Source organism: Protopterus annectens, chromosome 5.part0 (genome assembly GCF_019279795.1).
Source record: "Protopterus annectens isolate FY-2018-M chromosome 5.part0, PAN1.0, whole genome shotgun sequence".
In the NCBI taxonomy this organism is placed as follows: Eukaryota; Metazoa; Chordata; order Ceratodontiformes; family Protopteridae; genus Protopterus; species Protopterus annectens.
The window spans coordinates 65,752,713-65,824,801 of record NC_056735.1 but is presented as its reverse complement, the minus strand read 5'-3'; positions in this window follow the sequence as shown (position 1 = coordinate 65,824,801).

Sequence of the window (72,089 nt, the reverse complement as noted above, 5' to 3'; positions counted from 1 at the left end):
TGTCTACTGCCTTCCTCTCCCTCCTCGGTCCACAATCCCCCATGTTCAAGAGACTCTTTCTCTATTCCAGTTTGGAAATTCATCACAACAGACAAACAAGTCTTGCCAATCATCCAACAAGAGTAAAAAATGTCTTCGAGGGAACTTCCCTCTTCAAGAAGAATACCCCCTTCATGCCTCATGCAGGTTCAACTCAGGCAGGAAATTCTGACAGTGGTCTATAGAACCAGGCCTAGAAAAAAAAACTTTTTATTCAAGACTTTACCTGGTTCCTAGGAAGGAAGCTACTTGAAGGCCCATACTGGACTTGCCCCATGTCAACACCTTTCTGGAATTGTTAGCTTTCAAGATGCTCTCTTTGGAGATTCTGATTCCCTTTATCCTTCCATAAGCTTTCCTTGTGTTTTAAGACATGAGGGGTGCATACTTACTTATCCCTATTCACCCCACCTGCAAGAAACTTCATTTTTATTGATTTCAGTTCTCTTTACCTTTTGGCCTATCTACTTATCCAGCATTTTCACAAAGTGTTTCACTCCAGCAATTGCTTTTTGTAGAACCCAGGTAATATTTATTATTATTAGTATACTTATTAGTATACTTAGTAAGGCTTATTCCAGTTTTTTTTGACTCTCACCCTTGCATTACTTTGTGTCTATCCCTTCCCCCACATTGAACCTGTACACCTCCCCTCCCACTCCTGCTTAATTACAGAGGTATCAAACAGCCTGATGTAGAAAGGCACCAACTTTTGACTTAGCTTTCCTGCCTTGCTTCATAGGAATCCCCAGTAGTGTGCTTGCATGTAAGTAGCCCACTGCCCTCTAGGTGGTTCCATACTATTAGTATGGTGCCACCAAGTGGGCAGGTGGGGCACGTGCAAGCACTATCAGCTTTAGAGTCTCTAAATCCCTTTACCTCTTCTTCATCAAATCCCCCCAACACATTTGTATGGTTATACTGGGACCACAGTGTGAGAGATAACAATAATAAAGAGATGACTAAGAACTACTTCCTTATATCACACTGCTATAATCCCACTTCTATCTTTTTTAAGCCTCTTACCTTTTTATATATCTCAACACACTTACCTTCAGACTTCAGCACTCCACTGATTGATTGTTCTCCTCGATCTTCTTCTTCTTTTGGCTCTACCTACTCCGTTTGCCCTGTGGGCTCACTCCGCTCCCCTACCCTGCCCCCAGTTCTCACCCACCCCAGGTTCTACACTTATTGCCTTACCACTCCCCCTTATGACACCACTCCCACTCATCAGAATCAATCAGCATTAACCAACCATTCACAGGACCCAGCCCTATTACTTCAACTCTCTCTAGTCTCTCACTATATGCTAATTATAAACATCCCAACTCTATTTTAAACAAACATTACTCAAATACCCCTACAGTGCCTCTACGTACTTTTTACAAATCTTCAAACTCTAATCCTGTTTACTGCCTAATACCCCCACTTAGTATTCCATAGGCTGTGAGAAGATAGAGAATTATAACACCTCCCTGGCACCCACTACTCAGAACCAAAACCAGTACTACTAATCAGTCATATAATTCTAACCAACCACTACCCCACCTCTCATCAAACTCTTCTAATGCAAAAACTCAGCATCCCATTTGTGCTTCATACATTAATCCTATAACTAAATACTACCACAAACTCTTATTAAAACTCCAGAAACTTGCTATTAGATTATTACCTAACCTCATAGTGGATGGCGATATCCACCCTAACCCAGGCCCAACCCCACCTGTTACTATCAGCCCCACAAATAACACCCATTCTAGCCTATGAAACTCAAATAATGCCCCCAACTCACTTCTAGTGACACTCTGGAAGTATAAACAGGAAAATTCACTACTTACATGCCCTCCTGGATGTCCACTCCCCTGATATACTATGCCTTACTGAGACCTGGCTCAAACCTACTACTATTGATAATGAGATTATACCCCCTGGGTACAATATATTAAGACTTGATCACATCTCTAAGAAAGGGGGGGGGGTAGCCATCTTGTATAAATCCACTCTGGAAGTATCCAAAACTAGTACCACAAATGCCTTGTTCACTAACAATGCAGAAATACTCATCACAAAGGTTCAACTCAACAAACGCAAATCTATAAACATTGCATGTATCTATATTCCCCCAGGTGACAATACAAATACCTTGGAGGATGTCCTCCAATGGCTCTCCACTAACTGTCCCCAGGAAACTATTATTCTTGGGGATGTTAATATCGACTGAAATACTTGCTCTTCAGACTTCTCCTCCACCCATATAAATTTGCATGAGTTCTCCCAGATGATATCTTCCTAAACCAGAATCAATAAGCCTAAGAAAAAAGAAAGTATCCTAGACTGGATATTAAAAAACAGCCTACCCCACATATATAAAACAGGCACACTACCTGAGGACTTTAGTGATCACTTCCTGACCTATATAATCAGAAAAAGAAATGACATCTTAGAAGTTGTAAGAACTTTATTCAGACTAAATTTCAGAATGAACTTAACACATGCGACTGGTTCAACCTATGGCTACTTCCACTAGATGAAGCAGTCTCATACTTATCCTGGATAACCATGCTCCCCCACGTACTATCAGAACCAATAACAAAGTAGCACCATGGCTGCCCAATGATACAAGACAAATAATTATTAGCAGAAACAAAGCGTGGACCTCCTGGAGAACCACTAAGTCCCCAAAAGACCACCTTATATATAAACAGCTGAGAAATGATACAAAGAAGTGCATTATGCTAGACAAATAGAATTACTACTGTAATCTGCAACAAAAGCATCAAAATCAACCACAAAAATTCTGGTCAGGCATAAACAAACTTCTCCACCCAGGCCAATCAACTACTCCTACCCCCTTAACTACCCTCCAACAACCTCCTACAATTGTTGCTAACACCTTTAACACTTTTTTTACAGAAACTGTGCAATCCATAGCCAGTAAGCTATCTCCCTATACCCCAAATACCACCAACCCAACACCTGTTAATAAGATCCCCATTAAGCTTGATCCAGTATCAACATCTTTTATTAAGTCCCTACTTAAAAAACTGAAACCCACCACCCTTTCAGCAGACCTACTACCTGCAGAATATCTCCAAAAAGCCGCTAATGAAATAGCATACCCCATATCAATTTTAATCAATAGAACTATCCACAAAGCCTATATCCTCCACATCTGGAAAATCTCTTACATTGTTCCTGTTCATAAAGGGGGAAGAGTCCACTGAACTTTCAAATTATAGGCCTATAGCCATTCTGTCTCCCTTGGCTAAAATAATGGAAAAATGTATCCACAAGCAATTTCTTGCCTATGGGAATCAAAACACTCTCCTAGTTCCCTCCCAGCATGGATTTAGACCTTGCCATAGTACAACCTCAGCCTTTCTCCCATACAATAAATCAAAACCGTAATGACAACAAGCTCTCCTCAGCCCCCTACCATATCAAATGCCTTGGATAGGTCAAGGAAAACCACCAGCTACTCAGACAACAAGCTGTACTATGGAAGAATAACCTGTCACTTGGGTAAGAATGAAACCAGGTAATTGCTAGGTTATCTATAGAGAGTGCTTTTAATGTGTTTATCGTCCCTTTTACCAGTCACCCTTGGAGTCCCACAGGGATCTATATTAGGTCCCCTCCTATTCTCCATATTCATTAATGACCTGTACAAAGTCATCCATGATGGAACTTGTATTCAGTATGCAGATGACTCGACACTAATCTGCTTTGTCACCTCCCCCACAGATTTACAATTCTTGTCCCAAATCACTTTCAGCAAAGTAGAGAACTGGCTCACTGGTCGCCAACTACTATTAAACCCAAATAAAACCAAACTATTACTCTTCTCCCCCACTCGCAAGGTCCCCTTCACCACCTCTCACCATAATATCTGACAATGGTACCATAATTTCCCCAGAACCTAGTACTTAACTACTGGGAGTGATAGTCGACAACCTCAAGTTTGATGCTCACATAGACAAAACTATTAAAACAGTTAATAAAAATTTAGGCTCTTTATACAGGATTAAACCATTCCTAACCCCATCTGCTAGAACTGTTATTGCCCGTGCACATCTGCTATCGACCCTTCTTTATGCCTCACCCATCTTCGTAAACCTAAGCAAATCAAACCTCAATAAATTTACTAGGTGCTACAATAAAATTGCCAGATTTGCCACAGGATCAGCTAATACAACCCATCACTGCCTTAACCTTCAATCATTAGACTGGCTTGAATTACCCTATCAACTGCAATATAACCAACTAATAGTTGTTCACAAAATCCTCTACCAACAAGACAGTACACACATACTGAAAACTATTATTACCCCCTACAATAACTTAAAATCCCTTCACTCTTCCAAAAAATTGCAAGGCAAACTGTTAAAACCAACAATTCAGCTGGTGAATCATTATTCTCCAACTCATCTGGTAAAAACTGGAACCTACTTCCTGCTGAACTCACCACTGACCCCTCCTTATCCCAGTTCAAAAAATCCAATGGGGAAATATCTAAAAATGCAGTGGCTTTGTCCCTGTACAAACTCTGACTAACCACCACTCAAACATAATTCATAAATGATAACAAGAGGTTATGTACTCACCATAATGTTCGATGTATGTAATCCATCTCGCCTCACATTCTTACTCACGGGTTCGGAGCCGAATATCGGCTCTGACTCGGCCAACTTTTATTTTCTAGCACGAAGTCTCTTATTGGCTGGGCTAAACAGGTATCCCATGTTGCACTGCTCCATAGCCCCAGATCTAGTTTGCTGCGAACCCACAATCACACCTCATGCATAACAAATACCCACTACAGTAGAACACTATCAAGGGGATTAAGAAAAAACAACTACTATTGAAGGGTACTCAAACACCAATTCCAGTCTCCAAATCCTCCAGGAAGGGGGCAGGTGGGAGGGTACATAAGAATGTGAGGCAAGATGGACTACATACATCGAACGTTATGGTGAGTACATAACTTCTTGATGTTATGTAGTCCAATCTCACCTACATTCTTAGTCATGGGACAGCGTCCCCAGCACCTCTATCCTGGGAGGCTCAAAGGAAGATACTCCTGAGGACTGTGGAACCAAAGTAAGCCCAGCCCCTAGAAGCCACGCCCAGTTTGTAATGAGTAATAAAGGTGTGTGGGGAAGCCCACGTGGCTGCAGCACAAATATCATCCAAAGATAGCCTGGCATGGTAAGCTATTGACGCAGAAACAGCCCTAGTAGAGTGAGCCTTGACGGGAAACGGTAGATTTCTGCCCGCTGAGGAGTAAATAAAGGAAATACAACTTGAAATCCATCTGGAGATTGTAACCTTGGAAATAGGGGATCCTGCTCTACTTTCTGAAAAAGACACGAAACAATTGGTCAGGTTTTCATGGTTGTTTTGTCCTGTGTAAGTAGAATCGTAACTGCCTGTGCACGTCCAATTGATGAAATCTAAACTCTGCATTGTTCGAGAATTGAGGGATGAAAACTGGCCTGAATACAGAGTCTTTGGATTTCTGCGTCGGATGCTGTCTCCTCTTCCATGATGTCAGGGGTATAAAACATGCAGCTGACGCCATTACATCAGTTTTTCTTGCCCCAGATGTCAGGTGCCCCCACAATAGGAAGCAATTATATGGTGTGGTACACTCCCATCCAAAAGCAAATACACAATAAAGAATATGCACCAAACAAGAAGGAAAGGTAGAGCCAAGAGAAGTCGGGGGGCTGGAGGGAGGGTAACCAGGACTGCAACAGTGAATACACTCGAACATCTACATTTATGGTAAGTGTACACAACTGTACTACGTTCATGTTTCACTGCTGCAGTCATCACATTTGGGTTGATTCCCAAAGCTAAGGAAGGGAGGAGGTAGTTAAAGAACATTAGGGCTAGCTATTAAGCCCTGCAAGATGGCTGTGGCAAATCCAGCTCTGAATTTAGAAAAGATAGGCAGGTGTTAATGCTTGGTGAAGGTATGTATAGAGCTCCATGTGGCAGCTTCTAGGATGTCCCTGGTAGGGACTCCTCTGAGGAATGCCGTAGAGGTAGATGCAGCCATAGTGGAATCTGATCTTATCCCATGATGGGTAGGTTTGCCATGGTGCTTGTAGCAGAAATGAATGCAATGGGCTATCCATTTTGAAATGGTTTGCTTTGAAATGGCCTTCCCCTCTGCCCCTGCAGCAAAGCTAACAAGCAACTGCTCACATTTTCTGATACATTCTATTTGGACAGGACTAAGCCTAAGTTGTCTGTGCACGTCCAGAGAGTGTAGTATTCATTCCCCTTTGTTTTGTGGATTAGGCAAAAAAAAGTATGCAAATGAATGGGCTGATTTAGGGCCACAGAAGACACCACCTTGGGCAGAAGGAAAGGATTAGTCTTGAGGGAAACCCTGTCCGCATGGAAGATAATGAAGGGTTCCACTGAAATGAGGGCCTGTAATTCGGACACTCTCTTTGCTGAAGTGATGGCTAGCAGGAAGGCTGTTTTCCAAGAAAGGAATTTCAACACTGCTGTAGCAGCTGGTTCAAATGGGGGAAGAGTGAGCTTTTCCAATACAAAGTTAAGGTCCCAGGCTGGAATGGGAGCTCTCCTGGGGGGGTCTTAAAATTCATGCCTCTGCCATTTCAGCACATTATAATACTGAGCCACCCCTCTTCTCTCACCCCTTGCTAAAGCAATTCCTTAGAGGGGCCAAATATTTAATTGATGAGAAGGATAGGCCCCTGTGGGGCCAAAAATGTAATTGATGAGAAGGATGGGCCCCTGTGGAGCATTTCTGTTAAGAACTGTAGAATATGAGGTAAGCTGGGCACCGTTGTGCCCAATCCCTGAGCCAGGCTCCAGGAGCAGTATCTTTTCCACTTTTCAGCATAGGATTTTCTAGTACTAGGTCTCCTTGCCTCCAGAATGACATCCAGTACCTGCTTACTGAGGGATGCTAAGGGAGAGCTCAAGGAATAAGCCAGGCTGAAAGGTTCAGGGTTTGAAGCTGAGGGTGCAGAATCTGGCCCACCTGCTGGGACAGCAGGGAAGGGGTCTGAGGCAGGTGCCATGGTTGTAGCAGTGTCATACTGCGCAAGAGGGGGTACCAGTGCTGGCGTGGCCAGTCTGGTGCAATCGGTATTGTCCTTGGCCTGTCCTGTTTGATCTTTAGTAGAACCTTCAAGAGGAGAGGCAGAGGGGGAAAGGCATAAACTGAGAGGCCTTACCAGGTAAAGCATAGGGCATCCACTTTCCAAGCTTGGCTGTGGGGAGTTCTTGTGCAGAATTTGTGCAATTGGTGGTTCTGAGGGGAGGCAAACAGGTCTACCTCTGGCATCCCCCATTTGTTCCTCAAGAGGTTGAATATTTTGGGTTCTCGTTTCCGTTCCTGTGGGTCCATGAGATTTCTGCTCAAGTCGTCTGCCAGTGAATGTAGTTTGCCTGGCAGGAATTGAGCTTCCAGGTGTACTTGGTAGAGTCAGAGCCATGGCTAGTCTGCAGAGGGGGGTACGAGTGAGTTCCCCCCTGCTTATTTATGTACCACAACTGTGGTGTTGTCTTTACCAATAGTTAGCCTTCAAAGACCGTCTTCTTCCAGGACATCAGAGCATTTTGTACAGCTAACATTTCTTTTTGTTTGATATGCAGGTGCATCTGTCTCAGGGTCCATTTGCCCTGAATGAACTGCCCTGCCAAGTGAACCCCCCATGCATAGTCTGATGCATCTGTTAGGGTTTGGGTAGCAAGGGGTAGAGTGAAAGGGAGTCCCTTGTGGTAGCAAGCCTCTGTCCACCAAAAGAACTCTGTTTTGATACAAGGAATGATAGAAATCATTGCTTCCAGGTACCGAGAATGTTGACATCAGAGGCTTTTTAGATATCATTGGGGTTTCCTCATATGCAGTCTTGCATATGGAATTAGTAGAATGCAAGAGGCCATGAACCCCAGGGCTTGCAGTATTTTCCTTGCAGATAGTTGGGGTTTTGTGGCCAATAGTTTGAAGTAGGTTGTCAGATAAACTTTTTTCTCTGGAGTGAGGAATGCCATCTGGGAAGCGGAGTTCAAGCTTGCTCCCAGTAATACAATCTGTTGGCAGGGTACTAGGTGAGATTTCCTTTCATTTATGGTGTACCCCAGTGAGGTTAGAAGTTTCTTTACGAATGCCAGGTGTTGTAATAGCAAGTCCTGGCTTTCTGCATGAATAAGACAATCGTCCAAGTATGGGTAAATTTGAATAACTCCAGCCATTGCATTTTGCAGACAGAGAAATAGACACTTTGTGAAAACGCTGGGTGCAGTAGATAAGCCAAAGGGAAGCGCAGAGAACTGATATTGCATGGAGCCTGTCCTGAAGCGCAGGTATTTCCTGCAAGATTCCCTTATTGGGATGTGCAGGTAAGCTTCCTTTAAGTCTAGGGTTGTCAGCCAGGCATCCTTGGCTAGCATGGGAAGAAGCTGTTGCAGAGTTAGCATTTTGAAACTACCAAAAAGGTGTTGAGAAAAGAGAGATCCAGGATAGGATGCCAGGAGTTGCCTTTTCTGGGCACCAGAAAAACTCTTGAATAAAAACCTTGTCCCCTTTGTTCTGCTGGGACAGGCTGAATAGCCCTGATATTGAGAAGAGAGAGAACCTGCTGTTGGGCCTCCACCCATTAATTTGGGGGTAGGTTTGGCCAACCATTTGGGGTTGGTAGGGTGTGGAAGTGGAATCTGTATCCTTGGGAAACTATGTTCAAAACCCTTTGTCCTGGGTAATGAGTTCCCAGTTTTTTGCATGCATGGCGAGTTTTCCTCCTAAGGGAGCAGGTAGTGTAGCAGGGATTGGAAGGGTTAAGGTTAAGTCATTGTGCCATTTTTCCGTAGGGGGGTGGCTTACTACTCCCTCCTTTGGAGGTGAGAGCCTGAGACTGCTGCCTAGGTGGTCTGCTGTTCATGGGTTTGGACTGAAAAGGCATAGAAGGGACTGGAAGGGACCAGTTCTTTGAGGGCCAATGCCTACTGAATCTGGGAGGCTGTACTTGTAGGAAATCTTTAACAGTTTACATAGATTTAGCTTTTTCCTCCATCATTTTGAGGACTTCTGCTTTTTTGCCAAAAAGGCGGTCTTGGTTTAAGGGAGCATCCAGTAATTTAGCTTTTACATGATCTGGTAAGTTTTGTTCCTTAAGCCAAGCATGCCTTTTAAGTACAGACCCAGTGACATCAGCCCTGCAAGATGCTTCTAAAGCGTCAAAACCACACTGCAAAGTATGCTTATCAACTTGTTCTGCAGAATACATTAAATCCTGTAATTCTTTGTGTTCAGTACAGTCAGGAATCAACATCATTTTCTGTTTACGTAGCCCCATAACATGCTGCTGATACTTTAAATTGCCAGTTTCATATGTTAAAGCCCTAATGGCCAAAGTAGCAGAAGTGTATATTTTCTTACCCCATCTGTCTAAGGCTCTAGAATCTCTATCAGAAAGGGTAGGATTTTTGGCAGCAGTAGCCTTAATACATTTTGGTGCTTGGGAAATGGTCTCTGGGTCCACACAGGGATTCTTGAAGAGGAACTTGTGAGAGTCAGGTACTCTGTAATACCTGTCAGGTTTTCTGGGAGCTGGAGGTAAAGTGTCAGGTGAAAGGCTAAATTCCAGGAAGGCATCATCTACAATGCCCAGTACAGGAGGGATAGCTAAAGGCCTGTGTTGAGGTAAGAGTAAGAATTCTCTAAGCCTTTTTTTGGAGTCAGGGAGCATTTCTGCTGGGAAAGCCAGGATTACTCTAAGTGTGTGCAAGGTTTCACCGAAAGAAAAATCTTCTGGAGGGGAAGTAGAGGGAATAGAATCCTCTGCATCAGAATCCTCATAAGTAGATAAGGGAAAATCCTGGCAATCAGAAGCAGCAGAAATATCAGATTCCTGGTCAGAAGAAACAGAAAGAAAATCAGTTGTAGGTCTCAGAGGGGGAAGGCTGGCTTTCCCTAATTAAGGTAATAAGGTCTTCAGCCAGTCTAAGCATTTGTTTTTTAGGCATATGGGCCTGAGCCTGTGGTTTGGGTGTCAGTTTTCTAGGCGTGGTGCGAGTTTTAGGCCTGGATGAAAACAATGAAGTCGGTTTAAAATGCAAGTCTGTAGGCCTGAATACACCCTCAGAAGCCGGTGCCTGCACAGCAGCTCTAGACCCATCCAAAATAGAGACATCCACAGGTTCCATAGTCGAAGAAGCATCTCGCAGCATACCGGACTCTAAATGGGTCTCAGTAGAGGTCTGCAAGTCTGAAGTGGTGGGTATCAGGGGCTGCAAAAGTGCCTCACTGAGTACCGGTGGACTGGCGATTAGCTTAACGGAAGCGTTGTCGGCAGTTTTGGACCTATGCGGCCTGTCTCTGTCTTTACCGATCTTCTGAAAAAATGTAAGGATAGTCAGATGGCTTAATGAAGCCATTTCAGAGTACTGCGACCGAGTACGAAAGTAATTGGCTGCAAAGATAGCTTGACGATGAATAGTTCAGGGGTTGAACAAGGCACAAAACCGACAGTGAGGGACTTCATGGTCTGGGCCTAAACAGGGGATGCAGTACGAATGAAAATCTCTATGAGGTATTTGCTTTCTACAGGTAAGACAACTGTTAACTAACTGACATCAGTTGGAGCAAGAAAAAGAATCCCCAACGGGGTACTTGTCTTTTTTGAAGACATTGGATCTGAAACTCGAAAACGAAAATTTCAGGAGTCGGCTGACAGGCACTTCCGAACTGCTTCTGCTTCGGGCACTGTGCGGCAAGAAAGACTGATGTAATGGCATCAGCTGCATGTTTTATATCCCTAATGACCTGACGTCATGGAAGAGGAGACAGCATCCGATGCAGAAATCCTAAGACTCTGGTATTCAGGCCAGCTGAGGGCTACCTGCAGGAAGATAACCCAAATGTGGTAACTGCAACAGTGAAACACAAAGAACATCATTGAGTACATCCTCAGAATTTTGATCCCCTTTAGACACCTGTATTCAATCACCCATAATGTCAGTTCGAGGTTGAGCACCTGAGGGTGGACGAGGGATCCCCTGTCATGTGTGAGTAAGTTGAATGGGTGCAGTAACCTGTGGTGATTGCTCTTGACTAATAGGAATAGTAAGGGAAACCAATGCTGTCTTGGCCAAAAGGGGTCACCAGCAGGACTTTTGGTTTGTCCCTCTGGATCTTTAAAAGGACTTTTGGAATCAGTGTTAAAAGGGAAGGTATAAAGAAACATCCCCACCCATGAAAAAGAGAAGGTGTCCACCTTCCAAGCCTGAAGATGTGGAGTGCTTGTGCAAAACACAGGCATCTGTCTCTGTTCTGGGAGGAGACAAACAGATCTGTCTGTGGAATACCCCACCTATGAATAGCATCCAAAAACACCTTAAGCAGAACCACAGCACCCTCTCTCACGAATGGATGCTTCACAGGGAGGTGTCTGTCATATGGGTTTGATAATTAATAGCTCTAATGGCCAGGGTGGAAGTAGTATAGATTTCCTTCCCCTGTCTGTCCATGAACTTGCTGTCTTTATCTTTAGGAAACAAGGAAGTAGATGGTAACTGCCTGGAAGATTTGTCTGCTAACATAGCAATAACTGCTGGGTCTGCAGTAGGATTCTTAAACAAGAATTATGCCTGTTGGAGAACCTTATAAAATCTATCAGATCATTTAGAAGCTGGAGGCTGGGAATCTGGTGCATTAATTTTGATGGAAGAGTATGATATGATCCCTTTTGCATGAGTTCCACCAAGTAATCTAGAACCAAGGTGAGAGTGGCATGGGGGCTGCTTGTACCCTTAGCTTGGCATCAGAGGCACTAAATATTTTCCATTTTGCAGAGTAGGATCTCTGGGTGCTGGGCCTCCTGGTCTCCTTAATGATATCCAGAACCTGCTTGCCCAAAGGTGCCCGATATCCACCTCTGGGGCATAAGCCATGCAGATAGGCTGTGTGTTTGAAGATCTGGATGCAGTACTGACCCTTTTTCTTGGGTTAGCAGTTTTTCTGACAGAGGCAGGCTCATGGGTATCTCTCTTGGTCAGCCTGAGGAGCAAGGGGTACACCAGTGCAACCTGGTCCAGTTTAGGGCAATGAGGACAGCTCTTGGCTCTTTCTCCCTGATCTTTAGAAGTACCATGGGAATCATTGGCAAGGGAGGAAAGGTGTACACATGCATGTTGCCCCAGTGGAAGGAGAGTGGAACTCTGTGGTGCAGAACCTGGTCAATTGTCTGATTTGTATGGATGCAAAGAGGTCTACCTCCGGCGTCCACCAGAGGTGTATGATGCTGAGGAAGGTCTCCTTTTGTAGCTTCCATTTGTGGGATTCAGGGCACTTCTGCTGAGGTGGTCACTAGGGTGTTGTGCTCCCTGGGATGTACTAGGCTATCAGCCTCAATGTTGAGACTACATCTGTCTGCCAGATAAGCATGGCTTGATAAAGTGGGTAGGAGTGAGTTCCCCCCCCCTGCTTGTTGATGTACCACATGACTGTGGTGTTACTTGTTTTGATCAAGAGCACTCCTGGTCTGAGGTGGGCCTTGAAAGCTGTTATAGCCCTGTGTGCCACCATCATTTCATTCAGGTTGATGTGTAGGGCTAGATCCCTCTGATCCCAGTTGCCCTGAGTGCACATGTTCCCTAGGCGAGCCCCCTAGGCCATGTCTGAGGCATCTGTAGTGATCATCTGGCCTTGGGGAAGGGTGACAAATGGTAGACTCCTGTTCAGGGTACAGACTTCTGTCCAATAGGAGTTCCTTCCTTAAGCAGGGAATCAGAGGTAGCTGTAGTTCCAGTGACTGAGAATGTTGGCTACATAAGTTTCTTAGGTACCACTGCAGTTCTCATGTGTAGCTTGGCCAAGGGCACCAACAGGATGCAAGATGCCATGTACCCTAGTGCTTGCAGAACTTCCTTGCTATGAGGTGTGTCCTGTGAGCTAAAGTACAGTTTTGTACCTACCATAAATGTAGATGTTTGAGTGTATTCACTGCTGCAGTCATTACACTTGGGTTATCCTGCCGTCAGGTGGTCCCGCAGTCAGCCAGAGTTCCAAAGTCTTGGTCCAGCATCAGTTGCTGTCGCTTCTTCCCTGACGTCAGTGCGCCAGGGGTATATAAGATGCAGCCAACGCCATTTTCTTCAGTTTTTCTTGCCCCAGATGTCAGGTGCCCCCAAATAGGTAGGCAATACATATTGCTAATAAAACATACATAAAAAATAAAAACAATACCTTCAGTTACAAGCAAATACATCACATAGGTTGTATAGGGTAGAAAGGTATAGATAAGTCCCAGCTAAGAAAGTGGGGATGGAAGGAGGGTAACCTGGACTGCAGCAGTGAATACACTTGAACATCTACATTTATGGTAGGTACAAAACTGTACTATGTTCATCGTGTTTCACTGCTGCAGTCATTACACTTGGGTTGAATCCCAAAGCTGAGGTTGGGTGGCTGGGTCTATAAAGGATTCGGAGTGGCTATGAGGCCCAGCAGCATTGCAGTGGCAAAGCCAGCTCTGGATTTAGAGTAAAGAGGCAAGTGGTAATGCTTGGTAAAGGTATGCACTGAACTCCAAGTTGCAGCTTCCAAAATATCCTTGGTAGGTACTCCTCTAAGGTAGGCAGTTGAAGTGGCTGTAGCCCTGATGGAATGTGGCCTAATGTTGCTAGGTACAGTTTTTCCATGCTGTGTGTAGCAGAAACGGATACAGTGTCCTATCCACTTTGAAATGGTATGCTTTAAAATAGCCTTTCCCTGTGATCCTGCAGCATATGCTACAAACAATTGCTCAGTTTTCCTGAAAGCTTTTGTTTTGTCCAAGTAGAAGCGTAACTGCCTGTGTATGTCCAATGAGTGCAGAAGTCTCTCCCCTTTATTCTGGGGATTTGGATAAAATGTTGGCAAGTGAATAGTTTGGTTAAGGGCCACACCGGATACCACCTTTGGCATAAATGTAGGATTTGTTCTTAAAGAAACCCTGTCCTGATGAAAAATGATGAAAGGTTCCACTGCCATTAGTGCCTGTAACTCTGAGAGTCTTCATGCTGAGGTTATTGCCAGAAGCAGAGCAGTTTTCCATGACACATATTTTAATTCTGCTGAATTGGCTGGAAAAGGAGGTAAAGTTAGTTTGTCCAAGACAAAGTTGAGGTCCCAAGTTGGTGTTGGTGCTCTCTGGGGTGGTCTTACATTTTTAGCCCCTCTGAGGTACTGTTTTAATAATGGATGAGAGAAAATAGGAGGATCCGTGTTGTAATGAGCTGAGATGGCAGAGGCGTGGATCTTAATGGATGAAAAGGATAGGCCTTTGTCCAGCATCTCAGTTAAGTATTGTAATATCTGAGGTATATTTGGAACAAGAGGGTCAAAGCTTTGAGCCTGGTTCCAGCTGCAGAATCTCCACTTTTCTGAATAGGATTTCCTGGTGCTGGGCCTCCTGGCCTCCAAAATGACTTCCATAACAGCTTTAAAGAGAGGTGTTGGCTGCTTGGCTAAGTAATCTGCCATGCATCCAGGTTTAAGGTTTTGAGCTGGCTGTGCAGGATCTGATTGTTTTGTTGAATCAGATGATGAGGAATTTGAGGTAAAATCCATGCTGGGCCTTGAGCCAAGTTTTTTAAGATTGGGTACCAGTGCTGGTGTGGCCAGTCTGGGGCAATCAGGATCATTTTTGGCCTTTCTTGCCTGGCTTTTAGGAGTACCTTTGAAAGGACAGGCAGTGGTGGGAAGGCATAAACTTTTAGGGTTTTCCAGCTGAACGAGAGAGCATCCACTTTCCATGCTTATGTGTGGTAAGTCCTTGTGCAGAACTTCTGTAGTTGGCAGTTCAGAGGGGAGGCAAAAAGATCTATGTCTGGGCATCTCCATTTTTGTGTTATCATGCTGAATACTTGTGGATTTAATTTCCACTCGTGAGGATCCATGATGTTTCTGCTTAAGTCATCTGCCAGAGTATTTTTCTTTCCTGGCAGGAATTGTGCTTGCCAATGAACTTGATAGGTGTTCCACAAAGTCATGGCTTGTCTGCAGAGGGGATAGGAATGAGTGCCCCCTTGCTTGTTTATGTACCACACAACTGTGGTATTGTCCGTCTTTAGTAACAGTTGTCCTGGATACAGAAGGTCCTTGAAAGCAGTTAGGGCATTTTGTACAGCTAGCATCTCTTTTTGATTGATGTGAAGATGCATTTGGTTTGCGGCCCACTTGCCCCGAATACATTTTCCTGCCATATGTGCTCCCCAGGCGTAATCCGAAGCATCTGTTGTTAGTGTCTGCCTGGCTGTGGGTAAAGTGAAAGGCTGTCCCTTGTTGTGGTGACATGCCTGTGCCACCATCGAAACTCCTGTTGTAGGCAGGGAATAAGTGGTATTACTGTTTCCAAACTGTGACAGTGTTAAGTCCAAACACTTTTTAGGTACCATTGTAATTTCCTCATATGCAGTCTGGCATATGGTATTAGTAGTATGCAGGACGCCATGAACCCCAAGGCCTGCAGAATTTTTCTTGCAGGGAGTTGGGTTTTTGTTGCCATCAATTGAAAGTACTGAGTCAGTTGTCTTTGTCTGGCGTGAGATAAGCCATCTGGGCCATTGTATTTAAGCTGGCACCCAGGAATATTATCTCTTGTGTGGGCACTAGTTTTGACTTCTTTTCATTTACTGTGTACCCTGGGCAAATTAGTAATCTTTTTACAAATGCCAGATGCTTTAGAAGAATGTCCTTGCTCTCTGCTTGAATAAGACAGTTGTCCAAGTAGGGATATATTTGAATTCCTTTTTGTCCACAAAATGCCTGGCACCAGTAATTGCATTTTGCAAAGACCTTGGGCGCAGTAGATAAGCCAAAGGGCAGTGCAGAGAATTGGTAATGCATTGTGCCAGTGCCAGCTATGAATCTGTGGTATCTTCTGCAATTTTGTCTGACTGGGACATGCAGATATGCCTCTTTGAAGTCCAAAGTAACAAGCCAAGCCTTCTTGCCCAGCATGGGAAGAAGTTGCTGTAGTGTCAATATTTTGAATTTCAGAACATCCAGGTAAGTATTTAGAGTAGATAGGTCCAGTATGGGTCTCCAGGCTTTGTCTTTTCTGGGGACCAAGAAAAGTCTTGAGTAAAATCCTTGTCCTTGTAACTTTTGTGGCACTTTTTGAATAGCTCTCATGTCCATGAGGGCTGTAATTTGTTTTTGTGCGTCTGCCCATTGATTTTGTGGCAGGTCTGGCATTCCTTTTGGCCTTGGTAGAGTGTGAAAGTGGAACCTGTAACCTTGAGACACAATATCCAGAACCCATTTGTCTTGGGTGATTATATGCCAATTTTGTGAAAAAAGAGCTAGTTTTCCCCCTAAGGGAGCTGCCAAAAGGTAAGTGCATGGCATGTGAAGAGGGAAGTCATTGGGGCCGTTTCCTATAAGGTTGTGACTTGTCTTCTCCTCCTTTTGGGGTAGAAGCACCACACTGTCGTGGTCTGTAAGAGCCTTGGGGCTGAGATCTGCCTCTTGTGCATCTGTATCTGCCTCTTTGTGGTCTGACACTGGAAAGGACCAATTTTTAGAAGACCAATTTCTGCTAAATCGAGGTGGCTGTACCTGTAGGAAATCCTTCACTGTTTTCATAGATTTTGCCTTATCCTCCATTTTCTTTAATATCTCTTCTGCCTTAACACCAAACAAGATACCATGCTGTAAAGCAGCATCCAATAATTTTGCCTTAACATGATCAGGTAAACCTTATTCTTTTAACCAAGCATGCTTTCGAATCACAGATCCTGTAACTGTGGCTCTACAAGAAGCCTCTAATGAATCAAAACCACATTGCAGAGTATGTTTTCCCACTTGTTCAGCTGCATGCAATAAATCCTGCATTTCCTTATAGTCAGGACTTTCTGAGTTTGTAAGCATTTTCTGTTTTAACAGAGACATTAAATATTGTTGGTAGTTAAGCATGTGGAACTGGCAATTTAAAGCCCTTACTGCTAAAGTTGCAGAAGTGTAAACTTTCTTCCCCCATCTATCTAATGCTCTAGAATCCCTGTCAGAGGGAACTGGATTTTTAGCAGTGAAAGCCTTTACTCCTTTGGGACCCTGGGAAATAGTTTCTGGGTCAGCCGCAGGGTTTTTATAAAGAAATTTGTGAGAGTCAGGGACTCTGTAGTACCTATCTGGCTTGACTGGTGCTGGGGGCAAAGAATCAGGGGTTAAACTGGATTCAGAGAACACATAATCCACAATGTCTAACAGGCAGAATAGCAAGGGGCCTGTGCTGAGGCAATAAAAGAAAATCTCTCAGCCTTTTCTTGCATTCTGAATAATCCTGGCTATCCCAATGGAAATGCTCCCTCATGGTATGTAAAGTTTCCCCAAAAGAGTAATCCTCAGGAGGAGAGGCTGAAGGGATAGATTCTTCAGCATCAGAGTCCTCATAGGGGGGTAAAGAGTATCCCTGGTCTGAAGAGGAATCAGAAGAAATGGAAACCTGGTCAGAGGAATCATAGTCTGTATCCTGCCTAGGCCTTTTATCATGAGGGGGATGGGAACCCCTGATCAGAGTAATTAGGTCTTCGGCCATTTTGAGCATCTGTTTTTTAGGCATGGAGGCCTGTCCAGGTGAATGTTGTACTTGTTTCTTTGTCTGTAATGGAGTTTTAGACTTGGTTGTTGTTTTGATGGTAAGCTGTGAAGGTCTGAAAACACCCTCAGAAGCCGATGCCTGCTAAGCAGCTCCAGACCCATCTGAGGGGTTAATTTCCGTAGGCCCAATACCTTGAGTTTCCAGAGGCCTAGAAATCTCCACGTGGGAGTTGGAGGCGGCCTGTGGCTCTGAGGTAGCGGGTGTCAGGGGTTGCGAATGTGCCTCACTGAGAACCGGCGAACTGGTGATTGGCCTAGAAGAGGCTTCATTGTCAGTTTTGGACCTCAGATGCCTGTCCTTATCTTTGTCTTTGCATTTTTTGTGTATTCTGATAATCGGTTGTTCCGACGGCATGGTATAACTGAACCTTCGGCCAAAATAATGCCGAGCAAAATCAAACCATTTAATAGTACGCTTGTTAATTCTAGCACAAAACCGACAACTAGTGACGTTGTGGTCTGGGCCTAGGCATGGAATACAGTAAGAATGAAAATCCTTATGAGATATTTGCTTCCCACAAGAAATGCAATTATTAACTTTTACTGACATAGGTTTGAGGCAAGAAAAAGTTCCCCCAACGGGGTACTTAGCTTTATTGAAGACTTCGGTTCTGAAATTCGAATTTGAAAATCTCAGGAGTTGGCCGACCGGCACTTGCGAACTGCTTTTGCTTTCGGCACCGTGGCAAGAAAGACTGGAGAAAATGGCGTCGGCTGCATCTTATATACCCCTGGCACACTGATGTCAGGGAAGAAGTGACAGCAACCGACGCCGGACCAAGACTTTGGAATTCTGGCTGACTGCGGGACCCCCTGATGGCAGGATAACCCAAGTGTAATGACTGCAGCAGTGAAACACAATGAACATCTGGGAAAAGCAGAGGGGGAGAAAGCTCTGCATTTCTGGAGAGAGGAAGGCTCTTTGGGTGGTTGTCCAGGAGAACTTCCAAGAAGGTTATCCATCTTGTGGGCTGGAATTGGGATTTTTCCTTGTTGATAGTAAATCCCAGAGAGGTTAGAAGGGCTTGGACAAAAGTGAGATCCTGCAGGAGTTTCTCCCTTTGTCTACCTGGATGAGACAGTCATCCAGATAGGGGTAAATCTGTATGTTCTTCTGTCTGCAAAAGGCAATGAAAGGAGCCAGGCATTTGGTGAAGAACCTGGGAGCAGCAAATAAGCCAAAGGGCAGAGCATCGAATTGAAAGTGCTCTGAGCCTGCTCTGAAGTGTTGGAAACTCCTGTAGGATTCCCTTATGGGGATATGTAGGTAGGCATCTTTCAGATCTAGGGTCACTAGCCAAGCATTTGGTGTTAGCATTGGCAAGAGTTTTTGGAGTGTTAGCATTTTGAATTTTGGCACCAAGACAGACAGGTTTAATGTGTATAGGTCTAGGATAGGGCACCGGGTGCCCTCTTTTCTGGCTACTAGGAACAACCTTGAATAAAATCCTATTCCTGCTAGCTCTTCAGGTACTGGCTCCGCTGCCGCTTGAGCACAGAGTTTTTGAATTTGGCAGACGGCCTCTGTCCTCTGATTTGCTGGTATATCTGGATAACCTGATAAATATGGGTTCTCTTTGAAAGAGAATCTGTACCCTTGGGAAATGATTTTTAGGACCCACCGATCTGCTGTGATGGTTTGCCACTTGTCTATGAATAGGGATAGCCTTCCTCCTAGCCTGTGGGGTGGGGGGGGGAGTCACTGTGAGTCCTTAGGGTAGGGAGTGGACTTTGGACCTCAGAACTCCCTTGCCTAGGAGTGGTACTGTCTAGGCCTCTGCTGACTTTTATGCTGTAGCCTGGAGGGCCTACCTCTGTATCCTTTCCTTTGCACAGCTTTGGGTTGGGCAGGAAAGGACCAGTTTTTGTTGGAAAAGTTCCTACTGAATCTGGGGGGCTGTACCTGTGGGAAGTCTTTGACTGTTTGCATGGACTTGGCCTTATCCTCCATTTTCTTAATCACCTCTTCTGCTTTAGGGATGAACATTTGTTCACTATCCAAGGGGACGTCCAGAAGTTTTGATTTAATGTGATCAGGCAAAGGTTGCTCTCTCAACCATGCATATCTTCTAATGACTGATCCAGAAACAGCAGCCCTGCTAGAGGTTTCTTGAGCATCAAATCTGCAATGCAGGGAATGTTTTGCCACTTGAGAGCTGAAATGCATCACATCTGCTAGTTCTCTGGTAGTAGTACTCTCTGGTAAGCTGGAAATTTTCTGCTTTAATAATTCCAGTGTGTTCTGTTGATATTTAAGCATATGGAATTGGCAGTTGAGAGCTCTAATGGCAAGGGTAGCTGAAGTGTATACCCTTTTGCCCCATCAGTCCAAGGCCCTGCTCTCCTTGTCAGAGGGTAGTGGGTTTTTGGTGGAACTAGCCCTAGTCCCCTTGGGTCCCTGAGTGATGACCTCTGGGTCATTTGCAGGGTTCTTGAATAAACATTTATGGGTATCTGGCACCCTATAATATCTATCAGGCTTTCTGGGTGCAGGAGGGAGGGCATCAGGGGTGAGGCCAGACTCCAGGAAGACATCCTCCACCACATACAGAATGGGAGAGATGGCTAAGGGTTTGTGTTGTGGTAAGTCCAGGAACTCTCAATCTCTTCTTTGACTGGGAGTAGTCCTGAGCTTACTAATGGAAATGTTCTCTAAGGATATTTAAGATCTCCTCAAATGAGAGGTCCTCCGGAGAGGATGCAGAAGGAATGGATTCCTCAGCATCTGAAGCCTCAAAGGCTGTCAGGGGCTGTTGTTCAGTGTCTGAGTCCAGAAATTCTCCTCAGACTCTAGCTCTGAAAGTACCTCTGAAGAAAGCTCCCTTTTTCTTTTGACTGGAGTAGCCTGAGCAGTCTGGTTTCCTATGAGAGCGATTAAATCCTCAGCCACCTTAAGTAACTGCTGTGACTGAGCAGGTTGGGTGGGAGGTAGTGGGTGACTGAGCATCGAGGAATGAATTTTCCTAGGAGTGGCCTAGCTTTTAGGCCTCAGTGATTCAATGGGCCTGGGCGCGGTTTTCTCTGATGCCAAACAAAGACCGATGGCCCAAGCTGCCAGTCATCTGAAAGGCCTCCTTGGAAGCTGGTGCCTGCAAAGTGGCTCTGGAACCAACCATAGGGCTGACTACCTACATTTCAGAAACAGAAGCCTGATCCGGCGGCATACCAGACTCCAAAAGGGTCTTGATAGAGACCTGCGGGGGCTGTACAACTGTTGTCAGGGGCTGCGCAGGCACCTCACCGAGTTCCACTGTGCTAGTGGATGGCAGGCTGGCTGACTTCAGGATTGTGTCATCTGTGGGCCTAGCCTTATGTGGTCTCGCTCTTTCCTTCTCTTTTTAGGAATTTTCACCGTAGACTGACTGATAGACACCATTTTGTGCTTGTAACTAGTCTCCCTGAAATGCCTGGCTACAAATTCAGCTCTTCTACAGATGGTCCTAGCATTAAATAAAGCGCAGAACAACATCCGGGGACATCGTGGTCTGGGCCTAAACAAGCTGCACACAGATTATGGAAGTCTCGGTGTGGTATTTGCTTTCCACAGTGGAGACAATTATTTACTTGTTTGGACATTGTTTAAGTGCAAGAAAAAGATCTCCAATGGGGCTCTTAGCTTTAGTATTTTTTCTTCCTCACTCTGACAATGGCCGACTGATGCACTTGTAAACTGCTTCTGCTTCGGGCTCCACAGCAAGAAAGAGTGATGCAATGGCGTCGGCAGCCTCCCTTTACAGCCCTGATTACCTGACGTCAGTCTCAGGTGGCCTGAAGTCGATGCAGGAGGGATATTCTTTACTCTGGTATTCGAGCCAGTTGAGAGCTACCCAGCAGGGATAACCCACAAATTATGACTAACAGTGAAACACGAAGAATATCACACAGAACCCATGCAGTCTTAAGTAAGCTGCCATCACTACCATGAACTAGGTGAATACCCAAAGGGCAGTGCTCTTGAATTCTGGATTGCCTTGCAATATGTACATTGCAGTAAGCATCCTGAAGATCTGTTGAGCACTTCCAGTCATCCTTTCTTAGATGAGGTGAAATGGGACTGCACTGTGATAATCTGAAACTGTTTCACAAACTGATTTAGGAAGCTGAGGTCCCCAGTCTTTTTCAGAACCAAAATGAATCTTGAATAAACTTTGGATCCTCATTGGTCTGGGGAGACTTTCAGAATGAATGTTTCTAGTAGCTTTGACACCTTTTCTGCTGCTAAATCCACCTGACTGGGTGGAATGTTGGGGATTTTCTTTTTGTTGGTTGACCAAAGCAAATGGAATAATATAGCCTCTAGTGATTATCTTCTGCACCCAAGGATGTTGGGAGATGGCTAGCCATACACAAGGTGCACAGATGAGCACTCTGACTGCCTTCACACTGCAGCAGTTGGGCAATTATTCTGGAGTGCTGGAAAGGAATCTCAAAGGTGTGCTGATGAATTGCAAAGCTGTTGCCTACTGCTCTCAGTGTCATCCATGGTGTTAGAAAGTAGGCGCATGGACACAACAGAGATGTACCGTAGGGTAGACATCTGAGGCTCCAGTGTTTTCTGAATGTCTGCAGGCAAACTACCTAAGAGGGATTTGGAAAGTTCTCTTCTCAAATTCCTCTGAAATGTCACAAGTGTCAAGTAGTTCGGCAAGCGAAAAGCAATCATCACTGAAGCACATGTCCACTTTCCAAATCTGCCCAACACTCTCTGGACTCCTTTTTGAGATGGATAGAGGTGCTCTTCTTGGAAAACTCCTTCTTAGTGGCCACTGCTGCCACCAAAGCATCGACTGGGGGACCTTTCCTTCAATGGGACCCATTTCTGGGGGACAAGGATTTTCTTGTTTTCTTGGGTTCGGTTCCACCATGTTGGCCTCCTTCCAAAAGAATTGAGGGACCACCCAGGTAGTAGATAGGCCAACCTCAAAAGCCCCGAAGAATAGTCTCTCCTCTTGGGAGGGGGCTTTGGATGACCAGACCCCCATTTTTCATCAATTCAAAGATTTCTCCAAAGAAGAGGTCTTCCAGACGGGATCCCGCCCACTTAAAGTTTGTATTTTCAGTGAGCATTTCTCGAGAAAAGTCTACATATCTCTTTTTGCAAGACTACTTCCTATGACTTTCTTTGGTGGAGTGCTCCAGAGAAGGGTTGGAATTGGAATGGGAACTTGTAAAATGAGGACCTTCAAGGTTAACTGAGGTTAGCTGTCAGTGAAAGGATGTGCAGAAGGCACTGCAGGATGCAGAGGGAGCTGGGACAGAACAAAATGTGTGTGAGGATCCTCCTCCCTATAGCTGGAGTGGTCCCTTTCAAAGGCTTTGAGACCTCACACAAAGATCTGTACTGAAGACAACCTCCCATGACCCAAAGACCCAATGGAAGGAACATCCACAGACCTGATCCAACTCTGCTCTGAAGCTGACATCACAGCAGAGCTCTCTAAGCTGAAGCAGAGATGGGTCTGAAAACGTCAGAGTCAAACTCCATACCTCAGCTCAGACATCCTTCTTGATTGGATGGAGTCAGTGTTGAAAGGTAAGGAAAGTTAATAGAGTCTACGTACAAACCACTCAGCTCCAACAAACCTCTCTCACAGGCATTACTCAGAGCTGTTGACACCATATCTGAAAGGCTGACCATATCTGAAGGCTGGACCAGAGGAGGAGTAACCAAGATGTGAGCGGACTCAGCCAGACCTGAAAACTCTGGTTGTGGGTGGTACAGGAAGAATACCTATCTCGGTTTGCATCCAAAGAAATTTCCTCATCATCCTATGTCTGCTTCAGAGAGGCTTCTGGACAAGTGAAAGCACCTGTAAGAAGATGACACAGAAAGGGATCTGGGGGACTGAAATCTCTCCTGAGGAATAAGTGAATGAAGCCCAATGACTGACCAGCTTCAGAGAGAAGTGCTTTACTGGAGATCATGTCCGTACCCAAACTTATTCCTGTTCTGAAGCTGGATACAACAGCCTTGATTCTTCAGGGCCTGGCCCAACTGGGGGGGGGGGGGTCAGATATGGAAACCTTTTTCTTGGTCTTTTCTTTTTCTCAGCAGATTTAGATTTCTCTTTCTTGGATGGAGGAGAAGCTGAAATGGATGCCAGAGGGGTTGATTCTCCCACTTGGGCAGGGAGAAGACCTTTTAATACAAGTTTGTTCCTTCAGTCTACAAGAGCCCAGGCACCAAAGGAGGCATAGGACTCTTACTCAACTTTTAAATGACCCTGGCTTCAAACAAACACAGCCTCTGGCTTCAAACAAACACATCCTCAGTACAAAAGTGCATACACAACCCCAAAGTCCCAGAAACAATAATATTCTAGCAAAGTTAAATTAGAAAGACAATGAGCTATTGTCAAAATACCAAAGGCCATCTTATGTAATGTGAAAACAGAAGTTTGAGGGCAGGAAGTAAACTTCCACAAGAAAAGCTCTGAAAAGGGATGGTACAACAGTACCTAGAACTTGAAGGGAGTAGCTAGATACACAGATAAATGTTATCTAAGTAACGGATTCAAAACCTACCAAAGTTTTACACTTATTTCAAAAAAGTATTGAGCCCTTCAGGATCGTGTCTTGACCATAAAGGTGGCAAAGGAGATCTTGGATATTACAGGGGACAAGAGGGAATTATCGATGGGAAGGAGCCATGTCCCCAGATCCAAGAGCTTGGAAAAAAGACAGGCCACATCCAATAACCTATATGTGGAGTTGGATGGAAAAAAAACATCAGATCAAATGTTTAAGCAAAAAACACAAAAGCTAAATTTCACATTTATTCTTGAATTTACTAATTTGACACTCCCCGTAAGTCCAAAAAACAGACTAACCTTGTACTCTGAATATACATAATTATAAAAAGCAGTAGTGAATTTAAGAAATGTTAGTAAGGCCTTCTGAGACAGATGAAAACTGCATACATTAAATAATGTGAATACTACGGTAACTTGAAAAAACTCATAGGAAAGTGGAACTGACTGCTTATCTGTTGGATAATTACTGCCCCTTGAATTTATAGCTCTTATAGTACCTGCGAAATCTGAAAAAAATATTACTGTTTCAAATTAATGTTTATTATGTGTTCTATGAGAAAATGTTAGGTCTAAAGCTTGAGAATGCTCATATAACTAGAATCCAATAACATTTGGAAAATCTAATCTTTGTATTTGTATATTGGTTTACTTGGTTAAGTTACCCAGTGCTTTTAAGACGTTTTATTTAAAATATGATAATTAGTCTTCTATGTAAGCTGGGTTAAGTAATTATTTTTTCAGACTGGCTGAATTCAAAAAGATTAAAAAAAAAAAAACAAATCTGTAAATGGCAACAACAAATGTTTATATCCAAAAGAATTTTAATAAGCTGTGTGATAGTAACATGATTTGATAGTTTCTGTAAAGTTTGAAACACTGGTTATCTTTTTCCAGTTCCATATCATTTAACTACACTACAGAAATGATCCATTTAGAGGTAGGCAAAATCATAAGCACATGAAAATCATGTTTGATACTTGAGAAGGATTATAAAGTGGAAACTAATGCTATATGGTGAAAGTAATTATCTTATTTGTAAAGTTAATGTCTTTAAGAGGAGGAATTATTTACATACGACAGCCTGAATATTCAACTTGAATTCGGCTTGCTATTTCTTTTTTATTTGAAAAGGTTGGACAGCTATGAGAGATGTGTAAAGTTTAAAGTGGAAATGTTAATATTTAAATACTCCCCCCCCCACACACACACACACACACACACAAAATAATCAAATGCAAATTAATTGTTTATACTTAAGAGTTTTTAATATGCTGCTTGATGATACCCTAATGTGGCACTGTAAAATCTTGCTAAATTCATTTGTGAAGATAAAAGGAAAAGCTGAATTATAACGAGGAACAGCAGGTGACGATTGATGTTTAGGCTTGTATAAAAATTTAAATCTGGAGGAAAGGGGAGTTCAAGATGGCCGCCGAGCACTGAACACACACTTTCTGCTGCTCCTGTATCAACTAAATTTATCTGCTCAAAAAAATCGCATCTGGCATTGAATCGAACAGGAAAGTAGTATTTCTTCTAATCTACACTTCATGGAAAAGAACTATAGCAACATTTTGGTCTGGCTGAAGGCTGCAGCCACATAGTGGCGTCCTTTTTCTCTGAAGGACTGAGTTCTAAACAAGAAAAATTAAAAGCAAAATCTTTAAGTCACTTCTTTGTGGTCTAAACCTACGCTATAATTCACCCAGTGATGGCTAGCCAACAAGAAGCCATGGATGCTATAACTTCTAAAACCAAACTTTCTTTTCTAATGTCACCTGAAAAAGATAGAACACTCTCACCTTTAGTTTTAGCAGTTCCTTTGTTTGAATCCTGTGTTGATTTATTAATTCTCTGCCTCTTAGCTGTTATTTCACTGGATGACCTTAAATCAGCATTACAGCCCTTGCATGAAGACTTCAAATTATTCTCAGACAAATTATATTCATTTGGATCTAACCTAGACCAAATTACATCCAGAATTAATCTTATTGACAATAAACTGAGGAGAACTCAAAGCAAATACAAGATTTACAAAACAAGGTAATTACAAATGACAAAATTATCAGTGACTTACAGCAAAAAATAATAGACTTAGAAGCATGCAGTAGGAGAAAAGTACAGTTGCGTACACTTACCATAAATGTAGATGTTTGAGTGTATTCACTGTTGCAGTCATTACATCTGGGTTATCTGCTGGCAGGTTGCCCTCAGTCGGCCTGATTAACAAAGTCTTGGGTCCTGCGTTAGTTGCTGTCCCTTCTTCCATGACGTCAGGGGTATAAAACATGCAGCCGACGCCATTACATAGGTTTTTCTTGCCCCAGATGTCAGGTGCCCCCCAAATGGGGAGCATTTTATATATATGTGGTCTAAACCTACGCTATAGGTTAGTTGCTGTCCCTTCTTCCATGACGTCAGGGGTATAAAACATGCAGCCGACGCCATTACATAAGTTTTTCTTGCCCCAGATGTCAGGTGCCCCCCAAATGGGGAGCATTTTATATATATATATATCTATCTATATATATATATATATATATATATATATATATATATATATATATATATACACACACATATATATATATATATATATATATATAATTAGAAACACAAAAATATACCTCAAAAGAGGTATAGTAAAAGAAAAACAGGGGGCTGGAGGGAGGGTAACCAGGACTGCAACAGTGAATACACTCGAACATCTACATTTATGGTAAGTGTACACAACTGTACTATGTTCGTCGTGTACAGTCATTACATTTGGGTAGATTCCCAAAGCTATGGTTGGGAGGATGGATTTATACAGCATTAGGACCAGCTAAAAGACCCTGCAAAAAAGCAGTGGCAAAGCCAGCTCTGGATATAGAGAAAAATGGTAAATGATAATGCTTGGTGAACGTATGAACTGAGCTCCAGGTAGCAGCTTCTAGAATATCCCTGGTAGGAACACCTCTGAGAAAGGCTGTAGAAGTAGATGCAGCCCTGGTGGAATGAGATCTGATCCCCTGGGGGGATAGGTTTTCCATGGTGCTTATAACAGAAATTAATACAATGACTTATCCATTTAGAAATGGTTTGCTTTGAAATAAGCCTTCCCCTCTGCCCCTGCAGCAAATGCTACCAGCAGTAGTTCAGATTTGCTTTGAGATTTAGTTCTGCCCAAGTAGAATCTAAGTTGTCTGTGTACAACCAATGAATGCAGAATCCACTCTCCCTTGTTCTGTGGATTGGGAAAGAAAGTTGGCAAATGAATGGACTGATTAAGAGCCACACTGGATACCACCTTGGGCATGAATGATGGATAGGTCCTGAGTGACACCCTGTCTGCATGAAAGATGATGAAAGGCTCCACTGCCATAAGGGCCTGTAATTCAGAAATCCTTCTAGCTGAAGTGATTGCTAAAAGGAAGGCTGTTTTCCAGGAAATAAATTTTAAGTCTGCAGTCGCAGCTGGCTCGAAAGGAGGTAGAGTGAGTTTCTCCAATACAAAGTTATGGTCCCAGGCAGGGGTTGGAGCTCTCCTGGGTGGTCTCAAGTTTTTGGCCCCTCTGAGGTACTGCTTTAGAAGAGGATGACAGAAGAAGGGAGTCTGTGTTGTAATGAGCTGAAATGGCTGAGGCACAGATTTTTATGGAAGTAAAAGACAGGCCCTTGTGAAGTATCTCACTTATGTATTGCAAAATCTGAGGTAAATTGGGCACTGCTGTGCTCATCCCTTGAGACTAATTCCAGGCACAGAATCTTTTCCATTTGTCAGCATAAGATTTTCTAGTACTAGGTCTTCTCACCTCCAAAATTACATCCATCACAGGTTTGCTGAGGGATGCTAAGGGTGAATTTAAGTGATTAGCCAAGCTGCAAGATTCAATGTTTGGAGCCAAGGGTGCAGAATTTGGTTCTCCTGCTGAGACAGTAAGGAAGGTGTCTGAGGCAGGTGCCACAGAGAAATGTGTGACACACTGCACAGGACTGGGTACCAGTGTTGGTGAGGCCAGTCTGGAGCAATCAGAATCATTTTTGGTTTGTCCAGTTTGACTTTTAATAGAACTTTGGAGAGCAAAGGCAGAGGGAGAAAGGCATAGACTGATAGGTTTTTCCAGCTGAAGGACAGAGCATCCACTTTCCAGGCTTTTTTTGATGAGTTCTTGTGCAAAATTTGTCCAACTGGTAGTTCTGATGTGAGGCAAAAAGATCTATGTCTGGGCTTCCCCATTTGTGTGTCAACATGTTGAAAATCCATGGTTCCAGTTTCCATTCGTGAGGGTCCAAGAGATTTCTGCTTAGTTCGTCTGCCAGAACATTCTGCTTTCCTGGCAGGAATTGAGCTTGTAGTTGTACTTGGTAGATCAAGGCCGTGTTCCACAATGCCATGGCTAGTCTGCAGAGGGGGTAGGAATGTGTACTCCCCTGCTTGTTTATGTACCACATAACCGTGGTGTTGTCCATCTTTATCAGTAATTGTCCTGGAAGGCGGTCAGTGCATTCTGTACAGCTAGCATTTCTTTTTGATTGATATGAAGGTGCATTTGATTTGAGCTCCATTTGCCCTGAATGCACTTTCCTGCCACGAGCCCCCCATGCATAGCCTAATGCGTCTGTAATTAGGGTTTGGGTGGCAGGGGAGTGGTGTGAATGGCAGTCCCTTGTTTTGGTGGCAGGCCTCTGCCCACTATAGGAACTCCAGGCACAGGCAAGGTATGATAGGAATCATTGTTTCCAGGCTGTGACAATCTTGACTCCATAAACTTTTTAAGTACCACTGAAGTTTCCTCATATGCAGTCTTGCATATGGAATTAGAAGAATGCATGAGGCCATGAACCCCAAGGCTTGCAGTATTTGCCTTGCAGATAGCAGGGTTTTTGTGGTCACCTGTTTGAAGTAAGTCACCAAATGTATTTGCTTTTCTGGTGTAAGGTAAGCCATCTGGGCAGTTGTACTCAAGCTTGCACCCAGGAATGTAATTTTTTGAGAGGGTACCAGATGAGATTTATTTTCGTTTATGGTGTACCCTAGACAGGTTAGAAGTCTTTTTACAAACGTCAGATGTTTTAGAAGAATGGCCTGGTTTTCTGCCTGAATTAGACAATCGTCCAGGTATGGATATATTTGAATATTTCTTTGCCTGCAAACTGCAACTACTGGAGCCAGGCACTTTGTGAATATCCTGGGCACAGTAGACAAGCCAAATGGCAGTGCAGAGAACTGATAATGCATGCAGCCTGCTTTGAAGCGTAGGAATCTTCTGCAAGATTCCCTGATTGGGATATGCAGGTAAGCCTCTTTTAAGACAAGAGTTGCCAACCAGGCATCCTTGCCTAGCTTAGGAAAGTAACTGCTGAAGAGTCCGCATCTTGAATTTTGGAATGTCCGGAAAGGTGTTTAGAGTAGACAGGTTCAGAATTAGACGCCATGATTTGTCTTTTCTGGGTACCAGGAAAAGTCTGTAATAGAAACCTTGTCCCTTTTCCTCTTCTGGTATGGTTGAATAGCCCCCATGTTTAAGAGGGAAAGTACTTGTTTCTGAGCCTCTGCCCACTGATTTGGGGGCAGGTCTGGCCACCTGCTTGGAGTTGGCAGCATGTGAAACTGAAATCTGTATCCCTGGGGCACTATATTTAAAACCCATCTGTCCAGGGTTATAAGTTGCCAGTTTCTTAAATGAAGAGCCAGTTTTCCCCCCAAAGTGGCGGCTAAGAATTAAGTGCTTGGTAATTTCAAAGGGAAGTCATTGAGACTGCTTACCAGGGTGGTGCCTTGTTGTTTCCAGATTTGTAAGTGGAAGCACCCCATTGCTTAGTTCTGAATGTCCCTTGGGACTGAAACCTGGTGGTTTTGGAATGTCTGGGTTTGGCCGTAGTGGCTCTGGAAGGAGCTGGAAAGGACCAGTTCTTAGTAGGCCAATGCCTACTAAATCTAGGAGGTTGTACTTGTAAGAAATCTTTCACAGTTTGCATAGATTTTTTTGCATAGATTTAGCTTTATCTTCCATATTTTGTTGAACTTCTTCAGCCTTATTGCCAAATAAGCTGTCCTGCTGTAAAGGAGCATCCAAAAGTTTTGCCTTAACTTGATCAGGCAGACATTGCTCCTTAAGCCAAGTATGCCTTCTAAGCACAGACCCAGTAACAGTAGCCCTACAAGAGGCCTCTAAGGAATCAAAACCACATTGCAAAGTATCTTTGCCAACTTGTTAAGCTGAATGCAATACCATCCTGCAAATCTTTATTCTCCACAAAGTCAGAAATCAACATCATTTTCTGTTTAAGCAGTCCCATGATATGCGGTTGATATTTTGACATATGTAATTGATAATTTAAAGCCCTGATTGCTAGGGTTGCAGAAGTATAAACCTTTTTACCCCATCTATCCAGCACCCTGGAGTCTCTATCAGAAGGGGTAGGATTTTTAGCAGTAGAAGCCTTAACGCCCTTGGGCCCCTAAGAAATGGTTTCAGGGTCTGCAACAGGATTTTTGAAAAATAATCTGTGGGACTCAGGAACCCTGTAGTGCCTGTCTGGTTTGCTAGGGGCTAGAGGCAAGGAATCAGGGGTCATACTGGATTCCGTAAACACATCATCAACAATATCTAGTACAGGAGGTATAGCCAAAGGCCTATGCTGAGATAGAAGAAGGATATCCCTAAGCCTCTTTTTGGATTCAGAGAAATCCTGACTTTCCCACTAGAAATGCTCCCTTAAGGTATGTAAAGTTTCCCCAAAAGAGTAATCCTCAGGTGGAGAAGCAGAGGGAATGGAATCCTCTGCATCAGACTCCTCATAAGTAGGTCTGGACAAAACCAGATCATTAGAAGAGTCAGAAGAAACAGAGTCCTGTTCAGAAGATTCATAGTCAAATTCAATCCTAGGCCTCTTGGAAGGGGGGGGGGGGTTGACTACCCCTGATTAGAGTAATTAAATCTTCAGCCATTTTGATCATTTGTTTTTTAGGCATAGGGGCCTGCACATGTGGCCTGGGCATCAGTTTTTTAGACATAGATCGAGATTTAGGCCTTAGCACTGAAGGTGGAGTCGGTTTAATATGCAGGTCTGTAGGCCTGAATACACCCTCAGAAGCCGGTGCCTGCTCAGCGGCTCTGGACCCATCCAAGGTAGAGACATCCATGGGTTCCATATGCAAAGCATCTCGTGGCATACCGGACTCCGAATGGGTCTCAGTAGAGGCCTGCGAATCAGAAGTAGCGGGTATCAGGGGCTGCGAAAGCGCCTCACTAAGTACAGGCGAACTGGTGGACTGGCTTAGGAGAAGCGTCGTCGGCCATTTTGGACCTCAACGGCCTGTCTCTCTGTCTTTTTCTTTGTGTTTTTTCAGTATTCAGGTAGTCGGATGGCTAACCAACGTCATTTCTGGATAATTAAACCAAGAACAGAAATATTTTGAAGCAAAAAATGTACCGACGACAGATAGTGCGCTGATTAAATAAAGTGCAAAACCGACAGCAAGGTATGTCGTGGTAAGGGCTTAGGCAAGGAATACAGTACAGATGAAAATCCTTATGAGGTATTTTCTTCCCACAAGTAATACAATTATTAACTTTTACTGACATTGGTAAGGAGCAAGAAAAAGTTTCCTCAATGGGGTACTTAGCTTTAAGTTGAAGACTTCGGTTCTGAAACTCAAAAACAAAAATTTCAGGAGTCTGCCGACCAGCACTTGCGAACTGCTTCTGCTTCGGGCACCATGCGGCAAGAAAGACTGATGTAATGGTGTCGGCTGAATGTTTTATACCCCTGACGACCTGACGTCATGGAAGAAGGGACAGCAACCGACGCAGGACCCAAGACTTTGTTAATCAGGCCGACTGAGGGCAACCTGCCAGCAGATTACCCAAATGTAATGACTGCAACAGTGAAACACGATGAACATCAACATTTTAATACGTGGCATTCCTGAAAAGTTTGACCAAGTCCAACTACCAGTCATACTAACTGGGATTTTTAAACACATTACTGAAAAAGTACAGTTTTGTACCTACCATAAATGTAGATGTTCGAGTGCTTATACAGCTGCTTTCATAACAGATGGATTTTCCTGCCATCAGGTGGGTCCTCGGTCGGCCGAATTCCAAAGTCTAGGTCCGGTGTCGGGTGTCGTTGCTTCTTCCCTGACGTCAGTGCGACAGGGGTGTAAAAGAACCAGCCAACACCATTTTCTTCAGTATTTCTTGCCCCAGATGTCAGGTGCCCCCAGAAGGAAGGCAAAGCATAAATTTATGTAATAATGTAATGCAATATAATCAAAAAACAGTAGTTGCAAGCAAATACACCATAAAAGAATACCCCAATGAGGTTGTATGAGGAGGTGTTAGCCATTAGGCCTGTCCCAAGAGGGGAAGGAGGGAGGGAAACCTGGACTGCAGCTGTATTAGCACTCGAACATCTACATTTATGGTAGGTACAAAACTGTACTATGTTCATCGTGCATACAGTTGCAGTCATAACAGATGGGTAGAATCCCAAAGCTAAAAAAGGGGTGGTAGGCGCTATGTGGAACTAGGAGGAGCCAGGATGCCCTGCAAGACTGCAGTGGCAAAGCCTGCTCTAGATTTGGAGTATAAAGGTAGGTGATAGTGCATGGAGAAAGTATGTACAGAACTCCAAGTGGCCGCTTCCAAAATATCTTTGGTAGGAACCCCCCTGAGGAAAGCTGCAGAGGTAGCTGTGGCCCTTGTGGAGTGAGATCTGATGCCTGTAGGTACAGTTTTACCATGAAAAGAGTAACAAAAGCGTATACAGTGGGCTATCCATTTTGAGACTGTCTGTTTGGAAATAGGCTTCCCTTGAGCACCTGTAGCATAGGACACAAAGAGTTGCTCTGATTTTCTGAAAGGCTTTGTTCTGTCCAAATAATAACAGAGCTGTCTGTGAATGTCCAAGGAATGTAGTAATCTCTCCCCTTTGTTTTGTGGATTAGGGTAAAAGGTAGGTAAGTGGATAGCCTGATTCAAGGCTACCCTGGATACTACCTTTGGCATAAAGGAAGGATTGGTTCATAAGGAAACTCTGTCCTGATAGAAAATGATGAAAGGCTGCACAGCCATGAGGGCTTGTAGTTCCGAAACCCTGCATGCTGAGGTGATAGCCAAAAGGACGGCTGTTTTCCATGACAAATATTGCAATTCTGTTGAAGCAGCTGGCTCAAAAGAAGGCAGGTCAGTTTTTCTAGAATGAAATTGAGGTCCCAAGCAGGTACTGGTTGCTTCCTTGGGGGTTTTATATTCTTAGCCCCCCTGAGGAACTGTCTTAAGAGAGGGTGAGAGAATAAAGGAGGATCAGTGTTGTATTCTGCAGAAATGGCTGAGGCATGGATTTTGATGGAGAAAGAAAGTCCACTGCTTAGCATCTCAGCTAGGTACGGTAATATCTGAGGTAAATTCAGTATTCTGACCCTTTTTCTGATTCCAGGCACAAAACCGTTTCCATTTTGCGGAGTAGACTTTTCTATTAGAAGGCCTTCTGGCCTCCAAAATGACATCCTGCACCTCCTTGGAGAGTAGGGTCTGTTGTGAATTTAAGGAATCCTCCATGCGGCTAGATTGAGTGTTTTCAGCTGACTGTGAAGAGTTTTGAAGTTGTGCTGAGTCAGTAGAAGAGGCATTAGAGGCAGGATCCATGGTGGGGAATGCGTCAGGCTCCTCAGGAGTGGGTACCAGTGTTGTCTTGGCCAGTCTGGAGCAATGAGAATCATCTTTGGTCTGTCTGCTCTGGCTTTTAATAGAACTTTGGGCAGCAGAGGAAGAGGTGGAAAGGCATAAACTGTCATTGTTGTCCAACTGAAAGAGAGTGCGTCCACTTTCCAGGCCTGTGGATGAAAGGTCCTTGAGCAGAATTTTGTCAATTGGTAATTTCTGTGGGTGGCAAAGAGATCTATGTCTGGCCTTCCCCATGCTTGAAGTATCTTTGTAAAAACTTGAGGATGCAACTTCCATTTATGTGGATCTGTCATATTTCTGCTCAGGTTGTCTGCCAGCGTGTTTTCCTTGCCTGGCAGGAACTGTGCTTGAAGTTGGATTTGTAATTCCAGAGCCATGTTCCATAGAGACATGGCTAGCCTGCATAGGGGATATGAATGGGTTCCTCCCTGTTTGTTTATGTACCACATCACTGTGGTGTTGTCTGTCCTTATCAATAGCTGGCCTGGATGCAGTAGGTCTTTGAAAGCCATAATATCATTTATTACTGCTAGCATTTCCTTTTGATTGATGTGTAGGTGCTTTTCTTTTTGTGACCATTTTCCCTGAATGCACCGATCTGTCATGTGCACTCCCCAGGCGTAGTCCGAGGCGTCCATTGTGATGACTTGATTTGCTTGTGGCTTGCAGAATGGGAGACCTATGTTTCTTTGGCATGCTTGAGCCCACCACAGAAATTCCTTTTGAAGACATGGAATCAGTGGTATAATTGTTTTCAAACTGTGGCTGTGTTGAGACCATAAGTTTTTTAGGTACCATTGAAGTTTCTTCATATGCAGCTTTGCACATGGGATTAGCAGGATGCAAGATGCAATGAATCCCAGAGCCTGCAGGATTTTCCTTGCAGTCAGCCTGGTGAGGGTTGCCAGTTTTCTGAAGTATTGAGTTAGTTGCCCTTGTTTCTCTGGCGTGAGGTAGGCCATCTCTGGGTGTTTGTATTCAAGCTGGCACCCAGGAAAATTATTTTTTGAGAGGGTATTAGTCTTGATTTCTTTCTGTTGACTGTGTATCCCAGAGAATTCAACAACATTATTACAAACACCAGATGTTTCAGAAGTATGTGTTTGCTGTCCGCTTGGATCAGGCAGTCGTCCAAATATGGGTATATTTGTATCCCTTGAAGTCTGCAGAAGGCAATTACTGATGCCAGGCATTTTGTGAACACTCTGGGCACAGTAGATAAGCCAAAGGGCAATGCAGAGAATTGATAATGGGTTGAACCTGCAAGAAATCTGAGGTATCTTCTGCAATCTTGTCTGATTGGGACATGCAGGTATGCCTCCTTGAGGTCCAATGTTACCAGCCAAGACTCCTTGCCCAGCATGGGAAGAAGCTGCTGTAATGTGAGCATCTTGAATTTTGGTATGAGTAAATATGTGTTTAGGATGGATAGGTCCAAAATAGGTCTCCAATCTTTGCCCTTCCTTGGTACCAGGAATAGTCTGGAATAAAAACCTAGACCCTGTTCTTGTGCAGGTACCTCGAATAGCTTTCATGTCCATGAGATCTGAAATTTGTTTTTGTGCCTCTGCCCTTTGATTGTGTGGCAGGTTTGGCATGCCTCTCATTTCTGGAAGGGTGTGAAAGTGGAATCTGTAGCCTCTGTCTATGATGTCCAGGATCCATTTGTCTTTTGTGACAATATACCAATTTTTCGAAAATAATGCCAGTTTTCCACCTAAAGGTGCTGCCATTTGAGCCTTGCTTGGCATGCAAAGGGGAAAGTCATTGGTTCTGCTTTCTGAATGGCTGTGAACTATCCTCACCACCTCTTGGTGTAGGTGCTTGCCATTGTCTGCCTCTAAATGATCCTTGAGATTTCCCTCTACCCCTCAGGCGCCTGTATCTACCTCTTTGAGGTCTGTCCGTGGCTGGAAAGGACCAATTTTTTGAAGTCCAATTTCTACTGAAACGTGGTGGTTGTACCTGTAGGAAATCTTTCACTGTTTGCATTGATTTTGCCTTTTCCTCCATTTTCTTTAATACCTCCTCAGCTTTAACACCAAACAATACATCTTTCTGAAGAGGTGCATCTAGTAAATAGAAGTTATGTCCTTACCATAACGTTCCATGTGGAGTGTTCATCTCGCCTTTGTTCTTACACATGGGTTCGGAGCCGATCCTCGGCTCCGTGTCGGCCGCTTGCAAGCTCTGCATCGAGAAGAAGCTCGAGACAACCTAATACCCACAATCCCCCTCTGCCTTTACCTCAGATCTAGTTTGCAAGCAAACCAACAGTCAGAGAGAGCACACTCATGCCAAAAATTACATAAATCAAGAAATCATCTTATATATACACATGTACATCATACATATACAACCACTGCAAATGCAGAAGGAGAATACTCCAGACCAGGCACCAAATTGAACGTTCTTCCTGAGGGTGGGAATGTAAGAACAAAGGCGAGATGAACACTCCACATGGAACGTTATGGTAAGGACATAACTTCTATATGTGAGAGTGTTCAATCTCGCCGTTTGTTCTTACACATGGGTAGCGTCCCTAGCTCCATGTTCCTGAGGAACTCACGGGAGAACGTTCTTGAGCACAGTGGAACCGAAGGTTGCCCTGTCCCTAGAAACCCTGTCCACTTTGTAATGAGAGATGAATGTATGTGGTTTAGCCCAAGTAGCAGCCGCACAAATCGTGTCTAATGGTAGGCGAGCTGCATGAGCCAGGGATGTAGACACTGATCTTGTAGAATGTCCTTTAGGTTTGACCGATAAAGTTTGATTTGAAGAATCATAAACGTATATAATACAATCAGTTAGCCATTTGGAAAGAGTTCGTTTAGTAACCGCTACACCTTTCCTGCTGTCAGCAAAGGCTACAAAAGTTGATCAGATTTCCTGTGATCCTTTGTTCTATCCAAATAAAACCTGAGTTGTCTATGGACATCCAATTTGTGTAACATATACTCTAACTTATTAGAGTGATTCTTGAAAAAGGTAGGTAATTCAATGGACTGATTAATGTTATTGGTAGAGCAAACTTTGGGGAGAAAGGATGGATTAGTGCGAAGAGATACTCTGTCAGAGTGAAAGATCAAATAAGGCTGTTTAATAGAAAGAGCCTGAAGCTCAGACACTCGCCTAGCGGATGTAATGGCTACCAAGAAGAGAGTCTTCCACGATAAAAACTTCAATGGGCAAGAGGAGGCTGGTTCAAAAGGAGGCAACATCAATTTAGATAGTAAAAGATTCAGATTCCAAGGTGATGTAGGAGTTCTAACTGGTGGTCTAATATGGAAAGATCCTTTTAAAAAGGCTTTACAAAGTCTGTGAGCCATAATAGGTGCCCCACATTCTTCCACATGAAAGTTGGAAATGGCAGCCAATTGCACTCTTAAAGTGGCGGGAGAAGCTCCTTGATGGAACAATTCTGTTAAGAACTCCAAGATCTTGTTTAACGGAGCTATGACAGGGTCCAAATGATGTGAATTTGCCCAGAAGACAAAACGCTTCCATTTACTAGTGTAGGTCTTTGTAGTGGAAGCTTTATGAGAAGCCACTAGTATATTCTGAACTGCTGGTGTAAGAGAATCAGACCTGGCTAAAAAGGGAAGCGGAGCAGCCAAGCTGTTAGATGGAGTGATTCGAGAGAGGGGTGAGGAACTCCTGAAGAGTGAGTCAGTAGATCTGGCTCTGGGTCCAGAATCCAAGGTCCCCGAATGCGGTGTTGCAAAAGAAAGGGGAACCAAATTTGACAAGGCCAGAATGGGGCAATGAGGATTATCATCCTTTGAAGGTTGTTGGCTTTCTGCAGAAACTTTGCAATCAGGGGAAAGGGAGGAAAAGCGTACAGGAGACCCGGGGGCCAATCGTGCACCAGCGTCCCTGGGGACTTCCCTGGAGGGGGTAATAGGGCAAAGTAGCTCCTGCATTTGGCGTTCATTGGAGACACAAAGATCGCAGGAAGGCTGGCCCCACTTGCGAAAAATCGTCTTCGCAACTGACTGTTTGAGGGACCACTCGTGAGGCAACAGGATTGCTCTGCTCAGCCTGTCGGCTATGACGTTGGATGACCCCGAGATGTGCGTTGCGATCAGAAAGCGACCCGTGGACTCCGCCCATTGCCAAATTCTCATGGCCTCTCTGCATAGCTGATAAGACCTGGTTCCCCCTTGCTTGTTTATGTACCAGACTACAGACATGTTGTCTGTCTGAACTGCAATAGTCCCTAGAGGAAGAAGGGGAGCAAAGTGTTGCAACGCTAGAAACACTGCCCTCAACTCTAGAACATTGATGTGCAGATTGTACTCTAAATTGGTCCATTCGCCTTGGACTGTCTGTCCCTGAAAGATGCCCCCCCACCCTATCAGGGAAGCGTCCGTGGTTACCGTAGCTGTCGGCGTGGGTAGCACAAATGGTCTTCCGCTGGAAAGGTTGCAAGTTTGAAGCCACCAGGCCAGATGTGATTTGCATGTGTTTGTAATCAGAATTTCGTGTGTCAGAGGTAGCTGTTGGAACGACCATTGTGCAAACAGTAGCCATTGTAGAACTCTCATGTGCAGTCTTCCCAATGGTATCGCAATGAGAGAAGCTGCCATGAGACCCAAGACCTTCAGAACCAGTTTTGCTGGGGATTTTCTGGATGACAGAAGGAGAGAAATGTGGCTTTGTAGTGAGGCTATCCTTTCTGGAGGGAGCCTTAGAATTAAATGATGCATATCTAATTCCGCTCCTATGAATAAGATATGCTGTGATGGCTGTAGTAAAGATTTTTCGAAATTTACGGAAATTCCGAGGTGAACACAAAGTTGTAGTGTGTAATCCCTGGCCTGTATCAGTTGACGCCGGGTGGTGGCAGACAGGAGCCAGTCGTCCAGATACGGAAACACCTGGAATCCTAGGTGTCTCAGATGAGACGCTACCACTGCCATGCATTTGGTGAAAACCCTGGGGGCTGAGGTCAGACCAAAGGGCAGGGCTCGAAACTGATAGTGACTGGCTCCCAGCCGAAGCGCAAATGATCTCTGGACGCCCTGGCCATTTTGATGTGGTAGTATGCGTCCTTCAGATCTATTGAGCACATCCAGTCGTCCTTCTGTAAGAATGGAAGGATCGATTGAAGCGTGACCATTCGGAACTTTTCTTTCTTGACGAAGGTGTTGAGGTTGCTTAGGTCCAGAATCGGCCTCCAGTCCCCTGTCTTCTTTGGAACTAAAAAGAACCTTGAGTAAGTTCGAATCCTATTTGGTCCGCTGGGACTGGTTGGATGACTCTTTTTCTAGCAGCTTTGAAATTTCTATAGCTGCTGGGTCTCGCAGATGGGGCGGCACATCTGGGAGTCTTCTCTTTGGAATGGGAGTGGATAGAAAGGGTATTCTGTAACCTCTGGTAACCACGCTTTTTACCCAGTTGTCTGTAGTAAGATTTTGCCAGGCCTGAGGGTATAAAGCTAAGTGACCCCCGACTGCCTCCAGAGCAGGACAGTCGGGCCTCCTCTCAGGAGTGCTGGAAAGGTTTTCCAGGGGGTGTATCCCTGTCACCTTGGTTTTGCAGACCCCCTCTGCCGCCAGGGCAGCGTCTTCCACCTCTGCCCCCTCCTCTGCCTCTAGAGGGGGCATCACCCTGCGTGCCTGGGAAAGATCCTTGGGGTTTTCGAAACCACATTTTTCCACCGCGTTGCCCTTTGGGGTATGGTCTGGATGGTGTGGAAAAACGGACTCCGACAGCAGACAGAGTCTTTCCCTCCTGTTCACACCGGGTAAGGGTCTCCTTTACTTTGGGGCCAAAGAGAGTGGCACCATCAAATGGGGCGTTAGTAAAGGAAGACTTGAAGGCTTCCGCAAATGAACATAAGCGCATCCAGGATTGTCTACGAAGAGCAATCGCTGAAGCTGCTGCCCTACTCGATCCTTCGGCTGCGTATGAGATCAGCCTCATGGATGAGTTAACAATGGATGTAAGGTATTGAGATGTGCTGTAACTTTCTCTGAAACAGCAGCATCTGTAGTACCCTGGAGGGTATCTCCCAACTCTTTGATTAGATCCCTCTGTAGACGTGTAAAGTGGGTCAAATAGTTCAGGGATCGCATAGAAAAAGCCGCTGAACTAAAATGCGCTTCCATACCTGTCCATAGTCCTAGAATCTTTGTTAGGCGGATGGACAGATGAGGAAGATTCCGACATCTCCTTTTTCGTGGCCGCTGCCACCACCATAGCGTCCACTGGAACTCCCTTTGTGAGGTAAGCCTTGTTTTGGGGTGCAGTTATATACTTATTAGGCTTTCTAGGGACTGGTTCCACCGTGTCAGGTGTCTCCCACGCCCTTCGAGCAATCAGCTCCATTAACTCATCGAAGGGCGGAGTGACCCAGGAGGAGGAAGGGCGAGCACCGAATGCCTTCAGCAAGACTGACTCATCCTCAGAAGGGGGAAGGGACTGCCAATCACCTCTCTGTTTTAAGATCTCCAGGATGTCAGCAAAAGAGACATCCTCTGAAGGTGACTTTGGGGACCCTTCTGACTCATCCAAGTCAGTGTCCGACGTCAATGATTCTTGTGGAGAATCTAAGTGTCTCCTCTTACACAATCTTTTCCTAGGGACTTATTCGGGGGGAGCATCCGAAGAAGCCTCCGAGGAAGAGGGGGCACCCTCCAGGGGTGGCTGAGACACCGGTGCTCGACGCTTGGATGTGGCCGTTGGTGCAGAGGAGGATAACGGTCCTTTATGGGGAGGACAGGCTGCTTCTACTGATGTGGTTGTCTGAGTAGACAACACCTTCCTCATGAGATTGAAGGTCCCCGGGTCCCGAGCCGAGGTATCTCCCGGTTCCGAAGAAATGGGGAGAATCCCTGAAACAGGCACCGAAGGTATCGACCCCGAGGACGGAACCGAATCGATCCGAGCCGAGGCCCCGAGAGGGAGAGTCCGAACCGAAACATCGGTTCGACTCTCGGTCCTGGAACCAAGGATGGATCTTCGGCTCCGAGACTCCGGTACCGGATCCGACGGAGTCGAGGTGAACGGAGCCGACCGAGAAAAGGACGGTTCTGGCACCGAGGGCTCCACAATCAGTAGATCAGCCTCTTCCGGCTCCAAAGACTGGACAGGTCTCGGAGGAGGAACAGATGGAGATAATGGAAGGCCTTCAAGTCTCGACACCAATTGGGTGGAAACTGAGATAAGTTTGGATAAGGCCGTATTCTCCAGTAACTTCTGCACCACGCGGTCAACATCGGTGTCGGAGAGGGGCCTGGAAGAACGGGTCGAAGGAATCGAAGACGGAGCCGACCTCAACAGTGTCGGGGGAGGGAGCTCCGTCACCGGTTCCAAGACTCGAGGCTCGGACACTGACAACAGTTGAACACTCGGCCCAGAGGTCTGTGGAACCGGTGATCGAACCTTAACCGAAGAGCTCGGAGCCGATGACTTGGGCTCCGATGTCTTCGATTCCTTCGAGGATTTGGATGCCTGGTCTGAAGCATCCAGAGCCTCTTGAAAGGAAGGTTTCAATAAACCCCTATCCATGAGTTTCCTGCGCCTATCTGTCATGACCCTCCCACTGAAAGAATGACAAATAGAGCAGTCTTCTTGCAGATGGAGAGGGCCAAGACAGTAGACGCAGGAAGTATGATTGTCAGTTACTGACATTTTTTGCCCACATTGGCAACGCTTAAATCCAGATTTAGTCTTCTCAGACATCTTAAACTTAATGTGGTAAAAAGGGTTAGAAGTCAAGTCCAGGTAGTAAGTCAAATCCGGTGTAAATGTCAAATCCAGTTAAAGAAAAAAATGTCTATCCAGTTGTCAATTCAGAAAGGGGTGGTAGGCCCCGAGGGAAACTCTAATAAGTTTAAAGTTAAACTTAAACGGAACCGAGAATTCCTCAACCATACCACACACACACACTTAGTCACTACACAAAGTTTACAGAAGAAATTTAGTAGAAATAACAAGAAAAAAATTCTTAATCTTAGCTTTAGTTGTTCGAGCTCGACCCAGTGATGCGAACGCTGCAGTGGCAAACTAGATCTGAGGTAAAGGCAGAGGGGGATTGTGGGTATTAGGTTGTCTCGAGCTTCTTCTCGATGCAGAGCTTGCAAGCGGCCGACACGGAGCCGAGGATCGGCTCCGAACCCATGTGTAAGAACAAACGGCGAGATTGAACACACTCACATTTTTGCTTTGACATGATCTGGTAAGGTTTGCTCTTTGAGCCAAGCATGTCTACGTATGACTGATCCTGTAACAGCAGCTCTACATGAGGCCTCTAAAGCATCAAAACCACATTGCAAGGTATGTTTACCCACTTGCTCTGCACTATGCAACAAATCCTGCAACTCCTTCAAGTCTGGTTGTTCAGGTTGTGACATTTTGCTTTTCAACTGAGATAACAAAAACTATTGATACTTTAACATATGGAACTGACAGTTTAATGCCCTCATGGTTAAGGTGGCCGAGGTGTATACCTTTTTCCCCCCACCTTTCTAAAGCTCTGGAATCTCTCTCTGAAGGTAATGGATTTTTGGCAGTGGAGGCCTTAATTCCCTTGGGACCCTGTGAAATAGTTTCTGGGTCAGCCGCATGGCTTTTGTATAGGAATTGGTGTGAATCAGGAACCCGGTAATACCTATCAGGCTTGACTGGAAGCTGGAGATAAAGAATCTGGGTTAAGGCTGGCCTCTGAATACACATCATCTAGTATGTCCAAGACAGGAGGTATAGCCAGAGGCCTGTGCTGAGGGAGCAAGAGGAAATCCCTGAGCCTTTTCTTGGAGTCAGAGTACTCTTGGCCTTCCCAGTGGAAGTGTTCCCTCAAGGTATGTAAGGTTTCCCCAAAAGAGTAATCCTCCGGGGGGGAGACAGAGGGAATGGACTCCTCTGCATCAGAATCTTCAAAAGGGGAGTATGAATGTTCCTGGTCCTCAGAATATTCTGAAGTAATGGAGGCCTGGTCCGAGTAAGGGAATTCTTCCTCCACTCTGGGCCTTTTGTCCGAGGGGGGTTGAGAACCCCTGATAAGAGTAATCAAATCCTCAGCCATTTTGAGCATCTGCTTTTTAGGCATGGGACCTTGAGTGGGGCCCTGTGGAGCTTGTCTTTTAGTATGCATGGCTGCTTTAGATTTAGTGAAAGCCTTAATGGAAAAAGAAGAAGAAGGCCTGAAGACACCTTGAGAGGTGGCAGGCCTGTCTAAACTCTGAGTTTCCCCGCCAAGAGTGGCTTCGGTATCTGTAGTCGAGGTGTGGGCCGAAGCCTGCGACCTCGGGCACAGAAGACACCGGTAATGATGTGTCATCGGTAGTCAGGTGCTGCATAGGCGCCTCGCTGAGAACCGGGGCACCTGTAGTCTGCTTTAGCATGGTGTCGGTAGAAGTCGCGGACCTCATATGTCGGTCCTTATCTTTGCGTCTTTTACTCAAAACTGGAGTCGGAGTATCCGACGTCATAATGTAATTAAACTTTTTGCCAAAATAGTGTTGGACGAACTCCGCCCAACGCTTAATAGTGCGTCTGTTGAATGTAGCACAAAAACGACAGGCCGAGACGTCGTGGTCTGGGCCTAAGCAAGGAATGCAGAGGGAATGGAAATCCTTATGCAGTATTTGATTCCCACATGAAATGCAATTATTAACTTTGTCTGACATCGGTCTGAGGCAAGAAAAGTTTTCCCAACGGGGTACTTAGCTTTCAAGAAGTCTTTGGTTGAAAAATATTCATAATCTCAGGAGCTGGCCGACCGGCACTTGCGAACTGCTTCTGCTTCGGGCATCACACGGCAAGAAAGACTGAAGAAAATGGCGTTGGCTGGTTCTTTTATACTCCTGTCGCACTGACGTCAGGGAAGAAGTGACAACGCCAGACCTAGACTTTGGAATTCGGCCGACCGTGGACCCGCCTGACGGCGGGAAAACCCATCTGTTATGACTGCAGCTGTATGCACGATGAACATCAAAATCTTCGCTAAAGAAATCATTATTTAAAGAGCTCATAGAGCATTAAGAAGATCACAGACATAGACAGATTTATGCAAAGCTTCTAAATGCTGCACATGTTACCACACTCCTCATGGCTTCAAAAAAGAAAAGTAACATTTCATGGAGAGGTCACAGGATTACAATATCACAGGATTGACCCCAGCCTCTTAAGGCTCAGAGACAAGCTCTAGCTCCTTTTCGTGCTTTGTTACTCAAAAAAAAAATCACGCTTTCAGAGGAAATACCCAGCCATCCTCTCCTTCAGCTATGGGGATCAGAAGTTCCTAATACACTCTGCAGATGAAGCAAAAAAAAGTATTTATGCAAGCTTTCAAGGAACTACCGGCTTAACTAGCTATACTGTTAAAGCTAGTAAAATAATATAACCAAGATATATGACTAAAAGTTAAGAAATACTGTTAAGGCTAACAAATGGTATAACCAAGATGAATACAGCTACAAAAACCTCTCTCTGCTGGCTTTCTAACACTAACTGATTTTAACTTACCCTGTCATCTTCCCAGCTTGTTTTTGCCATCATCTGGATGTCCTGGTGTTTTCCTTCCTTTGTATCTCTTCAACAACCTGTTGGCCCATTTGCAGCAGTGCACGACGCTTCCTGTGGCCTGTTGATGCCTTATTTCGAGCTCCACGAGGGTTCCCTAAGCTTCCAGGGCCATTTCAACATTCCACAACCCAGAATGCAACAGAAACATCAGCTGATGACATCACGAGGTCGGAGATCGCAACAGAAGAAGCAGTGCATTACTGGGAACACTAATATCATGAATTAGATTATAGGGAAGAAGAAATGGATCTAAAACTACACTTTCAGGACACTTCAGGATGGTGGTAATCAAATGGACTATAAAGGACTCTGGTCAGGATAATTTAGCAATCTAATCTTATGTTTATAGTGTATTTAATATAGTTTAATTCTATATTGAAAGTGCAGGATATAGATGTGTGCTTTTCTGTCAATGAAGGTTGATCTACAGAACTAGTGAGTTTGATATTCTGTATGCTTGTGCTAGGTTTAAATTAGCTGGCTTGATAAACTTTTTTTTTTTTTTTTTTTACAGTTGTTTAATTCAACTGGTCAGTGTTATGTGAGTTATGTAGTTTACTGTCAACTGCATTCAGTGAAAATTCAAATTAACTGCTTAGGTCGTCAATTAACGCTCTTGTTTTTCCTTTTCTAATCCTATTGTTATGTAATTCTGTGTGTAATGCATATTTAGTAAACCCAGTTTGATATCTAGATAGACCTGAACAAGTGTAAATACATTTTTTTACCTATTATGTTTGACGCGTATATTTAACCTGTAATTTTTCCTGGTATAATTACCACCTTTGTTAACCTCCTTTTATAGCAGTATGGTCAGTTAGAGCTTATCTAAGTTGATTGTCCCATCTCCAGACAGGAGACAAAAACATATTATTAGTGTTACAGGTTCTATTATAACTGGCATAGCAGTACGTACCATAATAACCTATCTGCTGTAAGGGTTATTAATATCTCTGGTTATAAATTGAGTTGGTTTCAGTTACTCAATAACTTTTATTGTCTATATTACTCCAACCTCACTTGCCTATTTACACGATAAATGTTGAAGTAAATAGTTTTGTAATGCTGTATATGTATTATGTTCTTACGGTGGTATTGTTTTATCTCCTTTAACTCCTAACTCGAACGTCACCTTGCCTTCAACCATCCATTCTATGTACATATGTTTTTCAATATTCCTTAACATTTTTGGGAATGGCATGGTGGTGTAGTTGTCCAATGTTTGTTGGTGCTTGGACTAGTGATATTAGTTATGTCTCCCTGCTCTGTTCTTGTATTATTCTTCATAAGGAAAAATATTTAAAAACAGATCACTTGTATATACTTCGAACTTATTCAAAAATGACTCAGGGAGACAGGTGGTTAGGCACGGGGTCTATGGTAAGGAGCATGGATGCCAGAATATGATTTATTACCACATTACATTTTCTGTTATATATAAAGTGCGTTTTCTAATTGGACCATCCCTAGTAGGGCTTTTTTCCTAGTTTATCCTAGCATATATCTACGTTTTGAATCTAAAGTATGATTAGTGTGAATTCTTGGAATGTAAATGGCCTTCAAGAAAATAATAAAAAGAAACTAGCTATGCTCCTGATTTTTCAGGATAAATCCAACATCATCTTTTTACAGGAGACCCATATGACAAATTTTCAATGGGAAAATATTAAAAAAAGAAATTGGATTAAACTTGCGATATCAGCAGGGAATAGTCTTGCATCAAAAGGCGCTTTAATAATAATTAAAAAATCCGTCCCTGGCGAAGTGCTAAATACTAAATTTGACCCGAATGGTAGATGGTATTTTCCTGCTCATACCCTCAGGTAAAACCCCCTTTACTTTTCTTAAACTTGTATAGCCCTTGTACAAACCAGCACTTATTCTTCTATGAAATACACAATCTACAACTTCAATTTCCAATCATCTTTTCATTATTGGTGGGGACTGGAATGCAGTCAAATAACTGCATCTATTCATGATTTGATAAATAGCTTCAACTTAGTTGATCCTTATTTAACAGTCTGTCATGGTCAAATATTAAAAAAGTTCAGGTTTTATTCGGCTTCACACAAACTCTGGTCCAGAATTGATTTTTTGGTCTCCGATATCTTTTCAAACAAAATTACCAACTTTGCCCTTGAGTCTAGATCTATATCTGACCACTCGAATTTCTCACTTTGTATTAATCCCACTCACCGTCTGACTCGTGATGGTAGTAGTCCCACTTGGTTGCTAAACAGTAACATTCTTAAAAAAGAAGATGTTCTGCAGGAAATTAATGAATATCAAACAATTTGATGCAGAATCTTGTTTATCCACCATCCCTTTAGATATCCAATGGGCTACGGCCAAAGCGGTCATCAGAGGAATACTAGTACAATTTTTCATTTTTTTATAATAAGATGATTTTTGACAGCAAATCCAAAGCAGTAAAAACTGCAAGTACTAAAAGGTAGATTTAAACTAAGAACGCCCTAAAGACTAGACTATACCAGCATTTATATGATATTAAACACAAAAATGAAAACAATGCATTATATAAGCATTTATGTATTGAACCCACTCATTCCTTTCTATTTTTTATTTTAGAGCAAGTGGATTTAGGACCCCGGGGGGGGGGGGCAATGAATCATTACCTAGAGTTTTTGGAACTCAAATGGCAAATTAGACTTGATGTATACCATACCCCTGGTTTAAATGATAGGATGTCTTTGTCTTCAGTGTTAAAATTAAAATCTATGTTTTTTTTTTAATAATAATGTTAAACATTTGTGTTTTAACATTGTTATATGGATTTGTAGGGACTTATTGTACTTTAATAATGTTTAACACCATATGAGTAGCAGCTATTTGCATTAATTGAGGGGGAATTATGTCACTTTCCATGGGATGGGTTAAGCACTATATTTAAACTGGTGTAAGCAGCAGTATTTGTATTCTGATGAAGCCATTCATTTGACGAAAGTGCTTAATACTGCTTTGAAGTTGCTGAAGTTGCTGTCTACTTTTTTGTTGTACCTTTTAGTACTTGCAGTTTTTACTGCTTTGGATTTACTGTCCGTACTTTTGCATTGTTTTTTCAGCAAATGCAGTTTTATAAAGTGATTCAACCTTTGAGTGTCGTCTTTTGTTCTGCAACAGCTGCCAGTATCTACTTGGTTTGTGGACTGTTATCTGCTTATTTGTTTGTGTGTAATAAGATGATTTTTGTATATCAATAACCTCAACAATGAGCAAAAGATGACTGATGAACAACTACAAAAGGGTTTTTCTCCTGAACTGGAAAAGAAAAGTACACTCGAACATCTACATTTATGCTAAGTGCACACAACTGTATTCACTGTTGCAGTCATTACATTTGGGTTATCTGCTTGCAGTAGCCCTCAGTCGGCCTGATTAACAAAGTCTTGGGTCCTGCGTCAGTTGCGGTCCCTTCTTCCATAACATCAGGTCGTCACGGGTATAAAACATGCAGCCGACGCCATTACATTCGTTTTTCTTGCCCCAGATGTCAGGTGCCCCCTAATGGGAAGCAATTAAATCTATAAATACAAGGATATACCTCCAACAAAAAAGCAAATACACCAAAAAGCTTTTAGAGCATAGTAAGAGAGAGTATAGGTATAGCCAAAAGAAGAAAAGGGGCTGGAGGGAGGGTAACCAGGACGGCAACAGTGAATACACTCGAACATCTACATTTATGGTAAGTGTACACAACTGTACTATGTTCTTCGTGTTTCACTGTTGCAGTCATTACATTTGGGTAGATTCCCAAAGCTATGGTTGGGAGGAGGAATTTAAATAGAATTAGGACCAGCTATAAGACCCTGCAAGGCTGCAGTGGCAAAGCCAGCTCTGGATTTAGAGAAAACTGGCAAATTATAATGCTTGGTGAAAGTATGTACAGAACTCCAGGTAGCAGCTTCTAGGATGTCCCTAGTAGGGATGCCCCTGAGAAAGGCTGTAGAGGTAGATGCAGCCCTGGTTGAATGGGTTCTGATGCCCTGTAGGATAGGTTTTCCATGGTGCTTATAGCAGAAATGAATGCAGTGGCCTATCCATTTTGAAATGGTTTGTTTTGAAACAGCTTTCCCCTCTGTCCCTGAAGCAAATGCCACCAGCAGTTGTTCAGATTTCTTTTGAGGTTTAGTCCTGTCCAAGTAGAATCTAAGCTGTCTGTGCACATCTAAAGAGTGCAGTATCCATTCCCCTTTGTTCTGTAGGTTAGGGAAGAAGGTAGGCAAATAAATGGACTGATTAAGAGCCACACTGGATACCACCTTGGACATGAAGGAGGGATTGGTTCTGAGGGACACCCTGTCTGCATGAAAGATGATGAAAGGTTCCACTGCCATAAGGGCCTGTAATTCAGATACCCTTCTTGCAGAAGTGACTGCTAAAAGGAAAGCTGTTTTCTAGGAAAGACATTTTAAATCTGCAGTAGTGACTGGCTAGAAAGGAGGATGAGAGAGTTTCTCCAAGACAAAGTTAAATTCCCAAGCTGGAGTTGGCGCTCTCCTGGGTGGCCTTAAATGTTTGGCCCCTCTGAGGAACTGCTTGAGCAGTGGGTAAGAGAAGAGTGGAGGCTCTGTGCTATAATGAGCTGAAATGGCTGATGGAGGAAAAAGACAAGCCCTTATGAAGCATCTCAGTCAAATATTGTAGAATCTGAGGTAAAATGGGCACTGTTGCGTTCAGTTCCTTGAGATTTGTTCCAGGCACAGAATCTTTTCCATTTTGCAGCATAAGATTTTCTAGTACTAGGCCTCCTTGCCTCTAAAATGATATCCATCACTGATTTACTGTGGGATGGTGAAGGAGAGATTAGGTAATTAGCCAGGCTGCTAGGTTCAGGGTTTGCAGTTGAGGGTGCAGAATCTGGTTCTCCTGCTGAGACAACAGGGAAGGAATCTGAGGCAGGTGCCATGAAGCCAAGCGCAACACACTGTGCAAGAGTGGGTACCACTGTTGGTGAGGCCAGTCTGATGCAATTAAAATCATCCTTGGCTTGTCCTGTTTGATCTTTAGTAGTACCTTGTAGAGCAGAGGCAGAGGAGAAAAGCCATAAACTGATAGGTTTTTCCAGCTGAAGAATAGAGCATCCAATTTCCAAGCTAGCTTGTGGGGAATCCTTGTGCAAAATGTGTCCAGCTGATGGTTCTGGGGAGAGGCAAACAGGTCTATATCTGGGCTTCCCCATTTGCTTGTCAACATGTTGAAAATCCTTGGTTCCAGTTTCCACTCGTGTGGGTCCATGAGGTTTCTGCTTAGTCTGTCTGCCAGTGTATTTAGTTTTCCTGGCAGGAATTGAGCTTGTAGATTCACTTGGTAGCTCAAGGCTGTGTTCCACAATGCCATGGCTAGTCTACAGAGGGGGTAAGAATGTGTACCCCCTGCTTATTTATGTACCCCATGACAGTGGTGTTGTCCGTCTTTACCATTAGTTGTCCTGGAAGAATGTGGTCCTTGAAGGCTATCAGAGCATTCTGTACAGCTAACATTTCCTTTTGATTTATGTGCAGGTGCATTTGACTTGGGTTCCATTTGCCCTGAATGCACTTCCCTGCCAGGTGAGCCTAGTCTGCATAGTCTAATGAATCTGTTGTTAAGATTTGGGCAGCAGGAGGTAATGTGAATTGCAGTCCCCTGTTTTGGTGGCAGGCCTCTGCCTACCAAAGGAACTCTAGGCATAGGCAAGGTATGATAGGAATCCTTGCTTCTAGATCCCTGTGAATGTTGACACCATAGGCTTTTGAGATACCACTGTAATTTCCTCATATGCATCCTTGCATATGGAATTAGAAGAATGCAGGCGGCCATGAACCCCAAGGCTTGCAGTATTTGCCTTGCAGACAGCTGGGTTTTTGTGGCCACTTGTTTGAAGTAAGTTGTCAAATGAATCCGTTTCTCTGGAGTGAGGAAAGCCATCTGGGAAGTTGTATTCAAGCTTCCTTCCAGGAATATAATTTATTGGCAGGGTACCAGGTGGGATTTATTTTCGTTTATGGTGAACCCAAGACAAGTCAGTACCCTTTAATTCAGGCAGAAAGCAAGGACATTCTTTTGAATCATCTGGCCATTGTTCAGACAATCATCCAGGTATGGGTATATTTGAATATTTCTTTGCCTGAAAAATGCAATGACTGGAGCTAGGCACTTTGGCTTATCTACTGCACCCAGGGTATTCACAAAGGGCAGTGCAGAGAACTAATAGTGCATGTAGCCTGCTTTGAAGTGCAGGTATTTTCTGCAAGAATCCCTGATAGGGATGTGCAGGTATGCTTCTTTTAAGTCTAGTGTTGCCAACCATGCATCCTTGCCTAGCATAGGAAGCAGCTGCTGAAGAGTCAGCATTTTGAATTTTGGAATCAGCAGAAAGGTGTTTAGAATAGAAAGGTCCAGGATAGGATGCCATGTATTGCATTTTCTGGGTTCCAGGAAAAGTCTCGAATAGAAAACGTGTCCCTTTTCCTCTTCAGGTACCAACTGAATAGCCCCCATGTTTAAGAGAGAGTACTGGATTTTAGGCCTCTGCCCACTGATTTGGGGGTAGATGTGGCCACCCGCTTGGTGTTGGTAATGTGTGGAAAATAAAATCTGTATCCTTGGGACAGTATATTTAAAACCCATTTGTCCTGGGTAATGAGTTCCCAGTTTTTGGCCTGCAGACCAATCTTTCTGCCTAAAGGAGCATTCAGTTGGGAAGTGCTTGGAAGTTTTAAAAGCGAGTCATTGATACAGTTTTCCATAGGGGGAGTCTTACTACTCCCAGGTTCGGGTGCGGAAACCTCCCACTGCTTAGTCTTGTGTGTCCCTTGGGACTGAAACCTGGGGTTTCCACTGTGTCTGGGTCTGGCTTGAGAAGACCTGGAAGGTGCTGGAAAGGACCAATTTTAGAGTGCCAGTGCCTACTAAATCTAGGAGGCTGAACTTGTAAAAAATCTTTAACAGTTTGCATAGATTTAGCTTTATCTTCCATCTTTTTAAGAACTTCCTCAGCCTTGTTGCCAAACAGGTGGTCCTGATTTAAGGCAGCATCCAACAATTTAGCTTTAACATGATCAGGCAAACCTTGCTCCTTAAGCCAAGCATACCTTCTGAGCACAGACCCAGTAACATTGCAAAGCATGTTTTCCAACCTGTTCAGCAGAATGCATTAAATCCTGTAATTCTTTATTTTCCACATAGTCAGGAATCAACATCATTTTCTTTTTAAGCAATCCAGTAACATGTTGTTGATACTTTAACATGAAACTGGCAGTTTAAAGCCCTAATGGCCAAGGTTGCAGAAGTGTAAACTTTCTTATCCCATCTATCCAGCGCCCTGGAGTGTCTATCAGAGGGAGTAGAATTTTTAGCAGTAGAAGCCTTAATGCCCCTTGGGTCCCTGTGAAAAAGTCTCTGGATCCGCAATAGGATTTTTAAAAAGGAACTTGTGAGAATCAGGAACCCTGTAATATCTGTCAGGTTTTCTGGGAGCAGGAGGCAAAGAATCAGGGGCCAAACTAGATTCCAAAAAGGCATCATCAACAATGTCTAGTACAGGAGGTATAGCTAAAGGTCTATGCTGAGGCAGGAGTAAGAAATCCCCAAGCCTCTTTTTTTGAATCAGAAAAATCCTGGCTTTCCCAGTGGAAATGCACCCTTAGAGTATGTAAGGTCTCACCAAAAGAAAAATCCTGTGGAGGGGAAGCAGAGGGAATAGAGTATTTTGCATCAAAATCCTCATAAGTAGATAAGGGCAAATCCAGATCAGAAGAATCAGAAAAATCAGAATCCTGTTCAGAAGATTCATAAACAACTTCAGTCCTAGGTCTCTTAGAAGGGGGAGGTAGGCTTCCCCTGATTAGAGTTATAAGATCTTCAGGCATTCTTATCATTTGTTTTTTAGGCATAGAGGCCTGAGCATATGGCCTGGGCGTCGGTTTCTTAGGCATGGTTCAAGATTTTGGCAGGCATCGGTTTAATATGCAAGTCCGTAGGCCTGAATACACCCTCAGAAGCAGGTGCCTGCACAGCGGCTCCAGACCCATCCAAGTTAGAGACATCCACAGATTCCACACTTGAAGCATCTCAGAATGGGTCTCAGTAGAGGCCTGCAAGTCAAACGTAGCGGGTATCAGGGGCTGCAAAAGCACATCACTGAGTAACGGCAAACTGGCGACTGGCTTAGGAGAAACGTCATCGACAGCTTTGGACCTCGGCGGCCTGTCTCTGTCTTTATCTTTGCGTTTTTTCGAAATCCTTGTAGTCGGATGCCTAACCAACATTTCTGGATAATTAAACCGAGAACCAAAATATTTAGAAGTGAAAATATACCGACGACAGATAGTGCGCTGATTAAAGCACAAAACCGACAGCAAGGTACGTCGTGGTCAGGGCCTAGGCAAGGAATACAGTACGAATGAAAATCTTTGTGAGGTATTTGCTTTCCACAAGTAATGCAATTATTAACTTTTACTGACATCGGTAAGGAGCAAGAAAAAGTTTCCCCAATGGGGTATTCAGCTTTAGTTGAAGACTTCGCTTCTGAAACTCGAAAACGAAAATTTCAGGAGTCGGCCGACCGGCACTTGTGAACTGCTTCTGCTTCAGGCACCGCACGGCAAGAAAGACTGATGTAATGGCATCAGCTGCAAGTTTTATACCCCTGACGACCTGACATCATGGAAGAAGGGACAGCAACCAATGCAGGACCCAAGACTTTGTTAATCAGGCCGACTGAGGGCTACTGCAAGCAGATAACCCAGATGTAATGACTGCAACAGTGAAACACAAAGAACATCTACACGAGATACAAAAACAAATCTACTCCTTTCACATACAAAATCAATCCTTGGTAGAATTCAAACTCCTCCACAGATATTCGGAATGGGCCCAAACCCCCTCCAGAACACTAGTTAGACTCAAACATCAAAGAGGGACCAAACTATATTAATGAAATAAATTACAAAGGGAAAAGCTTATACAAAAATAAAGATGTTAACTCTTTTGTAAATATCTTCACTGAAATCTATAATCCTAAAAAACAGACCCCAAATGAAATGCACAAAAAATTCTGAAATTAACTATCTGTTCCAAAACTATCCTCCACACAAAACACCCTTCTAAACAGCCCCATAACACGGAATGAAATAATGTTAGCTATTAAAAAACTTAAACCAAATAAGGCACCAAGACTTGACAGTTTTACAGGAGAATTTTATAAAACCTTTAGTCATCTTTATAAAATTCTCCTTGCCATGTATAATTATATCATCTCTAAAGGGATTACTGATAAGTATATGAACAATTCGAAAACAATATTCATCCCAAAACCGAACTCTTGACAAGTCCAACCCTCTCTGCTATAGACCTATTGCTCTCATGAACGTTGACATCAAAATCTTATCTACCATCTTCGCTAATAGAATCCAGAAAATTATAGCTACAGTCATTTCTTCTGAACAGCTGGGATTTATGAAACAGAGGCAGCTTTGTGACAATACTCTTACCTTAAACACATTAATGCTGTTTCTAAAAAGTGATGATCACCCGTGTTATGCACTCATGCTAGATGCTACCAAAGCTTTTGATAACGTTGATCTAAACTTCCTTTACCTAACCGTGAAATACTTTAGCCTTCCCAATTTTATTATCAACACTATTAAGATGCTTTATAATAATGCCTCTACTTCCCTGTATATAAATAAAATGTTATCATGCCCTATTAAAATTACCAATGGTACTAGGCAGGGATGCCTACTCTCACCTAATCTTTTCAATTTATATTTCGAATCTTTCCTTCTCTGGGTTAAACAAAAGACTTATCATCATATCCCAAAAGTCTTTAACATTGATATAAATTATTCTGCATTTGCAGATGACGTAAACATCTATTTTGAGTTTCCCAACACTAATCTTCATAAAATCCGAAATTCTATTAATCTTTTTGCTAAGATTGCTAATTATAAATTAAACCCTGCAAAATCATCTATTTTTCCATTAAATCCTGCAAATCATTAAGAATATTACTTCCCCCTGTCAAATACCTGGGAATAAATTTCAAAAACTAATAAAAGCAAACCTATAGAGAGCCTGGGATCAGATAAATAACGATCTAACTAGATGGAAAAACATCAATCTTTCTTTGCTATCAAAATCCGCTATCATTAAAATTAATATTTTACCTAGAATCCTTTTATATCTCAACTCCATCTTGTTAAATGTTCTGAAAATTTTTTTCAGAAAAATGGAAACCACAATCTCAAAGTTTGTATGGTTCCCTAAATCAACCAGAATATCATACAGGAAACTAATTACCCCAAAGACCAAAGGCGGTTTAAGTCTCCCGGACTTTCATTTGAATTAGACGGCTAGCATTAATAATGTGGTAATATAAATAGCCTGCTATAATCCCTCTGCTGATTCTTGGTACCCAACCTGGATCAAAATCTGGTGCAACTATATGTATTCGTTAAAACTCAATCCATATGCTGTCCCTTTTTTTGAACCTGATGGTGACTACAAATTCAAGATTTTGCCTACACTAAAGAACAAAATTTGCATCTTTCAAAGTCTGATGACCTCCTTAAATTTACACAATTCTGTCCCCATTCTCAAACCTATTCACCTAAACCCTAACTTAAAAATCAATAATAAGATGATTGATCTAACAAACTTCCCTATTATAAAAGTGCCAGACTATGGCTTTCTTAATAACTCTAAAAATGTTGCCAAGGTCAAAGCCTTATTTGGTTTCAATAACCCCCAACAAATATGATCCTATCTTAAGACAAATCAGCTCACTTATAAAACAGAAATTCTCTAGCTATAGAGTGAAGGAGCAAGACATTACAGTATCACAATCTATCAATAAATCACTTTCCCTACAGAACAAAATGATTTTTAATACCTATAAATGTGTCAAGCATTAAATATAATCATTCACTTCTATTTTCCAAATATTGGGACGGCATACAAGGAGACATCTCTACGGAGTCTAAGTGCGAAGCAATCAATAATACCTTGAATCTAACCCCCTTCAATAACCTAATTTACACTCAACTTATGATAAACAATTCCTACTATACCCCAGCAGCCTTACTAAAATTCCTAACCTGCCCGTTCTGTTCCCTCCCACATGTAGATATACTTTACATCTTTTGGAGCTGTAAGAACATTTACAAACTTTGGTGTTCTCTCAGAACTCAGTTGGAAAAAATGGGATATGAAAAAACACAATTTCCTGGCAAACCATGATTCTAAATATAATTCCTAAATCTCTTAAGGATATCCATTTCCACATCTGTGTTACGGACTGCACTCTTATCAAATATATAGCCAAGAATTGGGTCAATCCCTCAGTAATAGCTTGGGAAAACTTGACACCAATGGCAATCAAATATATATCTGCACATAAGTTATGCAATAACAAAAAGAATATTTTCAGAATTAATGGTGTAGCCTTTTTTTCCTAATCCAAACCAAATAATCTTTCAAAATGTGGGTCAGTAACATTGCATTCCAGGAAATCCTCCATCGGTATCATATCTGGCCCTATAATCATTAGACATTATCACCACACTGTAGCTTTTGATTTCACAAAGTATTTTGTTATATTATTTTGTTATCGTCTGGCATCCATGGTGTAAATATGTTATAAATAGTTGTACATGGTGTAAATATGTTGTAAATATGTTATAAATAGTTGTACATGGTGTAAATAATTAGTTTATAGTGATGTACCCTCCTTACCGCTCTTCTTTCTTCTTAAGACAGTCATATACTCCTCCTTCCAAGCCATTTTGTATTTGTTTCTTTTAGACTGACTGTAACCGGCTATTGGGGGTCTGTACTATCTATATTATTCTCTAAGATTCAAGTTTCCCTGTAATAACTGCTGTTTTATAAATGCATAGTTTTTGTATTAACTGTTTTATTTATATTTATATATATATTTATATATATATATATATATATATATATATATATATATATATATATATATATGGGTCTACTTCATTTCACCTAACTTCCAATTCACTGACTCCCATTTGACTGAGACCAAATGACTGAAATTTCATTTCACTGACACTTTATTTCACTGACAGTTCATTTGACTGACAAGTATTATTAGCAAGAAATGGAATATGCCCCCTTCCCCACTGTAGTGCGACCCTGCAGTTAGAATATATAGTTGGGGGGGTGTGGGGGGCGAAGCCCCCCACTTACTTTTCTTTTACTAAGCAATATTATATCAAAACTTAACAATATTATATGAAATTAATTTTTCTTCAAATATATTTTATTGGATTTTACAAACTTTTCCAACGGTTGGTGATATAGGAAAAATAATTATGAAATTTCTCAAATGTGAAGGTAAAGTAATGAATAAAAAAAAAAAGAGAACATTTAAGGACAAAATGTGATGTGCAACGCAGTGTCAGTTGCTCTTAGAGTGCTTCATTGACACAATGTGATGCAGTAAACAGAATTTAAATTTGTTTAGTAAAAGCCCTTGTTGCCTTCTGTCCGGTGATGTGGTTGAGTAGCTGATTCAATAAGCTGGCAGACATCTGCATAGCTATGTCTAATGAGAAAGGAAAGGATGAGAGATTTGTATGGAGGAAGCTGCAGAACAAGCCAGCCAAGGACAGTAACAGAAATAATGCTGAGAAGTATCAAGACACTACACACATGTTTAAAGGACAAGCTGAATAAAAAGAAAATAAAAAATACTAGTAGATAAGTAGACAGGAATATGACATTAGGTAGATGTGAAAAATCAGAATCTTGGATGGGAAGTAGAGTGGGTATATAGCCAGAGCATAATATGGGTAAAATCTCAACTGTTTTGCTGATCAAGGGTATTTTAAAGCAAGGAGTGCAGTGCCACACATATTTGTCTTTCGGCTTTTCCTGGTTAGGGGTCGCCACAGCGGAACTCCAGTCCACTAATGATTGGCAATAGATTTTCATGAACGCCAAGGTGCCAGTTCGACATCCAACCTTCAACGAAGGAATGCCCATTTACGCATGTCTTTCGAACACCACCCAACCATGGGGAGGACATGCAGACTCCACACAGAAGGCACTCCCTGCACTCCAGCCAAGAATCGAACAGGAGAACCTCTTGCTGTGAGGCAACAACGCTACCACTGCACCATCGTGGCTAACATTCGCAGTGCCATACATGATAACTAAGTGAAAACAAATAGCTATTTATTAGCCAAGATGTGTGACAGGATGACTTGGGGTTGTGCGGATTAGGGAGTCAATAACTTTACATGAGTGTCAAATGCTTCACATTGAATATCAAATACATTAAGATGATCTGAAGCTGTATACTCTATTGAGTGAAGCTGAATTTTAAATTGTCCAGCTTTTATTTTATATAAAGCAGAGTAAGTCAAGGTTATTAACATATCATGGAAACAATAAAAAAACAGGGTTGAATATGCGAATGCGTGAGCTAGTTTTGCCCTAAAAACAGTGGTGGTGCTGCGGTAGCTTTGTCGCCTCACAGTAAGACGCTGTTCGGTTCAATTCTCAGCTAGAGTGTCTTCTGTGTGGAGACATGCGTGAATGGGCATTCCTTCGTTGAAGGTTGTGCATCAGAGCTGGCAACTCGGTACGTAAAAATCTTCTGCCAATCATTACCGGACCGGAGTTCCGCTGTGGTGACCCCTAACCGGGAAAAAGCCGAAAGACACAAACAAAAACACTGGAGATATGTTTATTCATGATTAAGCTTAACTGAATGTTAAGGGGTAACAATACTGCAACAGTGAAGAGGACATCTACTGTTATGGTAAGATTTTTACATGTATACTATGTCCTTCCATATTAGTGCTGTAGTAGTCCTTACATGTGAGAGAGAGTACAAAAGCTCAAGAGAACACCTGGAAGAAGGATGGCACTGAAGAGCCTTCAATAAACCCATGCAGGATAGCATGGCAAAGCCAGCTCTTGCTCTAGAAATAACACCAACTTGTAATGCTTAGTGAAGGTATCAAGAGAAGTCCAAGTAGCAGTCTCAAGGATGGAAATGGCATCCACTCCTTTGAAACAGGCACCAGAAGAAGCAACAGCTTTGGTAGAATGAGCCTTTACAGAAGAGGGGTCCAGGAAGTAAATAGTGTGGGAAGAAATAGCCAGGGAATTGTTATGGCTAGGCTTGTATTAACCCTAGGGCTGATAGCCTAGTACCAACCTATGAAAGACATTGAGCTTGTCACTTTTTAAACAAATCATCTCTTCCTGGATTTTTAAGGCTAGTTTCTTTCATTCTTTCCATGGTAAAAGACCTGGGATGAAAGGAAAAAGAGAGTTCTGTACTTACTATACCTACCATAACTTGGCATCTGTGTTACACTATGTCACTATTCATCACCCATGGGTCTTGGATCTGACATAGCATCCGAGCCAGCAACTTTATAGACAGCTTTGAGGCTCAAGCTCCTCCCACTACCATGATCCCTTGCTGCCCTCTAACCTCTCAGATCAAGTTTGCCCTAAGCTAGAAAGCAGCTAAAGAAGACCTTGACCACCAAATAGGACATCTTCACATACTCTAGATCCCACAGGACAGGGAAAGGAGGGAGGGATAGTGATGAATAGTGACATAGGATAGCACAGATGCCAAGTTATGTTAAGTACATAACACTCTCATGTTATCCATATCACTATTCCTCACTCGATTCCTGGCAATCTCATGGAAGGACATGCTGAAGAAATGTGGAGCCAAAGGAAGCCCCGTTCCTGGAGATAATGTCAAGCTGCCACACGTTATCTATAGAATAACGAGCAAGATACGCAGCTGACATATCCTTACCAGGTCCAATCAGAGCTCATTCCAGTAGGTCAATGGCCAAGTCTTTGGATGAATAGGTGAAGGAAATCCAACGGGAGATACTTTGGAAACCACCTGACCCTTCCTGTTAGGAGAAAATGTCACACAGCACTAGTCAGACCTGTGAAAATCCTTTGTTCTATCCAAGCAGAATCATAAGTCCCTACGCACATCTAGTGTATGCAAGAGATATTCTCCTTTATTAGCAAAATTTGTGAAGAAAACTGGCAATTGAATTGACTGGTTCAGATTTGCTTCTGTGACAACATTAGGCATGAATGAAAGGTTAGTTCGAAGGGCCAGTCTTGTCTTTAAAACCAAGAAGGTCAGTTTGATAGAAAGAGCCTGACAAACTCAAACTCTTTTAGCTGAAGTTATGGCTACTAGAAAAGTCATCTTCCATGAGAAGAATTTAATATCACATGTGGCAGCAGGCTCAAATGGACTCTGTGTGAGAGATTGCAACAGAAAGGAAAGGTCCCAAGGACGGAAGGATCTTTGACAGGAGGTTGGAGCAAAAAACCTTAGTTCAAAAATGCCTTACACAAGCGAGAGGAAAAGGTAGGGTCCTCGCAAACATGAAAGTTGGAAATAGCTGCCAACTGCACTTTGATAGTAGAGAAGTCAGCGCCTTCCTGAAAGAGTGAAGACAAGAAGAGCAAGATATCAGAGATGGAAGTCAAAATGGGGTCCAGATTGCGCTAACTGGTTGAAATATAGAACCTTTTCCATTTATTCACATAAACTTTTCTAGTGGAAGCCTTCTGAGAGGCCAGGATAATGTTTCTGACAGGAGGAGAGAGCCTGGACTGATTCAAGATTACTGGAAGTGGACAAACCATGCCATCAGACGAGTCTGAAGGATAGGAACTGGGAGCTGAGAGGGATGGGAAATCAGATCTGGAATGGGATCTAGTACCCAGGGGGGGGTAATGTCAAATGAGATCATAGAAGGGGATAACCACACCTGCCGAGGTCAAAAGGAGTTGATGAGGTTCAAAGTGGCCTTGAAGTGACGAGCCTTCTGTAGTACTCTGAGAATGAGAGATAAAGGAAACCCGGAAGCCAATCATGAACCAGAGCATCCCTGGGGGATTTCCCATCTGGCAGATGGGAATCAGGGTGAAATACTGGCTGCATTTCTGGTTGAGAGGAGAAGCAAATAGATTGCAGCTCGGCTGACCCCAGCGAAGGAAGATCTCTTCCACCACCGAAGAATTCAAGGACCACTTGTGAGGACTTGGGATTGCCCTGTTGTGTCTGTCCACCAGTACGTTGGAATCTCAGGAATAAGTGTTGCAACAAGAAGGTGCCCCGAGGTCATTGCCCATTCCCACACTCTCATGGCCTCGTGACAAAGCAGATATGAATGTGTGTCCCCTTGCTTATTGATGTACCACACAACAGCCATGTTTTCCATGTGAATTGCAATGGTACCCAGAGGGAGTCAGCCCTGAAAGGCTTGCAATGTAAGGAGAACTGCCCTCATCTCCAGGACATTGATATGCAGTTTGGTCTCTGTGGCATACCACATGCCTTGGACCCACTTTTCCTAAAAATGCCCCCCACACAACAAGGAAGTGTCCAAGGTCACTGTGGCACTGAGGGTGGGGGAATGGTCTGCCTGCTAGGAGACTGGATCCACCAAAGGAGATGACACCTGCACACTGGGATGAGATGGATTGGGGTTGACATCAGATGAAACAGGAAAGACCACTGAACTGCTAGAGCCCACTGCAGAACCTTCATGTAGAAGTTGGCCAATAGAACCAGATGGATCACCACCACCATGGACCCTAAGGCCCTGGGAATAGGGTGGGCCTGGAGATGAGACAGATCGAGAAGACACTGGACATGAGATCTGATGAGGTGCAACTGGTGAAACAGAAGTGCTGCAATCTCTGACACACTGTTCAACTGGATCCCGATGAACTCCAGATTTTGGGATGGAATGAGGTTGGATCTGGGGAGATTCACAGTAATCACTAACTGGTCGAATAGATGACATAGGTATTGAGAGGCAGTGGCCAGCTGATGCTTCATGTGCGCTGTGAGGAGCCAATCATCAAGGTATGGATACACCTGGAATCCCTGCAGGCTCAGGTGAGCTGCGAACACTGCCATGCACTTAGTGAACACCCGGAAGCCTGAGGTGAGACCAAAGGGAAGGGTCCTGAACAGATAGTGATTGGCCCCCACTCAAAAGCAGAGGTCTCCTGGAGTGCCTTTCTATATTTATATGATAGTACGCATTCTGGAGATTCATGGAGTGCATCCAATCATCCTTGTGCAACACAGGCATGATGGACTGGAGTGTGACCATCCAGAACATGGACTTCTTAACAGAAAGATTGAGCTTGCTAAGGTCCAGGATTGGACACAGGTCCCCTGTCTTCTTTGGCAGCAAAAAGAAGCGAGAGTAAGTTCCGGATTCTCGTTGTCCTGGGGGACCTCTTGGATGACTCTCTTTTGAAGTAGATTAAGCACTTCTTGCTGAGCTAGCTAGGTCCCTCTGATGGGATGGTGCATTAGGGAGGCATCTCCTTACTGGAGGAGGTGACCGAGAAAAATGAATGGAATATAACCTCTAGAAAAAAGAAGTTATGTTCCTACCATAACACTCCATCTGTGTTGTCAATCTTCATTCATTCTTGACTGTTGGGTCTCGGTTCCAACTTGGTCATTATATCAAACTCACGCCAGCCAGAAACTCTCAAGTCAAGGCTACCCATACTGACTTACCTTACCCTCACAGCAAGTTTATCCATAGAGCAGAAAATTAAGCTTTGTCTGAGCAACAACCTTCTGAAGGTTCAGAACTAGTCCTGGAATCCTAGTGAGTCTTAGGAAGGGAAAGATGGGTGGGATGTCAAGAATGAATGAGGATCAACAACACAGATGGAATGTTATGGTAAGAACATAACTTCTTCATCTGTTATCAATCTTCATTAATTCTTGACTGTTGGGACAGAGTCCCTAGCTACTTTAGACCTTGGGAAACCCTAGGGAAGGATATTACAGAGTACCATAGTGCCAAAGGATGCTCTTCCCCTGGAGACCGTATCCAATGATTGATAAAGGTATGGGGAGTAGCCCAAGTTGTGACTGCACATGTGTCATCCACAGAAGCTCTGGAAAGAAAAGCTACTGAAGTGGAAACAGATCTGGTAGAATATGCCCTAACTTTTGTTGACAGGTCCAGCTTATTCTGTTGATAAATAAAGTGATGCAATCTCTCAACCATTTTGACAGAGTAACTTTCAAAACTGGTTTGCCCAATCTAAGACCAGAAAAGGATAGGAACAATTGTTCCGATTTTCTAAAAGATTTTGTTCTACCCAAGTAAAAATTTAATTGTCTGTGTACATCCACCAAATGTAAACAATATTCTCCCTTGTTTGAGAAATTTGGGAAGAAAACTTGTAGATCAATGTTCTGATTAATATTGAAATCTGACACTACTTTAGGCAAAAAAGAAGGACTAGTTCTGAGTGTTACTCTCTATGAAAAATGACATACTGGTATTTTACACACAGGGCCTACAATTCTGATATTCTCCTGGCCAATGTGATAGTTACCAGGAATAAAGTTTTCCAAGATAGAAATGTGATATCACAGGTGGCTGCTAGCTCAGAAGGCTTATGGACCAAACTTTGTAAGAGCAATGTTAATGTGCAATGGTTTCTTTGAAAGGTGGTTTTAAATGTAAAGAGCTCTTAAGAAAGGTTTTGTAGAGACAATGGGATATCAAGGAAAGGTCATCAAAACCATTACAGAAACTTGAAATGGCAGCTAAATGAACTCTAGTAGTAGAAGTAGAGGCTCCCAATTGGAATGAGGTGGATAAATACTTTAAGACCTTGTTGATCTAGGCTGAAAAGGGATCAATACCCTTTTTGTCAGACCAATTGCATAAATCTCTTCCATTTAAGATAAAGTTTTCTGGTGGATGGTTTATGAGAAGCCAGAAGTATCTTTTGTACTGGGGAAGATAAGTTATTTCACCTAGCAATTACTGGAAGTGAAGAAACCAAGATGTCAGCTTGAGATTTTGTAGGCTGGGATGGACCAGGCTCTGTGGATGAGACAACAGGTCTGGGGTTGGATCCAGAATCCATGGATGGTAAATTAAGTGAGGCCAGAGAAAGGGAAACCAGATTTGACAGGGCCAGTAAGGTCCAATGAAAAAAAAGGAAGTTGTGTCTTACCATAACGTTCCATCTGTGTTGTTCATCTTCTTTCATTCATCACTGATGGGTTTGATTCCAAGCCCTCGCAACTGAGTCGGCCTATTACCAAGCTCATGCCAAGCAAAAAAACTCTTGAACTAAGTCTCTACCCAGAATGCCCTTCTCCAGGTTACCTCAGATCGAGTTTGCTAAGAAAGGAAAGTAAAGCCAAGGCCACTTCTACACAAATACCCTAGTGCACCACTTAGACCCAAAGTATCCCCCAGGAGCCTTTGGAGGGGGAGGGAGGGTGGAAAGTGATGAATGAAAGAAGATGAACACTGATGTTGTTAATCTTCTTTCCATTCATCACTGATGGGACAAAATCCCAAGCTACCTTGAGGTCCATTGGTGGCCCTTATGGAAGAACATTCCTGATTACCACTAAGCCGAAGGTAGCTCTCCCCCAGGAAACCAGGTCCAATTTGTAATGGCTGATAAAGGTGCGAGGCTTAGCCCAAGTAGCTGCTGCACAGATGTCATCCATGGATGCCCTGGAATGAAATGCTATAGAAGCTGCCATATATCTAGTGGAGTGGGCTTTAACTTTTGGCATGGATTCATTATGGAGGGAATAGGTGACATGTATGCAGTCCCTTAGCCATTTTGATAATGTAACCTTGAAAACAGCCTCTCCCATTTTGGGTCCCGAAAAGGAGATGAAAAGGTGTTCAGATTTACAGATAGGTTTGGTCCTGTCTAGGTAAAACCTTAATTGTTTACGTATGTCTAAGGTGTGAAGTCAATACTCTCCTCTATTGGCAAAATTTGGGAAGAAAACTGGTAGATCAATGGACTGGTTAATAGAGAATTCAGAAACAACTTTGGGAAGAAAGGATGGGTTTGTTTGAAGTGACACACTGCTCCTGGTAGCCATTATCTCTTCCAGAAGAGTTTTGGAGCTGCAAGCATTGTGTATCAAGAGACCCTATCTGGTCTTTCATAAAGACAAAGATTTCCAAGACTAAAACTTTAGGTCACACTTCGCCGCAGGCTCAAAGGGATTTTGAGTCAAAGACTGGAGGACTAAAGTGAGGTTCTATGGTACTACGGGCTGTCTGAGAGGAGGCCTGAGATGAGAGGTCCCTTTGAGGAAAGTCTTGCAAAGGTGTTATGAAATAAGAGGTGTGCCATATATACCATTGCAGAAGTTGGACATTGCTGCTAGATGTACATGTGCTGTAGAGGCAGAGGCTCCGTTATCAAAAAACTTAGACCTGTATTCAGCTCCAGGTACTGCAGTTCTTCAGTATTTGGCTAACATGATATCCTTGGACCAAAGGGAAAACCTTTTCCATTTATTCTGATATAGTCTTCTGGTGGATGGCTTGTGAGAGGCCAGAATGATGTCTGGAACAGGTGAGGAGAGATTAGTCTGCCTGGCAACTAGTAGAAGTGGAGAAAGCAAGCTGTCAGCTTGAGAGTGGACAGGTTTGGGTGACTCAACCCTTGGGGGTGAGTGATCAGATCTGTTAGAGGGTCCAGACTCTATGGTGGGAATACTAGGTGAAGCCGAAGAAAGGGGAAACAAACTTGTTGAGGCCAGAATGGGGCTACAAGGATCACCTTGCATCTCAACCGAAGAGCTTTCTTTAGAAATTGTGGGATCAGAGGAATGGGAGGACAGGCATAGAGAAGTTCTGTTGGCCAGTCATGGATCAGAGCATCCCTTGGTGACTCCCCCAATGGGGGAAGTAGGGCAAAGTAGCTGCTGCACTTGGTGTTTGATGAAGAGGTGAAAAGATCGCAACAAGGCTGGCCCCAGTGTCTGAGGATTACAGACACCACCTTGGGGTTCAGTGACTACTCATGGGGCATGAGGATGCATCTGCTCAGTTTGTCTGCAATCACATTGGAGCTCCCTGGGACATGGGTTGTTATCAGAAAGCAGTTGGAAGATATTGCCCACTGCCAGATTCTCATGACTTCAATAAGCAAAGAGGAACCAAATCCTACCCCCTTTGTCACGATGTACCAGACCACTGACATATTGTCTGATTGGATTACAATTGTCCTGGAGGGGAGAGCCGCATGGAATGCCTGCAACACTAACAGCACGGCTCTCAGTTCTAGGACATTGATATGCAGGTGGACCATGTGCCTTGGACAGTCTTTCCCTGAAAATGCCCCCCCCCCCAACTCGATCAGGAAAGCATCCGTGGTCACAATGGCTGTGGGTTGGGAGGGTTGAAAAGGTCAAGTCCAAAGATCTACATCTGGCCTCATCCACCAAAGCAGGTCCTGCTTGCAGGAGTTGGTTATTCGAATCTTGTAATCCAGGGGATGACAATTTGGGAACCACTGACACAGAAGGAGCCATTGCAGAATTTGCATATGTAGCTTTGCTAGAGGCACTATTGGAATTGAAGCAGCCATAGAACCTAGAGCTTGGAGGACTTGTCTTGCAGGGATTGATGTTTGAGAAAAGATCACTTGGATATGAAGCCTCAATCGATGGAGTCTGTGAAGAGGGAGTGATACCAGACAGGACTGAGTATTGAACACTGCTCCAATGAACTCTGTTGTGTAGGGGATAAGATTTGACTTCTCCCAATGTATCGTCATTCCCAACAATTTTGCCAGAGACAGTATGTTGTAGTGCAGTTACCAGAACATGCTTGGTGGGGGGCGGTAAGGAGCCAGTCGTCTAGCTATGGAAACACCTGGAATCCTTTTAGTCTCAAGTGAGCTGTTACCACTGCCATGCACTTCGTGAACACTCTGGGGGCTGTAGAGAAACCGAATGGCAGGGCATGGAATTAGTAATAACTGGCTCCTAGCCAGATGCGAAGCAGACTCCTGGAGTGTTTGTCCATCTTGATGTGGTAATACACATCCCTGAGATCTATAGAGCACATCCAATTGCCTTCTCTTAAAAAGGGAAGGATGGACTGAACCATGACCATCAGGAATTTGGTTTGGGTGACAGACTTGTTTAAGCTGCTGAGATCCAAAATGGGTCTCCAGTCCCCTGTCTTTTTTGGCACCAAAAAGAATCTAGAGTAAAAACCGGATCTGTGCTGGTCTGGTGGGACTAGTTGGATGACTCTTTTTTGAGACAGCTTTCTCTGAAGCGCCTGCTTCCCTTTGACTGGGTGGAACGTCGGGAAGTTTTCTTGGAAATTTTAGCTGACAAGAAAGGGGAATGGTGTGACCTCAGTTGATATTTTCCACCCAACAATTGGTGGTGATGAAATGCCAGGTAGCTTGGTGCAGAGAGAAATGACCCCGACTGCTTCCAGAGGTAAGCAATCAGGCCGTCCCTCAGGAGCACTGGTAAGGCTGTCCAGAGAAGAGTCCCTGGAGCCTTGGTTACATGGACACCCTCTGCCCCTACAGGGGTGTCTTCCAGAATTGTTACCCCCGCTGCCTCTGGGAGTATCACCATGTGTGGCACGGAAAGGACCCAGAAATTTCTTATGCTACATTTTCCCACTCCTCTGATTCCAGGAAATGGTACGTTGAGGGTTGGAAAACCATAGGCCTATGGCAGACAGGGTTTTTCCATCTTGCTCGCACCTGGCTAGCATGTCCTTCACTTTGGAGCCATAGAGGGATGAAGCTTTGATGGGAGCATTCAGAAAGGAAGACTTGAAGGGATCTGCGAGGTCACAGATGCGCATCCAGGCATGACGTCTCAATGTGCAAACCCGCTGCTCTAGTCACCCCCAAGGTCACATGTGAAAGCAACCTCATGGATGAGTTGGATATTGAATCCAGGGTTGATAGCTATGAGGCCACTTGATCTCCGAACTCTCTGGGACACTTGCAGGGCAGTTATCTGATGAGGTTGGGGACAAAGTCCCTCTGGAGCCTTGTAAAGTGTGCCAAATAATTCAGGGACCATATGGCAAAGGTCCCTGATGAAAAACACACTTTCCAAGTCTGTCCACTGCCTGAGACTCCCTGTTGGGCAGGTGGACAGCAGGACTTTCCTCAGCCAAGTCCTTTTTTGTGGTCATCATCACCACCATAGCATCAACTGGTAACCCTTTGGACCAATGCGGATTCTCAACAGGAGGGGAGAGAATTTTGTCTGGTCTCCGGGGGATCACCTCAATGGAATCAGGGTTCTTCCACACATGCTGCACAATAAGCTGGATGAGCTTTTGGCAGGCAAGGTCACCCAGGAGGTAGACGGCCAGGGACGAAAAGCCTGCAGGAACACTGACTCTTCAGTGCTCGGTCTGGTTTAAAAAAAAGAAGAGCTGAGTGATGTACACTGGGGAGCCGAGTGAACAGGTGCAAAAATGAAAAACACATAGTAGGAAGGAACTATGATCGGGTGCCAGGGGCAGGGTCTGTACCAATACAGGCACTGGATGGTGAAGAAGGAACAGAAAGGGAAATCTTTTTGTCCTTAGAAGGAGGCGTTGAGACCTCCATTGCAGAAATGGCCACTGAGAAGGGAGACTTGAGTAACACCTTCAGAATGAGTTTATTCTTGTGCTCATTGAGTGTGTTGGCTGAAACTTTGACAAATATCGCATGGCAGCTGCACCGAAAGGTGGGCCACTCCCAAACAGTATACACAGTCATCATGCAAGTCACTATTGGGTAACTTGCCCTTACAAGTAGTACACTGCTTAAAGACAGAGGTACCCTTCTTATCTGACATTTTAATAGAAAGGATACCACAACTAAGTGTATAATCCAACAATAATTAAGTCACTCAGTTCCAAAAATCACAAGACAGACACATTGCTTATGAGAAGAAAGGGAAACACCTGAATAAAGATAAAGGCTAACACGTTAAGTGAGAGAAAACAATGCCAGCTATGGTATTGAAGAAATACCACAAGGGTAAGGGAAAAGGCTTTACCAGAATGGTAACAATGGGTAGAGTGGAGAATGTATGGTTAGATCGAAGAAGAGACACTAGAAATACTAAAAGTTTAGTAAACTATGAAGATATCCAAAAACTTTTACACAAATATCAAAAAAGATTTTACTTAGCTGAGAGCTCAGCTGAAACATGGCTTTACGGCTACGCGGTACACGAGATCTGAGGTAACAGGGAGAAGCGCATTCTGGGTAGAGATTTAGCTTGAGAGTTTTTCTGGCTGGTGCGAGCTTGGTAATAGGCCAACTCAGTTCAAGGGCTCAGAACTGAACCCATCACTGATGAATGGAAAGAAGATTAACAACATCAGACTCACTCTCTCTCATCCGTTGGGCTTTCAGAAATTGAGGAATTAGGGGGATTGGTGGAAAGACAAAGAAGGCCCAGGGGGCCAATCATGGAGAACAGCATCTCTCAGGGACACCCCCTGAGGGGGGACCAGGGCAAAAGTAGCTGCTGCATTTGTGGTTTGTGGGAGAGGCAAACAGATCACAGCAAGGCTGACCCCCATCGACAAAAAATCTCTGCAACATCGGGATTGAGAGACCAGTCATGAGGCAGGGGAATGCATCTGCTCAGTTTGTCCGCAATCATGTTGGAGTTCCCCGGAATGTGTGTTGCTATCAAAATGTGGTTGTAGGTGATCGCCCAATGCCAATCTCTTAGGGCTTTCTGACAAAGAGGGTAGGATCTGGTTCCCCGCTGCTTGTTGATGTACCAGACTACTGACATGTCTGACTGAATAGTAATTGTCCCTGAAGGGAGAGCAGATTGGAATGCTTGCAACACTAAAGGTACTGCCCACAGTTTGAAGTTGTTGATATGCAACCTGGTTTCTGTAGGGGGACCAAGTGCCTTGGACTGTGTTTCCCTGAAAATGCCCCCCCCCTTATCAGGGATGTGTCTGTGGTCACTATGGCCTTGGGCTGAAAGAGGGAAAGTGTCTTCTGGCTTCATCCACCAATACACGTCCTGCTTGCAGGACTGGGTGGGACACTGGATGATTTAACTCTGACCATTGTGACACCAGAAGCTACTGACGTAGCCTCATGTGATTGCCGCTGCCACGGACCCAAGAAGCTGTAAGACCTGATGGGCAGGAACTTTGTCTTGAGAGAGTATCACTTGTAGTTGTAACCTCAACTTCTCCAGTCTATGAACAGGAAGAGCAGCCATGCAAAATCTTGTGTTTAGTCTTGCTCTGATGAATTCTATGTTCTGTGTGGGGGATAGCTTTGACTTTTCCCTGTTGATCGAGATGCCTAAGAACTCTGCAAGCCTTAGAATTGAGTCCAAGGTGGAAAGCAGCAGATGCCTGGTGGGGGCAGTGAGGAGCCAGTCATCTAAATATGGAAACACAGAGAATCCCTGTAGCCTTAAGTGAGCTGCTACCACTGCCATGCATTTGGTGAACATGCGGTTATATTACGTGATTGAACAGTGAAATGTTCGAATATATAATCGACCCCTAAATATTGAAATGCTGTAATGTCGAACATCAAAAAAAAAAAAAAAAAAGCAGGGGGAAAGCCCCCTTGCACCCCCCACAGCCCCTGCTACTTAAATATACCAACTCCAAGATCACACTACAGTGCAGACAATGGAAAACTTCCATGTCCGCACTGTACGGAGATCTCCATTGAACTGTTTGACATTCTGACGGTTCAATATTTAGAGGTCGATTATTATGTGTTCGAACATTTGACTGTTCGAGCAAGTAATAGAGACCCGGTGAACACCAAGGGGGCTGCACTCAAAATTGGTAATGACTGCCTCCTAGCCAAAGTGGAGGTATCTTCTGGGGGTGTTTGTCCACTTTTATGTGGTAATACGCATCCTGAAGATCAATGGAGCACATCCAATTGTCTTTCTCCAGAAATGGGAGGATAGACTGAACTGTGACATCAGGAATTTTTTTTGAACAAACTCGTTTATACACTGAGATCTAAGACTGGCCTCCAGTCCCATCTTTTTTGGCACTAAAAGAATCTTGAGTAAAATCTGGATCTTATTTGGTCTGGTGGGACTGTTTGGATGACTTTTTTTTGAAGCAGCTTTTGGATTTTCAGTGCTGCTATATCCATCTGACTGGGTGGAATATTGGGGATTCAACTTTGTGGTCTAGGACAAAGACTGAAGGGGATATGGTAACCTCTGGTAATTGTCTGCACCCAAGAATCTGATGTTATTGTGTGCCAGGCTGTATGGTGCAGAGAGAATCTTCCCCAGACTGCTTTCAGAGGTAAGCAATTGGGCTGCTGCTTGAGAGTGCTGGTAGGGCTCCCCACAGAAAGAATCCCTGGAACCCTTGTTACGTGGGTCCCCTCTGCCACAGAAGGGGAATCTTCCAAAAGAGTTCCACCCCTCTTCCCCCAGGAGGAATACTCACCACATGTCCCAAAAAAGCCCTTGGGACTTTCTGAACCATATCTTTCCACTCCTCTGATTCCTGGAAAAAGGTCATTGAGGAGTGAAAAAATGCACGTCCACAGCAGAAAGGGTCTTTCCATCCTTCTCACACCTGGCTAATGTGTCTCTGACTTTTGGGCCAAATAGCGATGAAGCATCAATGGGAGCATTGATAAAGGACTACTTGCTACTTGAAGGGGTCACATAAGCATGTGCCAGGTGTGATGCCTAATGGCAATGCCTGTACCCACTGCCCTGGAAGTCCCTTTGGCTGTATGTCCAATAAGCCGCATGGACAAGTTGGATATGGACTCTAGTGTGGCAAGCTGAGAGGCAACCTTATCAAGGACCTCATCAGACACTGCTCCTGCTAAGGTTTCTGAAAGCTTAATTATCAGATCCCTTTGGAGTCACGTAAAATGTGCCATAAAATTTAAGGACCGTATGGCAAAGGTCGATGAAGCAAAGATCCACCTCCTGAATCTGTCCATTGTCCTGGACTCTTGGTTTGGAGGATGGATAGTTAGAAGGAAATCACCGAGGAGAGTCCTAATGCAGTCATCACCACCATGTCATCTACTGCTAGACCTTTTGACTGATCCTCAGGCACAGAAGTAACTCTGTCCAGTCTCTGGGGGATTGGTTCTATAATATAAGGGGCCTTCCACGCATGCTACACAATGAATTTGACCAGTTCGTTGGCAGGTTGGGTCACCCAAGTAGTAGAAGTGTGGGCACAAAAACACTGCAAGAAAAAAGTTCCTTGGAAGATGAGTTTGTGGACTTCCAATCACCCCTCTGTTTTAACATTTCCAGGATATCTCCGGAGGAGACATCTTCAGGGGGTGACCAAGGGAACCCTTCCCCCCTCATCAAAATCTGTATCCTCCATGTCTGATTCTTCTGGAGAATCCAGGTGCTTTCTCTTGCACATTCTGTTATGGGGTGGCTCCTCAGGGGGAAGATCTGAGGAGCACTTTGAAGACAGGGAACCTTCCCCAACAGGGTATCTTGCTGCCCCAGTGTAGCAAATTGTGACAGCTGCAAACCAGAGGATACATAGATGTGACACTTAGACAGGGATGGTGCCAGTTTTGAGGCTGCAGAGGCCCGGGCTCTCCACATAATCTGGTAGGCAGGCCCACCCAAAGAGGCATGGCAGCCCAGAACTGGGGTCACACCCTACTCAGACGAGCCCACTTCCAGAGTAGGAGCCGTGAGAGGACTTAAAACTGCCAGGGCACCAGGAACTGTAGACGGCGCTGTGGAAAAAAATAAGAGCTGATCGAGTAATCCTGGAGCCGGCAGTCAAGTCATGGTCCTGTGGGTGGGTTGGCTCCAATGGAGCCGCCAAACACAGA